We start from the raw sequence: 60,948 nt of genomic DNA, 5'->3' as shown, positions 1-60,948 counted from the left end.
AAGAGATATCTAGTTGCTACAGAGCAAAAGATAAGGATCTATGAACTGAGATCTAGCTCTGATTGTGAAACTGACTCTTTCAAAGGGCTTAAGTTGTTTTTCTATGCTTCATTTTCTGTAGTAGGAAAATGACCCTAGTAATTCTTATCTACTCCTTCACCAGGAATTGTTACATCCTGTAGTCTTCCTACTACTTTTCCTAGCATAACTACTTTTTAATACTAGCATATCTTTTTCTGTTGTTTTAAAATAATTGTTTCTGCTGTATTGGCTGGATATTATAAAAAATGTAACAAAGTCTATGTATAAATTCATAAAATCAATTAACCATAAACATATTTACATGATATAAAAATAACAAATGTTTATATTCTTTTAAAGACACATTTTATGCTACATTTGGAACATGTTTAACATCTTGCAATTTGCTAAATATTCCACAATTTTCCTCATTCATTTGATTTTTGTGAAAAAAAATCAGCCTTCTGAAAGAAGGTGACATAAATTATATGCTACTAAAATATTAATGCCTCTTTTTTGTTCCACATTAATTTACATATTTATTTCTCCACTTATAAAAATGTTGTTTCTCTCTAGGAAGTTGGTGACAATATCAATATATAGAAGACTATTTAGAACTCAACAAAATGAGTGGCTAGCACTGGCTACCCATTAGGAAACTTTAAAAAAAATACTGCCCCCCAGCCTGACCTCAAACCATTTAAGTCGGCATCTCTAGGGTGGAGCTTAGGCATCTGTATTTTTAAGAACTTCCCAGATATTCTATAAAATACCTAAATAGCTCTCTTCAAAACTGTCAAGGTCATTATAAAAAGAAAATCTAAAAAGCTGTCACAGACCAGAGGAGGCAAAGGAGACATGATGACTAAATGTTATATGGTATCCTAAGTAGTACGCTGGAAAAGAAAAATGCTATTAGGGGAAAACTACTGAAATCCAAATAAATTGGGAAGTTTAGTTAATAGTAATGTACCAATGTTGGTTCCTTAGTTGTAATACGTGTACCATGGTAATGTAAGATATCAATAATAGGAGAAACTGGGTGAGGAGTCTAGGGGAACACTCTATATTATCTTTGTAACTTTTCTGTAAATCTAAAACTATTCTAAAACAAAAAGTTTATTTAAACCATCTGCCTAATGTGGAGGCAGGGTTGAGAATCAATTACACAGGAATCTGCTTATACTATAAATGAAAGGACCCTATAAAATATTGAGCCCAATTGTCAACTGTCAGCACATGCTTTCTTACCCTGACCTCCCTCCCTCCCCCAGAAACCATGGGCTGCTCTGTTAATATCTTTAGAGAAATTATATTTGTAGAGGCAGTTCCAGGGAAACACAAATGGACTAATTGCAATAAACTGTAACAATCATAATCCTGATAATTATTCAATGCCAAGATAAAATTAGAGAAAGACTGCTTAGTAAAGAAGAAAAAGATCAATCTCTTAGTTTAGAAGCCTATTTCATTTTAATATCTATAAAAATACAAATATGTAGATTAACTATAAGGTCTGCATTTTGGTGCCTCCAGTGGTTTGAGAAAATTGCTAGAGTGACTTACCTTGGCTATGACCTTGTTTCTTTATCTATAGAGATAAAGGAGACTTAGATGTCATCAGAAAGTTCTGTAGTATTGAGTTAATTTTTCCTTTCCTACCCTTCCCACTCTGGTAGGATGGAAGCAAGGAAAAAATATCCCTTGTCACACTTCTCTTTTCATAACCATTGCCATTAAAGATATTTGTCATCTGTGTGAATCTCTAGAGGAAAAGTCAGAAAGGTACCTGAAGAAATCACTCTGCACAAGTCAACACTTAACAAACCGTACGTGTCTGGTGACGGTGTTTTGCAAAGCTCCTTTTTAATTTTCTTTGCATACATTATCTAGTTTGGTAAAAATGTCACTAATTTATAATCCAGAATCCCTATAATCTTCGAATTAACAAAAGTATTAATAGCATGTAGTCAACCAGATTACAGTCCCAGCTCCCTAACTCCACGCGATTTAAGGAAAATAATTTCTCTTCTGTCAGCCTATTTCAGTTTCCCATCTGTGCAGTGAGTGAATTGGACTAAGCAAGCCCCTTGCAATTTCGACACTTGAGATTTGGTGAGAAGGACTTCCAGAAATAGACTGTAGAGTTTTAGGCCCCTCTGGGTCCTGATGGGCGGGATGGTATTGTAGAAGCTTTACACCCGTTTGTTGTTTCTAGAATCCGCAGGTGACTGAGAGGAGTAAAAATGAGCTAACAGAAATGAGAGACTGGACAGAGAGAGGTTCAACTCCCGGGACTTTTCCGTATTGGCGGGGCAAGCAGAGCGTTCGGTCGCTAGGCAACTGCGCCTCCTGGGTTGGAGGACCCCAAGCAGAGGTGTCTAACTCACTACCTCTTTTGGTTAGCCAGGGTGCCTTCTCAAAATTAATGAAATCTGTAGCGTTTGGAAGTACGGATATTTTTTGCAGCCAAGCTTTGGCAAACTCTATAGCTGAATTTTGCTCAGGGTGTTTTTTTTCTTTTCTCTGTTCTCAGGCGCGAGGCGGGCACCTTTCTGGCAAGGCCTCAGCCGCGGCGCGTTGCCGGGCAGAGCCGGACGCTGCCTGCTTCCCTCTCCCCACCCACCGCCCTCCCTCCGCTGGGCCCTGGTCCTTCGCTGGCCCTGCTGGCCGCCATGGGCTCAGAGATGGAGCCGCTGCTCCTGGCCTGGAGCTATTTTAGGCGCAGGAAGTTCCAGCTCTGCGCCGATCTGTGCACGCAGATGCTGGAGAAGTCCCCTTATGACCAGGTACAGGCCAGCCCCCGTCAGCCTGTGGATCCCGGCGCTGAGGCTGAGGGCTCTGGGGAATCCCGCGACCCCCGGGTGGGGAGTCCGGGGAGGAAGGCCCAGGCGAGGCTGCCCGCGCACCTCTGGAGCCGTGGCTGGCGGGTCCCTGCCCGCCGCATCCCCGGGGACCACGAGTTCTGTGCCACGACCAGCCCTTCTACAAACTTCAGCTTCCCTTTTTCTTTGAGTGTCCCAGAATTAGAGCCCTGAATTTTACTTTGAGGAGGAACTTTGGTAATTCATCTATACTTGCATACGGATGGGCTCTGTGCTCTCTGCGTGTGCACATTTTCTAAAAGAATTATGTAGAAACAAACCTGTGACTCTCCACCCCCTGTTAACATAGCTGCCTTTTTAGTTATTTATTTGTTTTTGAGTCAAACGTGCGATCCTCCTGCCTCATCTTTAGACAGCTGTCCGGGAGTGAAGGAGCTTCTGATTAAGAGGCCATGAGTTTTACACAAATTGGAGACATGAGAATCTAGGAACAAAATATACATTTATTTAAAGAAATTAACTGGGCAAGGAAAGCGATAATTGTAGGAGGAGGAGTGAGAAAGAAAGTTTCCTTGAAAGAAGGAATGATGGCATTTTATTAAAAAGAGAGCTTAAGCTACAGTAATATTGTGTATAGCAAGTGAAAAAGGTAATATACTATGTGTGTGAGAGGCACAACTCTGGTGGGCAGGTGTCACCTGGATGAGGCAAAAAAGGAGAAAATGGGAGAATAAAGGTAGAGCTGTGGCATTTTGTCACCGCTTCTAGTAAATGCAGAATGTAACTATACAGTTTGAGTTCTCCAGCCTTTCCTTTAATGGTGTGGCCTTGGAGATGTTAGAAAAAAAATGGGAAATTGAAGGGAGTTACAAAAGCAGAGGCCTGCATGTGGACACTGTCACTGCCATAGCTCCCAGCAGACGGATGGGTGATAACCTGTTGAGGTGAACGTTTTGTTCTTTAGATAGTACATCTCCCTGGGAACAACTCATGTTAGTGGTAATGTTAAGCTAGGTTCTGTTCGTGTTCGTTCACATTAGTTAGTAGAACTGCGTTTCTGAAGACAAGCATTTCCCGAAGTGTTTATTGGTATTGTAATCCCATAGATGCTACTCAAGAAAAAAAAAAAGGATTCTACAATTAAATATATTTGAGAATTGGGCAAAATATTGCTCTGGGCACAATGGTTTGCGGGAACTTACGTGCTGTTTCCATTTTTCCATTGAGTTAGGGTAGTTTCCATTCTGTGTTCCATAGAACCCTAATCCCAAGAGCTGCTCAGTAAAAGGAATTTTCCTCATTAAATGCATTTGGGAAATATATATTCCTTCTTAGAGATTCAGAATTCCTATTAAAGGCTCTGAGTAGTTCTGAAAAAAGCTAAATTTGCCTAATTTTGATTAATGCAAGTAATCAAATAATTCTGAAACTTCTTTGACCACTGATTCTTTTTTTTTTTTTTTTGCCCCAGAGCAAGAGTCAAGTATCTTCATTGTTATCCTTGGGAGATGTTGTCACATTGGGAAATACTGTTATTGGCAAAGCAGCAGTGTTTTTATTAATGGTTAAGATCCTATAATCTTGAGTCCAAAGTGTCATTCAGTATTGCACCTATCAATTGAGATTTAGTTTGTGCTAGGCTCTGTGACCAGGACTTTATATGTGTTCATTTCAATGACTTCTTGATTGTTTACTAAAGATTGAATATGCCTTATTCCAAATGCTTGGGACCAGAAGTGTTTCAGACTTTGGATTTTGGGGGATTTTGGAATATTTACAATATACTCATAAAGTGAGCACCCTGAATCCAAAAATCTGAAATCCAAAATGAGCATTTTCTTTGAGTGTCATGTCAGGGTTTGGAAAAGTTTGAATTTTGGATCATTTTGGATTTCAGATGTTTGGATTATGGTTGTTTAATTCTGTAAATACTATATATTTCTAATGATTAGAATAACAATGTATGTAACAAAAATGATGGCTAACATTTATCGAGTAGTTAGAATGGTGAGGAACACAGGGCAGGCTCTACAAGCATGAAGGATATTAAACTTTGGATGTGTTAAGAATATAGAAAAAAGGATAGCTGGTTAATTTATTATAGTTTCCCTTTTTTGATAAAATATAGTAAGAATAATCAATTCACAGACATGCATTGTCTTTTTCAAAATATTCTTTAAATTATGACTGAAATAGTGGTTAAAAGTAATGATATAAAAGGAGGAAATACAAAACAGTCCTCCATACAACCGTATGACCTAGAGGGAATGCTGGCTTCTACAGCTCATGTTGATCATCCTGATTAGTTGCTTAATCTGATTACTGTTCTTTGTGTTCCATATGTCAGATTCATGGCTTTAAAACCAGTCCTGATTTTTTTTGCCTCCATTATAATTAAACAGTTCATAAAACATGGAGGTTTTTCAGGCAATGGAAGTTTTAAAAGATAATGTGCTTTCATTGATGGGGTAGGTTTCTGATAGGTTTTTAGATTATTAAAATCAGTGATTCTGACGGTGGGACTGTTAGCTATATATCAGAATGGGAGAAATCTTTTTCTAATTCACATTCTCCTTCCCTGCCCCCAGTTGCTGCTTATAATGAAAGATGTTACTGAGAGGAGGGGGTTATTATTGTAAATGATTTGAAGGTGATAAAGTGTCTGAACACCATTGACTTAAATGAAAGATGTGGAACCAGGGCTCCCCAGTGGGTTATGTTAGTAGTTGGTTGAGACATGATCTGGTGATCCAAGCCAAAAAGCATATTTTTTGCATGATTATCTAATTTATTTCCTCTCTGGGGCCATGGAGACTTAGCCAGACTTAATCCTTTGTTTCTATACTCTGGGGCAGTTCACTTTATAAATTTGTATTCCTGCTAAACTATTCAGATTACATTCCCATTTGGCTGCTTGGTCACTAAATCTCCCTAACCTTCTGAAACCCATCCATTTCTTTGTTCTCTTACAATTTTTTCCCTTCCTTTTATTACTAATTTCTGAGTAACAACTCAGCAATTTAAAAGTAAAGCTGGGCAGACTCATTAGCCAGTGTAAATACTGGCGGCAATTAGGAAGTTGCATTCAGAATTATCTGGAGATTTAATTCCCTAAAGTAATATCAACAACCTAAGAGAAAGCTGTGCTCTAGGGAGGAAGGGAGGAAGCAAACTGATGTGACTTGAAGTTGATGGTAATGAGTATTTGCTGGTTTTAGGCAGTGCCATTCTACTTTCTATGGCCTCTTATTTACTTTGAAGGGGATTCAGAGGGAAGTTTTAATTGGATCTGTCACAAGTGGGAGTCAGTTCTGAGTTCTGAAAAGGGGAGTCTTAGATGGTTTGGTGCTTATCTGTTAGCCTTATATTTGAATAAGCATGATAGTATATGTGAAAGAACTCTGAAAATTATGAAGTATTCTTAAAAATGCAAGGTTTTATTATTAGTCCTTAAAGGTAAACTGTGAAATAAGTAATATTGCTCCAATTTGAGAAGGTAATGAATGTTGTATGACTTGTTCAAGGTCACTAAACTAAGTGGCTCCCTGAGGAACCCAGGTCTTCTGACTCTAGGGGGAGGCCTGGTGCTTTTTACTAAACTGTGTTGATACCTGTAGAAATAGTTTGCTAGACCAAGTGAACCTGACTTGTGGTTCCCTATATGGGTGGATTAATTTAAATAACAAAACTATAACCCAAAGATGAAGGCCTCAGTGATTTTTTTAAAAAGTTTTGCCCTGTCTCCAAATTAAAACATCCTGACTCTATTCCTTCATAGTCCTGCTCTTGATAGATCTCCAGAGAACTGTGCCTGTCCTTGGTCTCCCTACATCCTACAGTGGTCAGCAAAGTGGATGCTCTTTATGCAGAGTTTCTAGGTTCAAATACTGCCTCTACACCTTGACCCTAGAGTTTTGTTTCATCTGTAAATGGATATGATAATATACCTATACCTCAAAGGGTTGTTGTAAGGGTTTTCATTATTACGTGGTAAGTGACAAAAAAATGTTAGCTGCTACTGTCTCTATATAGCTAGAGATATTTGCATGTAGGATTCTGTCATTTATATTCTTCTTAAAGGATTGTTGGTAATCTGGAAAGCATTTGTTAGGAAAATATCCAGTGAAATGGATGGTGAAAGGATGTTGAATATAGTTCGTAAATGATTGGCACTTGATAATTTCCAGAATAATTTCCCTTTTCTCTGTCTCCCTTCTTATCCCCCATGTCTTCTGTTTTTTCTTCCTTCCACCTTAGTTGTCTATAATTTGTCCATAATAGGAGTATAGCGTTTGACACATTGTACTGTAATATATTTAACTAGCTGCCTTCCTGCATAGAATGTTTTCAGCACCTAGCTGGGTGCCAGGAGAATGTTCCGGAATTCATGTGTTCTCTACCTGGTACCCCCTTTGGCCTGGTCTCCATTTTCCATCCACATAATCCCTTGCCTGTCTCTACACCTCCTCACTCTCTAGGCCTCTCCATTTCTTCTCTGACCTCCATAGTCACATGATGACATCACATCATTTCCCTACATGCCATGTTTCTTCACCTGCACAGTCAGTCATAAATGTATTTCTGAAGGGCAGTAGCACAAGACAAAGATCACAAAGATCATCAGTGAACAGAATCCTCTGAGGCTGAACTAGTGGTTTCAGTTTGGGCCACAGGAGGAATCTACCTGCCCCTGGCAGAATAACAAGCCTCCAGCTTTAACTTAGTATCAGTAGCTTCTATCTCCTTTAGGTGTTTTCCTTTCCAGGCATTGTCTGTAATCACCTCTGGCAAACACCCCCTACCCCATGTGATTTCTCTATTGGCCTTATGTTGTATCTCTCCTAAACTTTACCCTTCAGTTCTGCCTTATTATTTCCAACTCATTTTTTTGAGATATTGGCATGAAAGAGCACCTGCTTCTCTCAACCATTTGTGTGACTTTGAACAAATTACTTAACATCTCTGAATTTTTTCCTTAACTGTAAGATGGACAGTAATCCCTGCCTGCTTCCCTCAGATGGTTGTTATGAGGCTCAAATGAGATAGTGGGCCATACGGATATGTATACAAATAAATAGAAGAAAGAACAGAAAAGGTTCCTACTTTCATCTGCCATCTGATTCCTGTATCAGTGTATTTCCTTATGTATGGACTGTGTTTAGGAAACCTGTGCTTTTTCCAGATCCTTCTCATGCACACTGGAATTGAAAAACTCCACTTTCTATGTGTTCTCTAGTTGCTCTTTTGTGTTCGGTTCAGTTGATTGTCAAATCTTCTCTAAATCCCATCTTCTGGGGCCTTCATTTTCTATCCTAGCTTACCCTTTTCCTTTCATGTTTCTACCATGTGTCATGATAAATAAATTGCCTATCCTTGCATGGTGACCACAGGGTTTGCACATTACTTGCACTGATAATATATTCTTTAAAAAATATATGGGGTATTCTTTTTGGATTTAGAGCCATAGAAAGCAAGGATCTTTTTCTTTTTCTTTTTTTTCTCATTTTTCTGTTTCTTAGTAGTTTCCCCAATAAAACATACTACAGATTAAGTTCTCAACAGATGCTGCTGACTAGACAGACCATGTAAGTGTAGATGTTTTATAAATAAAATTGGTTTAACTCTGATTTTTTTTTACTGATGGGTTTCTATTTAATTTGTACAGAAAAAAACCTCAGATGCTGAGCTTAGCATCTGGCACCAGTGTATATTATGTAGTTTATTTATAAAAATCTCTTAGAGGACATTACAGTCAGAATTAATTTGTTATTGTCAGCCTTAAATCCCATTATATTTATGTATAATAAAAGAGTTTATATTATTTGGATTTTCCTTTTCCCTAAGTGAGCAAAGTCTGAGTGTTTTAACCACCATGAACTTATTCTTGACTATGAGGAAATACTTCTTTGGTATAGTTATAAAATTATTCTTAATTTCTGAGATAGTGTCTTCATTATACAAGTAGGTAAGATATTTTTCTTTGTGTTCTAAATGAAGTTAGAATAATTAGAATTTTCTGACCATAGAAAATTTAGCACTCTTCAGTGTATATTACAGAACTCTTAAAAGCACTTGTAGAGGAAGACTAAAGTTAATATTTGGATTTTTATTGAATGAGTTAGAGTTTACCTACAAATATTTGGTTAGTCATTAAGACTTTTTATTTTAGAACTGTATTTCTTCAAAAAGATGTTTACTACCTTCTTAATGCTTTCCAGGAACCAGATTCTGAATTGCCAGTGTCTCAGGTAAAGAAAGATTTAGCTATAACCTGTAGTTTATAGAATAATTGCTATTGCTTAGCTGTTGCTATAGATTAGAAAATTTGCTGCATATCTATTTTTAGTGTTATAAAATTAGCCATATCTACCTGATATTCTGTACCTTCTATGTAAATAAACTTATATTTCCAATACTTTTGGGTATATGGATAGCCTTGTAGAACTAATGCACTGTATTCATTAAGACTTCAAGCTTAAATAGAAATGACCAAGATCGGCCAGAAGGGTGAGAAAAATAAAGAAAGAGGCAAGGGGAACCCTGGGCTTAGAAAGGGAGCTGGTTGGCCGGGGGCAGTGGCTCACGCCTGTAATCCTACACTCTGGGACACCGAGGCGGGCGGATTGCTCAAGGTCAGGAGTTTGAAACCAGCCTGAGCAAGAGCGAGACCCAGTCTCTACTATAAATAGAAAGAAATTAATTGGCCAACTAATATATATATAGAAAAAATTAGCTGGGCACAGTGGCGCATGCCTGTAGTCCCAGCTACTCAGGAGGCTGAGGCAGTAGGATCACTTGAGCCCAGGAGTTTGAGGTTGCTGTGAGCCAGGCTGACACCACGGCACTCACTCTAGCCTGGGCAACAAAGCGAGACTCTGTCTCAAAAAAAAGAAATAAATAAAAATAAATAAAAAAAGAAAGAAAGGGGCCGGGCGCTGTGGCTCACGCCTGTAATCCTAGCTCTTGGGAGGCCGAGGCGGGCGGATTGCTCAAGGTCAGGAGTTCAAAACCAGCCTGAGCAAGAGCGAGACCCCGTCTCTACTATAAATAGAAAGAAATTAATTGGCCAACTGATATATATATAAAAAATTAGCCGGGCATGGTGGCGCATGCCTGTAGTCCCAGCTACCCGGGAGGCTGAGGCAGAAGGATCGCTCGAGCCCAGGAGTTTGAGGTTGCTGTGAGCTAGGCTGACGCCACGGCACTCACTCTAGCCTGGGCAACAAAGCGAGACTCTGTCTCAAAAAAAAAAAAAAAAAAAGGAAGAAAGGGAGCTGGTTTGTGATGGAGTGAGGATAAAAAAAAAGGCAAGGGAGCCAAGGAGTCAGCAGAGCTACAAGTGTCTGAAAAGGCCGTGGTGGATAGGATAGTATGTCTTTGTAAAGAGTGATCTAACTCTGCTTGGAAAGCTTGGTTTTAACTGACCTGGCAGCTCTCAGAGGGAAGAGCCTGCTGCAGTGAGTCACGAAGGAGGGAAGGGTCACTGGCCAGAACACCACATCTACCAAATCAACTTGGTTAAGGATGGGAGGCAGCCAGAGAGACCTGCTAACTGGCAAAGACACCAGGGAATGAATCTGGAGGAAGCCCTGGCAGACAGGAGGTCTGGTGAGTGGGGTACCTGGCCAGTGAAGCTTTTAGCCAAGGAGCGTTTTCAGTGAGTCTGGGAATAAGGAAAAAGGATATAGCGAGCTATACCCCAGAGAGCTTAAAAGTTGCCAGGTGTTTGCTTTGCCAAGTAAGATGGAATGTTAACACTGCTTTTTAGGTAAATAAGCTATTTGAACCTCATATGGGGTTCATATGAATAATTGTCAAACCTTTTAGAATAGAAAGCAGTTGACAAAGTACTCTTGTAGAAGCCTATATAGCATTAAGCACAGTAAATAGTCTAAAATGTGGCACTCTGTTCTCTAAAAGGATGACATTTGTCTTTTGAATGTTCATAATCTTGATTTACATGATAGATGGGGAAACTATTTTTTGCATAATATGTGTACAAGCCATTCAAAAAGGATCAGGATCCAGGATGGGGTGGTGGCTGACACCTGTAATGCTAACACTTTGGGAAGCTAAAGCTGGAGGATTACTTGAGCCTGGGAGTTTGAGAGCAGCCTGGGCAACAGTGAGACCCCGTCTTTAGAAAAAATATTTTAAAAATCAGCCAGGTGTGGTGGCGTGCATCTGTAGTCCCATTTACTCAGGAGGCTGAGGCATGAGGATTAAGTGAACAGGAGTTTGAGGCTGTAATGAGCTATGATCATGCCACTGCATTCCTGCCTGGACAACAGAGTGAGACCCTGTCTCAAAAAACCAAAAAGGTTCTAAATTATAAATAATAGAATGTGGTTTTTGTTTTCAGGAAATTTGGGAGATTTTAATTAAAATTAAATCAAAACATCAATAATTTGCATTGTAGGAATTATTCTTTTTGTGTGTGTGTGTTGTTTTTTTTTTTGAGACATGGTCTCTGTCACCCAGTCTAGAATGCTAGAATGCAGTGGTGTCATCGTAGCTCACTGCAACCTCAAACTCTTGGGCTGCAGCTATCCTCCTGCAAAGCCTCCCAAATAGCTGGGACTACAGGTGTGAGCCACCACATGTGGCTAATTTTTTTTTTTTTGTTATTTGTAGAGATGGGGTCTCTGTCTTGCTTAGGCTGGTCTCGAAATCCTGGCCTCAACCAATGCTCCCTCCTTGGCCTCTCAAAGTGGTTGAATTACAGGCATTAATTACCCACTACACCTGGCGATAGGAAAGGTTTTTAAAACTGCTGTGAATGGCATTTAAAAAGTTTCAAACTAGCACAGAGGCTTCATGAAGAACCTATATTTAGTATTACTTTTCTGTTCTATACTGTAGACTTAATTATCTACTGGATAGTGATCTAAAATGGAACAAGGCTGACTAGATTCTTTTGATCTCACTATTCACCTCACTATTCATATGTTTTGGGTTTCTTCTCTTTGCACATTTTCACAACTGCAAAAGGAATGAGGCTTTGTAATAATAATTCAGTATTTTGTGCCTAAGTTTTTGTGTTCATAGAGTAGCAGAGTATCAAGTGTTACTGATTCTTATGATGTCTAAATCAGGTCAGACAGACTGTTTCTTTGGTAGCCTTATTCTAATAATAACCTAGGAAAATTGTTTCTTACATGCCTTAAATTACTGATCTCACATTCTGTTTTAAGAGGACCCAGGTACTTTAAACATGTTTTGCTCAGTCAGCAGAGTTTTTACCTCTTCATGTGTTTATTTTCATAAGTAAAATTGGATTAACATCACAGAGGGTAGAACAAGTCAGTATCTTTCCAATGTTAGCTGGCAGGTATTTGCCTCAAGAGTAATGTCTGGGGGATTGGCATGCTTGGCATGCTTGTAGCTCTGTCTTGGGTGGGGACAAAGGCAATATATGCAAGCTAAATATTTGTACCCCCATAATAGTCTGAAAAAAAATTTAAAAAAAGAGTAATGTCCTATAGACTCAGTATGTGAAAGAGATGGGATTATGTTTCATAGATATAAAGGGAAATAGCTAGTGTGATTGTTCATTTAGATTGGGGGCATCTGTATTTTTTCCTTAAAAAAATTCCTAAGCATCTATTCTTATTTTTATTTCTATTACAATACTTCCAATACATAGATGTTCCAATAAATTTGCATAAACTATTATTTTAAACTGTATGATTCTGCCATTTATTAGTAAATGAAACATTTCTGATAAAACAAATTTATACTTTATTCAGATTCAGAGGAAGTTTGGGATTACTGTGTATGCTTTGCTATGCATTTTATTTTAATCACTGATTAATTTTAAACTTTTTGGGGGTTTATTTTTTTAAAACAGGCAGAGGATTTTAGGGCTGAAAAACATACTTGGCTTGCTTCCAAAATAAAAAAAAATTATTATTTTTTTAAAGCCAAAGCCCCATCTGCTGTTTTCATTAAAATCTCAAGAATTGTTCACATTGCCAGGAGCAGTTCTTTGAAAACAGTCTGATGTTTAATCAAGCAGTGATATGTGGTTTTCAAGGTCATTTTTTGTTAGGACAGAAGAGTCAGAAAGATTAATTTTCTCAAATACTTATAAAATTTAAAATTGAATAATAGTTTAAATAAATTTTATTATAGATCCATAAGTATAAAAAATTCACAATATTCATTGAAACAAATATAAATCTCTTTTTGAAAAAGTAGATTTTTTTTTTTTTTTTTTGAGACGGAATCTCACTTTGTTGCCCAGGCTAGAGTGAGTGCGGTGGTGTCAGCCTAGCTCACAGCAACCTCAGACTCCTGGGCTCAAGCAATCCTCCTGCCTCAGTCTCTCAAGTGGCTGGGCCTACAGGCATGTGCCACCATGCTCGACTAATTTTTTTTATATATATATTAGTTGGCCAATTAATTTCTTTCTATTTATAGTAGAGATAGGGTCTTGCTCTTGCTCAGGCTGGTTTTGAACTCCTGACCTCGAGCAATCCGCTGCCTCGGCCTCCCAGAGTGCTGGGATTACAGGTGTGAGCCACCGGGCCTGGCTGAAAAAGTAGACTCTTATTGAATAAAATGTTAAAAAGATGTTGCTATTTAACTTTTGAAGTATTTATTCATTTGGCAGGGAAGAATAGTGGTTTTTCTTTTCTATGTTTTGCTTAGCTTAGTATAAAAAATTTGTACCTCTTTAACATTGAAGAGGTTCGTAGGGGGATGGATGTCAAGAAGCATGATGGATTGAACTATGAAACAGTATGAACTTGAAAACAGTTAAAAATAAAATATGTGCATGCATAATTAATAACCAACTATATAAATGATAATTTATAAAATTATAAAAATTTGACTTTTAAAAAGTTGATTTATCTAGGACTCCAAATCATAGTTATTAAACTCTGTTAGCTCCTCATTCACGATCTATCATCTGGCCCCTACCTTTTTTTCCAGCTTCTTCTCTGACTGTTCCCTCTGACTGAAGAACCTTGTTCTTCAACCATTCTCAACTGTTGTGGAGTTTCCAAACTTGCCATAAGCCCTCTAGCTAGCCTGCCTTTCCTCTGCTGTCTGCTTTGCCTGGCCGCATTCTTCTCTTCTACCCTTCCTTCCACCCCCAGGCAGCTGGGCACCTTCTTCTGTCCTCGTGTAGCACACTTCTTTTTATTTTTTGTTATTACATTTTCCCCATTACATGGAAATTCTTCCAAGCTAGAAGTAGGACTGTGATTTACTCATCTTTGTATTCGTAGGATGTGGAATGCATGTAGGTTTTCCCTAACAATATGGGAATGAACCCGTGGAGCCCACCTCCTGCTTTCCTGTTTCAATAGAAAGTGCTGCAGTCCTTCCTGTCCATCAGAGAGTGCTGAGCTAAGAATGCCCTTTTGAAAAATTAGAGCTGTCAGATACTTGTAAGGCATTTTGAACTGTAGAGATTTAAAATAAATCGGGATTCCTTATTTCCATCTTTGAAGTTAAATTAGACCATTTAACTTCAAGCCAGTGAGGCCTTCCCTGACCTCTTGGAATGGCTATATACATTTTATAAATGAAAACATCAGATTGTTTCTCTACTTTGGTGATTCTCACAGTTAGATGCAGTTCCCATTGGAATTGACTTTTTTTTTTTTAATAAGTAAATTAGTTCTTTGAGTCCATATTCTACTCATTCAGTTGTGTTAAATTTACATATGACACTGGAAACATTTTATTAGTAGTTACCTAATAAGAATCCAGTAAACCTTAACCAGAAAAGTCAAGCCCAAAGCCAGTCACCTAACCAAATATAATTTCACTTTAGGAATCTAAATATATTGTGGAGGGAGCCTTCTTTATTCCCATTAAAATGAAAGCATGATGTTTTTAAAAAAATTTCCATCCATGCATTCTAATTACTGTAGCCCACAAAAGGATCTCTAGTTTTCATTTTATATAGAACCTATTTTCTCCACCACACTCTTGCCCCCTACCATGCACCAATTTGCCTTGTCATTTAATCCAGTCAGTGATACATACAGGAAAATAAGGATCCATGTTTTTATATTCTTATATTTCCTGCTCAGAACCTAGCTCTGTGCTATATAATTAAAGGGTGCTTAATGAATATAGATTGACTGGATCAAAGGTATCTTAGGTTCTTTACTTGAGGACTTTCCAGATTCCTGTAGCTCTCATCAGTTCCTCTCCCAGTCTCCTGACCTTCATTCCGCCTGCTTCACGCCAGATCCTACTAGCCTGAGCCCCAACCTCTCTCCACATTTCCCTTGCTGTTGCTTCCTCTAGGCCTGCCGTCTCCAACCCTGGGGCCACAGACCAGTAACTGTGTGTGGCCTGTTAGAAACTGGGCTCCACAGCAGGAGGTGAGCAGGTGGTAGTGGGTAAGCCAGCAAAGCTTCAGTTGTATTTACAATTGCTCCCCATGTTTGCATCAACGCATAGGCTCTACTTCCTGTCAGATCAGTGGTGGCATTAGATTCTCATAAGAGCATGAGAACCCTACTGTAAACTGTGCATGGAGGGATCTAGGTTGTGTGTTCCTTATGAGAATCTAATACCTGATGATCTGAGGGGGAGCTGAGATGGTGATGCTAGCACTGGGGAGTAGTTGCAAATACAGATCATCATTAGCAGAGAGGTTTGACTGCACAACAAATGTAATGTACTTGAATCATCCCAAACCATCTTGGAAATACTGTCTTCCATGAAACCAATCCCTGGTGCCAAAAAGGTTGGGGTCTGCTGCTCTAGGCCCTAGAGTTAGCTCTATGCTGCTGCTTCAAGAGTTGCCTTCTTCCAAAATCCTCCATAGGACATGGAGCTTTATTATTCTCTGCTTTTGTTCTGTAGTTAAGTAGAAAGGTAAACATTTCTGATAAAGCAGTTTCATAATGTTTAACAAGAAATTGAATTGTGCACACCTTTACACTGAATTTTTCAAGCTAAGGCAAATTCTTTAATTGCCTTTTCCTTTTTTCCCCCTCATAATCTATTAGGATTTCTTCTGACTAGATCATAAAACAATCAGTGTTGTTTAGTTATTTGTAAATCAAGAGAAATTGATCTTGATTCAATTCAACCAACATTTCTTGAATACCTATTTTGTACAGAAACCATGAGTATAGTATCATGGATAATTCAAGAGTGAACAAGGTATGAAAGTTTGCATTATGGGGAAGGGAGGGCTAATATATGTCCAAGTAATTGTAATGTTTGTCAAATATGGTAAGCATATAATAATAGAGGTATAAAGAGAATACTCCGTGACAAAGACAAGAGGGTAGTAGGTATAGAATTGGAGTATCAAGAAGGCTTTGTGAAGGAATTGGCCCTGAAGGAGGTGGGCAGAAAGAGCACTGTGGTTGTAACTTTATTCATTTATTTTCAAATTATTATTCTAGTAAAATTCTCTCTAAAGATCTTCTAAAAAGGAATGTTAGAAGACTGTCAGATAATTGGCATACTTCTATTTATTAGTTAATCAATATATTAAGTTGTTTCTTGATGAATAGATGACCTTATCTTCTTGTATATTAGTTTTTGACATGGCCCTTTAAATTAGAATAATCCATTAAGTGGTAAACATGTTTAATAAAAAATGAAATAACAATAAAGGATAGCTGTCTTCTATAAGCTATGCAACATTTCTCATGCTATTTTAATGTATGTTCTATTTATCCATGGTTTTTAGGCAGTTTGGATTTTAAAAGCACGAGCACTAACTGAAATGGTATATGTAGATGAAATTGATATGGATCAGGAAGGAATTGCAGAAATGACTCTGGATGAAAATGCTATTGCTCAAGTTCCACGTGAGTATTGGTTTTTCAGATAAGTTAATGAAATGCCATTAGGAGGAGGAATACTATATATATAAGAGGAATATGTATCTAGGTATATAAATATATTTCTGTACTTTATAGACACATATATAAAACATTACATATGGGAAACAGGTGTATACATGGGGAAAAAAAAACACTACCTCAAATAAATGGTTTCTATTTTGCCTTATAGTACAAAAGTTTTTTTCCCCAAAACTCAGTTATATTATCTTAAACCTAAGGTATGAGATTGATATATAATAATTTTTCAATGAAAGCTATATTATGCGTTGTGAAAATAATTTATAAAAATGCATTCTGTTTGAACTACTTGTTTGCTGTATCGGAAGATTGTTTATCTGGGAAGCATCCAAGCAACAGAAGTGTTCTAAAAGGCTTTATAAAAAAATAATCATTTAAAAACATCACTCAATTATTGTAATCAAACATGATTTGCTTTAAGAGCCATCATGTGAGGTGATGAGGTGATATCCTGGGCTGTGACTGTCAATTGGGATTGTCAAAGAGGCCCAGTCCCCAGCTTGCAGATGTGGTGGTACAAATGGTATTGGATAATAATCATGACATATGGTGGTTTTAGTAATTTATTAGTTGTTATAGTTCTCAGTCATTTGTATGTTTTGGAAGATAATAGCTGTTTTAAAACTTCAAATGGAAATTGAGAAAAAATATGTGTTTTATATTAAATGTCTTTCTTCTTCATTAGTTTGTTCTTTTAGAGTTAAAATATTTAAATTCTAGATACTGCATACATGATCTTTTATTGGGAGAAGTTTGTGTGAAAAATAAAGCAGAATAGAACCATTATTGTGAACTTTGGAGCCTATTAGTCTTGAGTTTGAATCCCAGCTTTACTAATAGGTTGACATGTTTACTTAGTTCTGGAAACCTTTGTTAAATGGATTACTGCCACCTTCCTTACAGACTTACTTTAAAGATTAAATGTGATAACATAAGTAACATGATAGGTATTCATTAAATATTAGTCTCAAACACATTTCCCCAAAATACATTTCCTGTTATTGTCTTTTTCACCGTTGGGACCAACACAATTCTGAAAACTGTATTAGCTGACAGTTTTTACAGATTAATGAATAATATATAAATTAAATTTGCCATCTTATCTCCTAGGCCCTGGAACATCTCTGAAACTCCCTGGAGTTAATCAGACAGGAGGGCCTAGTCAAGCTGTCAGGTATGTACTTCTATTTCATATCCCCTGCCGCTAAGTATTGACCAGACTGTATGAGTCTTTCCTTAATTGATCTTTTTTGTATTATAACAATTTATAATCTTCACAGGCCAATCACTCAAGCTGGCAGACCCATTACAGGTTTCCTTAGGCCCGGTACACAGAGTGGAAGGCCAGGCACTATGGAACAGGCCATCAGAACACCCAGAACTGCCTACACAGCTCGTCCTATTACCTCATCTGGAAGATATGTCAGGCTGGGAACGGTAAGTTCTGTCCACTTTCCTATAGCCTTATATCACCAAAGTAACTTTGGGTTATGTTATATCAGTTTCCACTATTATTATAGTGGAGAATTATATGGGAGATTTTTAAAGGCAATTCTTTTTATTTATGTTGCCTTTATAATTTTTATGTACATTAAACTTTATGTTTCAACAGAAAGTTTCAGATTTCTTGTTCTATTATGTTTCCCCCCATAGGCTTCCATGCTTACAAGTCCTGATGGACCATTTATAAATTTATCTAGACTGAATTTAACAAAGTATTCCCAGAAACCTAAATTGGCAAAGGTATGCACTTAAAATAATTTTAAGTTTTAAAGTAATGTTAGAAGTATTATGATAATGACATTTTAGGAAATGGATAAAAATATATGAAAGAAAGGCCATGTCTTGATTGAAATGGAAATGTTTACTCAAATATGTAATATGTACTTTAATTTTACATATCTTAGTTTTTTAGTTTGTTGAATTAAGGAAAATCAGAAATAAAGTATATAAACTATTATTTTAGTTTATATTAAAGAGTTTATATTAAGATAAAGAGCAATAATTTGTAACAAAGAAAGCAGGTAATGCAGCATCATGTTTGTAGAATGAAGCTTAAGAGGTCATCTGTATGTGTGTATATTTCTTTTTTCTTTTTCAGTTTGGACTAATCTCAGAAAAATAATTTTCTATTCTTGTAGGAGTTGAGGACTATCAAAAAGATGATATGAAATATGTACTCCTAATTAGTAATTAATCAGACATCTCAATAAGAATTACTCAAGCCAGATAGTGGCAAGCCAGCTATATTATTAACTATAACTACTCAGAGATTAAACGTTCCTTTAAATTAAAGAGAAAATGAGAGGCAGAGGGAGAAAGAAGGAGAGGGAGAAGGGAGAAGGAGAGAGAAAGAGACAAAGGAAGATGTCCATGAGCTTTCCAGTATAAAAAACTCATGGATGAGCTGGGAATAATTCAGAGACAGGAACACTTATCTTCTGGACACTGTTAATATTATAGTTTAAGCCTAGTCCAGGTTTGTAGCTGAAATCTCTGTGAACTCTGTGCATGAGTGCTGAGCTCATTCCTAATCTCAGTTCTGATGGTGTTTAACATATGTATTTGCTAAATAGCAAACACTCTAGGAAAAATAAAAATGGACATTAGCTCTACAGACTTCAAGTTTATTTTATTTTATTTTATTTTATTTTATTTTATTTTATTTTATTTTATTTTATTTTATTTTATTTTATTTTATTTTATTTTATTTTATTTTGAGACAGCGTCTCACTTTGTTGCCCAGGCTAGAATGAGTACCGTGGTATCAGCTTAGCTCACAGCAACCTCAAACTCCTGGGCTCAAGCAATCCTTCTGCCTCAGCCTCCCGAGTAGCTGGGACTACAGGCATGCGCCACCATGCTCGGCTAATTTTTTCTATATATATTAGTTGGCCAATTAATTTCTTTCTATTTTATAGTAGAGACGGGGTCTCGCTCTTGCTCAGGCTGGTTTTGAACTCCTGACCTCGAGCAATCCTCCTGCCTGGGCCTCCCAGAGTGCTAGGATTACAGGCGTGAGCCACTGCGCCCAGCCCCAGACTTCAAGTTTAAATCCTAAAAAGAAATGCCATTTGGTAGACCTTTTAAAAAAATTCTTGTTTGATAACAATCCAGTTAGCTTCATTTAGCAGAATTGTAAAGCTTTACTCATTTTCCTTTCTTTTATGAGAGTGGATTATTAAAAGCAACTCATATGGAATATCTGGTTCCCTACCTTTTTAGGCCATTTACTTGAAGTCACTGGCTGGCTAGTTGGTACCATTGCTATTTTTTAACCAGGGAGTACAGTCAATGAAGGCATTTTTCTCAATTAAATTAAGATGCATCCAGGACAGACCTGATCTGTTGCTAGATTTAGCCTGAACTAGATTTTGTGCTTTTTTAATGGGTCGTTGAAATAACGCCAGCTTTTTCTATCTCTGGCCCCCAACTTGCCTTGACTCATCAGGGCTTATTTTTAATATTGGTATATTGCTTGGGGTGTCTATGCCTGGTGATTCTCTTAACATTCTTTTCATGGTAGTGGTAGCACTTTATAAGAGACAAATGGAGGGATAGTTAGAGGGTTTTTTTGTTTTTTAAATAAAGGCCTTGTCCTAATTTCTTTCTTGCTTTTTTTTTTTTTTCCTTTTATCGGTTGCTTCCTGGTCTTCTCTGTTAATAACCTTGATATCTTCCAGGGGCACTAGCCTCTTTGCAAGTATAAAATAATGGTATTATGGAAAAAGGTAGTACCACCAAGAGCTAATCTAGTAAGTGCTTATTTATTCAGATGAGTTGGGTGACATATTAAAAATATTGGTTCTCAGCCCTGGCTGTACATTAGAGTCATCTAGGGGCTTTGAAAAATATACGTCAGGGCTTTACCATCCTTTCACCTCAGAGATTTTGATTTAATTGGTCTGGTCTGGGGCCCTACATGATTCCAAGGTGTAGTTAGGCTAAGTAGCACCCTGTTAAAGAAACTTGAATATTCTAAGTCATAGAATTACTATAAATGCCATATAAAGAAAATAGCTATAAAAATTAAGCAAAAAAACACCTTTATATTCTACTTTGTTTCAGAACAAACTTTCAGATTTTCCATGTCTAAATTTTCATTAATATCATAATCACCATATAAGATATTTAGAGTATAAAAAATTGGCCAAATCTGTTTCATGACAATCCTAAAGTTAGTCTTTAACAAATAAATAAATTTTTCATTGGTTTCATTCCAGTAATATAGTACGTGTTATGTGAAAAAAGTTCAGTTCTTTAAACTATCCAGTATGTGTTCTGTAAAAATCAGAATCAGTCGTAAATAGCAATATTTAAAAGTGAGTAAAAATTAGTGATTGTAACAAGGGATGGATAGACCCTTATAAATCCCAGGCATTTTTGAGTATTTTGTTTTTATGGTTCAATTCAGCTTTTACTTTTGATATAACAATAGAGTACTTTTGTTAAAATAAAATCTAAAAAAAAAAATCTAATGGATTTTTGGCATTTTTTTTCTTCACAGGCTTTGTTTGAGTATATCTTTCATCACGAAAATGATGTTAAGACTGTAAGTTTAGAATTCATGCTATTTCCTTTTATATTAATAGTAACCTTTCTGACTTTGGGAGTTTAGATTCTGAAATGTTCTATTTCTTACCTTACAAACAAATAAAATTATTAAAGATCAGAGAATTACTAATACTTTAAAATCTACTCCAGGTTTCAGTAAGATAGTTTGTATATATATAGAAGTGATAAGAACTATGTCTGGTTCATCGAGTATGTATATTTCCATTAAAAGGCAAGAAATAGATAATTGAGAATGCTAAATAATATACTTGTATTAAAGTTTAGTTTTTATACTAGTCGTTAGCACTGTTGATCTATTTTTTCTTTAGTCCATATAGTGTACTATGTATTTACTAATATAGGTATGTGGGTTTTTTTCAGTGTGCCTCTCTCCCCTACCTTTAACATTTTATGTTCAAAGATTTCAAACATACAAAAGTAGAGTGAATAGTATAATGAGCTCATATCACCCATCATCCAGATTCAACAATAGTCAGTCATCTTGGTAGCCTCAACATAGAATTTTGAGATTATATGTATATGAATTCTCAAATTTGTTTTGATTTTTACAGGCTTATATACAAATGAGCAGTAACTTTACACTTTTGTCAAATCAAATGTAGTTAATTCTGTAGTGCCTGATAGTATTTTTCCTCATTTCCTTATTGGTTTAGGAAAAAAGCTTTATATCCATATATTTATTCAGAAAAATAAAAATGTTTTCCTCAATCGTGTTTTCTATATGTCAGCCACTCTGCTATTGTAACTAGGAAAATTAATAAAAAATATGATAATTTTTCCTGCCTTGGCAAGCTGAGGAAATAAAATTGACATAAATGAAACAATTAAAGAAATATTTGCCAAACTGAAGTTATTACCAAGTAGCAAAGAGAAAAATTCAAATATCTGGGATGTTATGGAAAGGAGGAAAAAGAAATATAAAAAAGGGCAAAAACATAAGCAAGAGATAGATTGAGAAATAAATAGTCCTTATCCTCAAAAATGGGAGCACCAAAGAGACATTTTACAAAAAGAAGTGACAGAACTTGATGATAGATTTGAACTTGGGAACAAAAGAGAGACACAAGTCAAATCTGCCTTCTAAGGATGCTATGAGAAGAATGATGGTTTTATGAACAGAAATAGGATAATTAGGGAAGGAAGTTAGTTTGTAAATAAGCTGAATAATTCACTTGAAGGCATTTTTTTTTTTTTTTTTTTTTTGAGACAGAGTCTTGCTTTGTTGCCCAGGCTAGAGTGAGTGCCGTGGCGTCAGCCTAGCTCACAGCAACCTCACACTCCTGGGCTCAAGCGATCCTTCTGTCTCAGCCTCCCGAGTAGCTGGGACTACAGGCATGAGCCACCACACCCGGCTAATTTTTTCTATATATGTTAGTTGGCCAATTAGTTTCTTTCTATTTATAGTAGAGACGGGGTCTCGCTCTTGCTCAGGCTGGTTTCGAACTCCCGACCTCGAGCAATCCGCCCGCCTCGGCCTCCCAGAGAGCTAGGATTACAGGCGTGAGCCACCGCGCCCGGCCTCACTTGAAGGCATTTTGAGTTTGAAATTATAATACAAAAGGCTAAGTGGAAATGCCATTGCATGTATTGTGAGATAGGGCATTAAAATGTATGTGAGACCCTGGGCCAGATATACAGCATATGGAAGTTATCTGTGATGGAGAGTTTATAGATGTGGTCATCTACGGAAAAGGGGAAACTAAGGTTGGGGCAATTAAGAAACTATGCACATTTCTGTAAATAAAAGTCAGCCACTTTTACTTAATATAAAGCTGGTCTGAGGCTTTCTGTGTGATGATACATAAAATCATATAGTCATATTGTCATTAAAAAGCATTCAAATACTATTCCATTTCAAAAATAAGTACATCTCTAATTAGTTGAGTATCAGAAAGCTATACTCTTATTTTTTAAAGATGAATTCATTTATTAAAGAGGCGTCTACCCTTTCATCCAATATTTTTTTGAGCCAATACAGTGTTCCAGGCACTGTTCTAGTCCTGAGATCACAGAGTGAAGCAGGCAGACAAACATTTCTCTTCTTTCAGAGATTTTTGTATTGTGATTGAGCAAGGAATAGAAACAATAAACAAATTTAAAAATGTATAAAGTATCATTAGATAGTAAGTAGTATAACCACAGATAAGGAAATAATTGAATAATTGAATATTATATATCTAATATTCAAAATAGGAGGATGCTATTTTAGATGGAGTGAGGGGTGGTCAGTGAAGGGAAGGGCATGGAAGGGAAGGGAAGTGAAGGGGATGTTTTCCACTCTGAAAAGAAAACATTTAATTAGAGTCCTGAATGAAGGTGGATAGGAGCCATGTAGATATGTGTAGGAAGACCATTTCAAAGTCTCTGAGCAGAAGCGTACTTGGGTTGTTTAAGGAACAGCAAGAAGGCTAGTGTGTCTGGAATGAGGCCTGTGAAAGGGAAGAGTTGTAGGTGATGAGTTCAGAAACTAGACAGATCATATGCCATTTTGTAGATCATAGTGATGATGTCTTTATTAATAGATATCGTTCTACATCTTGAGATTTACACAGTGTTGTTGAGGAATAAAAATCACATTGAAAAAATCATAGGATTTATTCTCTACACTACTGATCTTACAAAGATTCTAAGGAATAGTAGACTTTAACATTTATATTAATATATGATGTGAGCATAATGGAATGCTTTCACATTTCTTCATATATATTAATTTTTTTAAATTTTGATTTTAAGCAGATAGAATGGTGACTTTTCTTTTTTTTTTTTTTTTTTTTTTTTTAGACAGAGTTTCACTTTGTTGCCCAGGCTAGAGTGAGTGCCGTGACGTCAGCCTAGCTCACAGCAACCTCAAACTCCTGGGCTCAAGTGATCCTCCTGCCTCAGCCTCCCGAGTAGCTAGGACTACAGGCATGCGCCACCATGCCCAGCTAATTTTTTCTGTATATATTAGTTGGCCAGTTAATTTCTTTCTATTTATAGTAGAGATGGAGTCTCGCTCCTGCTCAGGCTGATTTTGGACTCCTGACCTTGAGCAATCCTCCCACCTTGGCCTCCCAGAGTGCTAGGATTACAGGCGTGAGCCACTGCGCCTGGCCAGAATGGTGACTCTTAAACTTTTTTTTTTTTTACGTAGCATCTTATTGTGTTGCCCTGGGTATGTGTAGTGGCGTCATCATAGCTCACTACAACCTCAAACTCCTGGGCTTGAGCAATCCTCCTGCCTCAGCCTCTCGAGTAGCTGGGACTACAGGCACACACCACCATGCCTGGCTAATTTTTCTATTTTTGGTAGAGATGGGGCTTCTCTTGCTTAGGCTGGTCTCGAACTCCTGACTTCAAGCTATCCTCCTGCTTCAGCCTCCCAGAGTGCTAGGATTACAGGCATAAACCACCACACCTGATCTAAACTTTTTATTTAAGCAGCAAAACCTTTTTCTTCAAATGACATCTTCTTATCCAGACTCTGATATACAAAACAGACAAAAGTGGAGCTACTTAAATTACAGCAGGGCAGGCAAACTTAGAACATACCCATCAAGGTCCTCCTTGCTCCTCCTACTGCCTGAGCTTCTACACCTCAAATTTAGGGCTGGGTAGTTCCTAAATTGAGCTCTGTTTCTGAATTACCTGGGGACTTTTTAAAATGTGGGATTTCTGGGTCTATGCTGAGCTTCTGAATCAGAATCCCCCAGGGTGACTCTGGTGACTGTTGTTAATAAATGCTTCACAAGCAATGTTAATTTTTAGGCATGATTGGAAACTACTGCTGTCTAATATGGTAGTTTAAAAGCCAATGGTTAATAGAATGCTGTAATGCTAGGTCTTCTAATGTAGGGAAATAGAACTGAGGAACATTAGCAGGACTTGAAGGCCAGAGCTCCCAATAGAAAACTAATATAAACAAGAGGAGGTATATTTCCTGGCTCAATGAACAAAATCAGCAAATAAAGAGAAAAGAGACAACAAACATGGTTTATATATATCTCAGTAACAAGGAAGTGATATTAAATACTATTAAGAACTGGATTCTCCATTTATAAATGTTATATTTTTATTAGGAACAGTGAATCTCTTAATACCCTGGAAACAAGCAATATTGAATGGAAATTTTGACTTTTTGAAATAGATTTTTATAATTAATTAATTGACACTGTTGAGAAAACATATTTATTCAATTTGTTTCTGTAATTTCACTTCTCATGAAATTTCAGGGAAAAGTTAAGTACTATATTTGCAATGGTGTTCATTATAGCATTAGATATGGCAGCAAAAATATTGGGAAAACAATCCAAATGTTCAATGATACAGGACGAGTTTGGTAAATTATAATAAATTGCTTGATGGAATTTTATGCAGCTATTGAAAATCATGATTATAAAAACTAGGGAGAAACATGAAGAATATTTATTTTATAATGTTAAGCCAAAAAGTATACCATTTAGTGTGTTAAACAGAATTATAACTCTAAAAAAATTTGTAAGAGATACTAGAAAATATTACTTAAAAATGAAAATAGTAGGATTTCAAGGTTAAGATGTATTCATTCCATAAATATTTGTTGAATGCCTTCATTGTGCCAGCAACTTGGACTACAACAGTAAATAAAATAGCTATGCCTGATGGTACTAATAAAGATTAAGTCTATTTTTACCTTTATTTTCAAATTTTTCAATAATGTTATAGCAACTTTACATTTATAAAGTTAAGTATAAATTAGAGACAATAATAATTTAAAATGCTATGATTTTACTCTGCTTGTTATTTTCATCTGCTTACTTATTTTCAATATACATACATTTTTGGTAGAACACAAAATGAAGCAATTTGTTTTGTTTTTATGGAGTGAACAGCACAGATTGTTGGTTCCTCTGTTTCTCATATTACTAATTCATTTATTAATTTATTAATTGATTGGTTTATTTTTTAAACAATAATGATTGAGTCATATGTGTTGGAGCTATGATGGGTGCTAGGAGTACTGAGTAGGACAGATGCACTCTGTTTTCTTACTCTGTTATGGGATTGCCATGTTATAGTGCTGTTGTGGATCAGATTGTTCCATTAAAATGCCATTTTTGCTTCTACCACATATGTTATTTTCTGAATGGAAAAAGGATTTAGATAGCAAGCACAAGGCATGCATTTTCATACCTTATGTATTCTGCTTTTAACATGCTTAAGAAATCAGAGGTGCTTTTATATTAAATACCTTGGGTGGCTTCCAAATTTCTTTTTAAATAAAGTGGGTCACACAGATACAGACAGTATTATAAACAAGTATAAAGAATACTGTGAAGTGGTATTTAAATGTTGAGATAGAGCAAAATTGATCTTCCATGGAAAACTGTATTTCTGTGTTTAAGCTTTTAACACTTTTCCCATTTCTAGGGGGGCAGTATTGACAACACTAGAGTGGCATGTGGGTTGGTGATTCTATATTTATCTACAGACAAATACGGAAAGAGAATACTGTAGATAACTATAGAGAATACTATGAAGTGGTATTTAAATGTTAGCAAAAAGTAAAGTTGAGCTACAGAAAACTGTATTTACTACTGTTTCCTACTCCTTCCTTTTTGGACAATATTGGCAGTATTGACAAAGCTGAATGGCATGTAGGTTGGTGATTCTGGAATCTTTATTTCTACATATTCTTTAATTTCATTGTCCTGAAGTTGTCACAACTATAACAGTAGTGAAGGGATGACTGTTTTTTTAAAACTTAGATTTGCCAAGGTTCCTTCTGTTTGGACTTTTATAAACTTATGGCTTTGTAAAATGATATTCTTGGCCTTCATTAAAATCTAGATATTGGTTTTATTAAATTATTCAAAGATCCTTAAATTGAAGTGTATAGTCATTTATTTTAAAAAATTGGGAAAGACTTTAAAAGAAATATGGTTCTGTCACCACTTTAAAATTTTAATATGTTACTAGCTTTTGATTATGAGTCTTATTACTATGATAGTTTTGTTCAGTTCTTAAGGAATTTTTTAACAGAGGTCAGAGACAAAGAATATAATTCATTCAATCAACAAATAATTATTCAGTGCCTCTTAATGGGCATAGCAACATTTCAGAACAGCAGAAGAAATGTAAAAGAAGGGTATCTGTGCTCAGGGAGCTTAGGGGCCATTTGAAATGGTCACAGATGTTTTTCTCCAGTGCAGCCCGAGTCTTCATATGAAGATGATCATTAAACTGTAATTTTTTAAACCATGTTATTCTGTGTTAATTTATATTAATATCCTTGATTGGATTAGCACAAACATATGCATCCTCCATAGGAAGACTTGTTTTAGGACCATATCTTGAAAGGAACAACAATAGCCATAATGTGCACTAAATCTAATACCCTTGGTCAATTAAAATATGAAAAAATTTTGAATGACCTTTTTTCCAAAAAAATTGAAGATCTGTTTATATTAAATATGATCTATTTGCTGGAATAGGTATTTATAAAAATTAAGTTAAAATTAATATGTTCAGATATTTACATGCATGCCTGAATTGGATGATTGAAAGTATATTTTCGTAGTATTTGCAGAGATAATGCTAATTTAAGTTATACTTTTCTCTTCACTTTTTTTTTTGCTTTTTAAAATTTCTGGCTGCCCCTACCTCCCGAAAAATAAGCATATGAAAGTACTGCGTGTGGCTTGTTTTTAATTTCCGTAGCTTTCAAGTAGAGATGTTGATTTTTCAAGTCCATTAGAGGCTCAGCATGGTGTCACCATTTCTTTATAAGTAGTTTGCATATTTAGAGGTCTCCCCTAGAGCAAGAGAAGATGGAGGACACAGGGAAAAGTAATTAATTTTGCAGCAGGAGATTCAAGGAACTCTTCTTCTGGTATTCATTTCAGAAAAGAGTTAATATTAAGAAGTGGACAATAATCTCGGATGCATTTTGAGATAACAGAACTGAAAATCTCAGAGTGACTTTAAGCTGTTGGATATCACGCTGGATATTAACACTGGCTAAAGAATAGAAAATTTTCAACCTTGAGAGAAAGATAATAAGTATTCTAAAAGATCAAAATTCTCTTTTAACTAATAACCCCAGCTTCTATTCATCAGATTTTTATTTGAGCTTCAAATTTGTATAAAGACTAGTTTGCTTTCCCTTTTTTAAAAAATGGTTTCTACTTTGTATAAAATCCTAATTCCTATTTAGTTATCTCTTGTCTGGTCTTGAATAAACACTAGAAGGAACAAGCTAGAGGATATTAAAGATACAGGGTAAACAAATGTAAAATACAACAACAATTGAAGAGAAGATCTTTTCAGTCTGCAGCATAGGGAAGTTTGACCCTTAGAATTACTGAAATTTATGGTGATATCAGAAAAATGGAATCATGGTTGTTGAAGATTGTAGTTACCCAAATACCACAAGTCCTTTCACTCTTCTTCGTGATCCCATTTTCTAATCATGTTCTCTATCTGCTTACTTGATCTTTCTCTATTTTTCTACATCTGTCTTTAAAGTGGGGGTTGCAGTCGTATCTGGCTCACACACCAAAGGTTTGACTGCCACTGAGTTTGGAGGCATTTTGAATCATCAGCCAGTAGATAAGTGCTGGTGAGGGCAAAATTTATGCATTTTTAATATCAATTTTGTGTTGTATGTGTTAAAATTATATTCAGATATATTGTACATCTGCTTCTCTTTGATCAGTGTTTCTAGCTCATCTGCTGTTGGCCCTCTGGTCTGGAACTGATTAGGGCAAATTAGTGGGGCCATCTGGAAACATGAGCAACTTGAGTTTCAGTCTGATTTCTAATACACGTTTTGATTGATGCTAATTATATGGTTTATTTCATTAATTATTTTTCTGACTATTTATTGTTAGAAAAGAAAATACTAATCTAAAGTGAATTGTTTTCAAAGGCTTTGGATCTGGCTGCCCTTTCCACAGAGCATTCTCAGTACAAGGACTGGTGGTGGAAAGTGCAGATTGGAAAATGTTACTACAGGTAAAATTTTTATTATTTGTGAAGGGCTTAGAAGCGACAGTGTTTTTTAGAGTCTCAAATCAGTATATATGTTTGTGTGAATATATTATATATATGTATATTTTTTTTGATAGATTTCCTCATGGACAAGTGAGAACTGTGTCTTTGGCTTACTTGAGAAAGCATTTACTTAACAATCACATGGTAGCAATAAGAGCCTGTAGAAAAATAAAAGTTTAGAGCTGGGATGGGGAAGCTTTGAGACCATCAGGCCCAACTCCCATTTCCAGATCAGGAAGCTGAGGCCAGAGAGTGGCTGTGATTTGTATTAGGAGCTACTTAGTAACAGACCTGGGACTAGAACCGAGTCTGCTAATTTCTAGTCCTGTCCTCTTGGTGATCAAGTTTTTTTATTTACACTGATGTCTCACATCTGTAAAGCACTTTACAGTTAAGAGATAGTTCATATGTTACATCATCTCTCTTAAATCTCATATCACCTTGAAGGTATTACTAGTTACTACTATTTTTAATCCTTTTCCCCAATGAGAAAAATTGAACCTCACAAAGATAAAGTGACTTGTCCAAATTCATATAGCTATTAAGTGGCAGAGCAAGAATTTGAACTCAGCTTTCTGATGCTAGTTCTCCTACAATTTCTACAATTCCATATTTTTTCTCTAGGACCTAAATATTCCTACATTCACTTAATTAAGTACATTTTAAAACAAGTTAACTGAGAGATCAGAAAAACTGTAATGAATTTTATGGATATTTATATAGCAACTATTAATATTAAGTAAGATCTAAACCTTGTTGCTGATATTGAAATTCATTTAGAGCATTTAGAAAAATAGTGACAAATGAACAATTATATTTTATAAAGGTAAATTATTACTCAAAATAAGGTAAACTTTGGTTACTACAAGCACTCTTCAATATTTATGAACTTTGTCATTCAAACACTGTGAGGAAAAGGAAGAATGTAAATGGAATAAAAAGGATGTTTATTGTTCTGCTTTTGAAATTAAGACAACTTTCCATTTACATATTTCACATAGAACTCTAAAGTATTTTTTCCTGCTGCTAGATGGAGGAAGTGTTTTCTGCTAAAAGGTAATTTTAGGCCATTATAACATTAAATTCTTATGAGTATAATTGCTAGAGATAAATTTTGAAATCTTGAGCTTCCAAGCAAAACCTTCAGAGATCTTTAATAATTAAAGGAATGCACAACTCTCATTCCTTTTGCCATCCATTTATGATGGCATTTAAAAGCATATACCTTGTCATATTATCATTCTTCTCTGTTATTGAATACCTGCTCATCATTATTATATACTCTGTATTCATCCATTCACACATTCATTCATTCACTCAGTAAAATATTTAATGACCAGCTATAGGTACTAGGGTTACAAAGATTTATTAGATCATCTCTTATTTGAAATAATTTACAATAGCATGGGGGAGAGATGACCTAAATAGTCCTACATTCACTTAATTAAGTACATTTTAAAACAAGTTAACTGAGAGATCAGAAAAGCTGTAATGAATTTTATGGATATTTATATAGCAACTATTAATATTAAGTAAGATCTAAACCTTGTTGCTGATATTGAAATTCATTTAGAGCATTTAGAAAAATAGTGACAAATGAACAATTATATTTTATAAAGGTAAATTATTACTCAAAATAATTTACCTTTATAAAATAATTACCTTTAGAAAATAATTATAGGTTGAGTATCCCTTATCTAAAATGCTTGGGACCAGAAGTGTTTTGGATTTTGTATTTTTCAGATTTTGGAATATTTTCATATATCTAGTGAGATCTCTTGGGGATGAGACCCAAGTCTAAATACTTTCTTTGAACATGGCTTACTCCATTTTCTTTGCACAAGAAACCATGTGGTAAATCTCTTTTTGATAGTACTAGAAGAAGTTATTTCTTGAGGATGCAGTAATAAAAAGCATATGGTTCACATTTTCTTCCTTTCTTTGGCTTCCTTATAGCTCAGTATTTCTGGTTGCATTTTCATTTGTTTTTTAATTTGTTTTTCCTTCCATCCTAATTTTTTTAAATTCTGTTTTCATATTCTTGCTCTCTATATATCTTTTTATTATAATTTCTTTTCAATCATTTTTGGAGAAAGGCAAGTTGTTAGATAAAAATATGCAGACTCATGTAATTTGCATTCACAGAATTCAGTGACTTTGAGTCATAGGTTTAGGACTTGCATGTTCAGTTGATGTTATGTACAGAGATATGTTGTTTTAAGAATTTTAGAGATCTTTGATGACATTTTACAAATATTTTTTGTGAAGTCTGTGGGACCTTTGAAGAGGTAGGGGCTTCTGCCATATCACTTATCTTCTAACTTTAGGCTAGTCTTTTGGGATCACTTTTAATCCCTGTAATACCAAGGCCTATTTGGCCCTTCGCAAACAGCTATTTGGGCATCATATCAGCCACACCAATGCTTGAGTTTTGGGTTATGAAAAACAATGAAAACTATATTTTGAGCCTTTAAATGAAAGTAACACAATGGAACACATTGTACATCATTCTGATTTTATTTCACAAAATAAATTGTTAGCATATCTAAGTAGCTCTTAGATGGCTAGAAATGAGTAGTTATGAGAAAGCCTGACAGGTCTATTAAGGACAGGCTGAATGAAAGCTGTGTGTACTTTACTGCCTGATTTAGTGGGAACAAAATGTTTCATGGGTAGAAGAGTCAGGGACTGACATCAGGACAGTCATATTTAGGCAAGGAGCAAATCTCAGATCCATAGACTAGCACAATCAGTATCAGATACCTAATAAAGGACAAGAAAAAAAGATTTCTTAGAATAATAAAAATGGTATAGTTGTATTACTCAAGTGGTAATTATTACTTATATCAAAATAAGGATAGCTTTTAAAATGGGCTTTTGTCTCAGAGCAGATGTTTTCAAGGAATTGTCATCCTTCAGTGCTTCCAGTAAAATGGAGACTCTAAGCATTTATTCAGGTCACTTGCCATATGTCCCCCTGATCATAAGCTCTTTGGGTGGTGAACTGATGTGACCTGGCTTACTGGCAGCTATTAGTCTTAGTCCTGCTGTGACTAGGCTTCAGACAGACTCTTTATGCACCATTTGGAGGTTAGAAGCTAGTGCATTTGGGAGCTAGGCAACTTATTGCTAAACAATATAAACATATATGTTAATACATGGGTATGTGTGCAACATTGCCTGCTTTGGTACATTCTTTCTCTTATAGATGTAATTTGTCTCTATTGATATCTTCAGAGTATAATGTAGTATTTATTTTTAATATCTAATTTTTAAAATTGCTGTTCATAGGTTAGGAATGTATCGTGAAGCAGAAAAACAGTTTAAGTCAGCCCTGAAGCAGCAGGAAATGGTAGATACATTTCTGTACTTGGCAAAAGTAAGTAAATCTTTTAAATTTGAGTGAAATCTGTCTTCTCAGAATAAATGTTTAAATTCTGGCCATCGCATGGGGAGAGTTAACAGTTTCTTCAGGAATATTTGACAAGTTACTATGTTGAGATTTAATTTCTTTTTCTTTATAGCAAGGGAAAAAGTGAGAACATATGCAGGGTCTCAGAATAATTGATTACCATGAAATATAAGAAAATCTTTTTGAAAGATTGCTCATTAGGACAGAAGAAAATACCATAGGCTCACTACCCCATAGGAAACAGGCCCCAGAGAGGCCTTCTTTTCTGCAGCACAACCTACTACCTGAGCAGGTTGTAGAGAACAGGGACCATGTTTATGTAGGTCCTTGATTTCCCAGCTCTGCCATAATAATAAAAATAATACTTCCTTTTTATTGAGCACCTGCTCAGTGTAAAGCATTTTATCATGTATCTTCTATATGCAGTTTAATTTGACCCTTGCAATAAACCTGCAAGGTGGGTTTTGTCATTTGACTTAGAGTAGGTTTTTAGGTGCATTTAGTTGTTAAAAACCAGCTTTCAAACCCAGATCTTTCTAACTCCAGAGCCTATTCGCAGCCACATAGTGCCACCCATAGCCACAGCCGAAGTGACAGGCCACCTAGAATTTTGAATATTGGAGTAAAGTCACTCCACACCAAGGCTACTTTGAAAGAAAAACATACGATGAAGTGGTGGTTATGACATCATTTTGCTGTATCTTTTAGAGTTTTTTAAATTAGAAAATGTGTTAAAGGATATTCAAAAGAAGATGAGCTATAAAAGGAAGGGCTACTCATTCCTATATATGGCAATAAAAATTAACATACTAAAAAGAAACAAAATGAAAGTTATACTATATAAATTTACTATGCTGGTCTTAGTATGTTTATAGCAGTTTTCAAAAATGTTTGAATCTGTCTAGTATCTAAGTTTATCTTCTATATAATATAAAGCTTAAATTCTTGAAGTTTCTAAGCACAGTAAACTTTTTAGAGACAGCTTCAAATTAAGCCTCAGGTCACACTATTTGACTATCATCTTCTTAATTATCATTTTCCATGTGGTTGGAAAAAATGTGCTTGGCATTTTAAATATTGCTAAATATATACGGTTTCATCATTTTTTAAATCCATTGTTGCCTATATGACTATATAGAGGTGAAATTTACATGTTTCCTTCATTGTATGAATGGATGGTTGCTATGTAATAGAAATCAAGCAGATTTTAGAGCAACATTGTTTCTTAAAATTTTTAATCATTAATTTTAAAATTATTAAATATTTTATTACTTAGCATTTCAGTTATACTATTTATTATATTTTAAAAAGCAGTTCAGAAGTGTATAAGGGAAAAATTGAAAAGTTTTTATCCATACCTCTCCCTCTAATCTCAAACTTTAGCGGTAAATACTATAAACAGTTTTCTCTCATATCTATTTGGGCCTTCTCAAAGCACAACCTGACTGTTTAGAAAGTGCATCCAAAATCCTGAAGGAAAGTGTCATAATCTTATATTTCCACACGTAAAATCATAATTCTCTGTTTTAGAAATTCCTGTCAAGCATATGGGTTATCCATGCTAATGTTCTAATTGCTGACGAAGTGGAAGCCATCAAGCGCTAACTTTCGCCATATCTTACAAACCTGTATGCCCTCGATTTTGGAGGGGCCTTCGCCAAAGCCACCCTCTCCACTGCTGCACTCTCTCAGACCTTGTTCCATGGGTCATCCCCTCTTTCTCCAGCATCCTCAATGTCAGTCTCCTAATTGGTTCCTTAATGCCAGCCTGTAGACATACTCATCATGTCAATTCTTTTCTAAAAAGAACTTCGCTTGATCCTTGTCTAATTACTGCTGAACAATAATCTAATCTCTGTGACAATAGTAAGCCCACAATAAGCTTCATACTCAACAAGGGGAGACAAAACTATAGCATCATTATTAGAAATTATTCCTGAACATTTGTTACGAATCAATAAACTTGTCATAACAAATACTATTATTTTAAGAACTGATACTTTTATTGAAATGTGTCGTGCTTTTAGGTTTACATCACCTTGGATCAGCCTATGACTGCTTTAAATCTTTTCAAACATGGTTTAGATAAGTTTCCAGGCGAAGTAACCCTGCTCTGTGGAATTGCCAGGATCTATGAGGTAAGGTTCATATTATTGTTATTATTTTTTATTGATATATAGTGGTTGTACATATTTTTTGGGTACATGTAATATTTTATATTATAGAGTGTATAGTAATATACAGTGTATAATGATCAAATCAGGTGGTATCCATCACCTCAAACATTTACCTTTTCTTCGTGTTGGGAACATTGCAATTCTTCTCTTCTAGCTGTTTTAAAATATATAATAAATTATTAACTATAATTTCTCTACTATACCTTCAAGTGCTAGAACTTAATCCTTCTATCTAACTGTATTTTTATACCCCTTAACTAACTTCTCTTCTTCCTCCCACCCTGTTTCCTTAGCCTGGTAACCACCATTCCACTCCCTACTTCCATGAGATCCACTTTTTTAGTTCCCACATAGAAGTGAGAACATGTGATATTTGCCTTTATGTGCCTGATCTATTTCACTTAACAGAATAACCTCTAGTTCTACCCAAGTTGCTGCAATTACAGGATTATATTATTTTTCATGGCTGAATAATATTTCATTGTGTATGTATACTACATTTTCTTTATCCATTCATCTGTCAGTGGACTTTTAGGTTGATTCTGTATCTTGGCTATTGTGAATAGTGCTGCAATAAACACGGGAGTGCAAATGTCTCTTGATATACTGATTTCCTTTTATTTTTCCTTTTTTTTTTTTTGAGACAGAGTCTTACTGTGTTGCCCAGGCTAGAGAGTGCCATGGTGTCATCCTAGCTCACAGCAACCTCAAATTCCCGGGCTCAAGCAATCCTTCTGCCTCAGCCTCCTGAGTAGCTGGGACTACAGGCATGCACCACCATGCCTGGCTAATTTTTTCTATATATTTTTAGTTGGCCAATTAATTTCTTTCTATTTTTAGTAGAGACAGGGTTTTGCTCTTGCTCAGGCTGGTTTCAAACTCCTGACCTTGAGCGATCCGCCCGCCTGGGCCTCCCAAACTGCTAGGATTACAGGCGTGAGCCACCGCACCTGGCCTTGATTTTCATTCTTTTGTGTATATACCCAGCAGTGGTATTGCTAGATCATATAGTAGTTCTATTGTTAGCTTTTTGAGGAGCCTCCATACTGTTTTCTGTAATGGCTGTATGACTTCACATTCCCAACAACAGTGTGTGAGCATTTTCCTTTCTCCACATTCTCATCAACATTTGTTATTTTTTGTCTTTTTGATAATAGTGAATCTAACTGGGGTGAGATGATACCTTCTTATAGTTTTGATTTGCATTTTCCTGATGATTAGTGATGTTGATTGAGCATTTTTTCATATACCTGTTGGCCATTTGTATGTCTTCTTTTTTTTTTTTTTTCCACCCAAGCCTACAAGTAAATGTATGTCTTCTTTTGAGAAATATTTGTTCAAATCTTTTGCCCATCTTTAAAGTGGATTATTTGTTTTTTGCTATTTTATTTGTGCTTCTTATATATTCTGGTTATTAATCCCCTGTCAGATGAATTTATAAATATTTTCTCTCATTCTGTAGGTTGCGTCTTCACTTTGTTGATTGCACCCTCTGCTGTGCAGAGGCTTTTTAGCTTGATGTAATCCCAAATGTTTGTTTTTGCTTTGGTTGCCTATGCTTTTGAAAATCTCTGCCCAGACCAATGTCATGGAGTGTTTCCTCAATGTTTTCTTCTAGTAGTTTCATAGTTTCAGGTCTTATATTTAAATCTTTAATCCATTTTTATTTTATTTTCTTTTTGTGTATGGTGGGTCTAGATCAGGCATCCTCAAACTATGGCCCAGGGGCCACATGCGGATGTTTTTGCCCATTTGTTTTTTTACTTAAAAATAAGATATGTGCAGTGTGCATAGGAATTTGTTCCTAGTTTTTTTAAAGCTATAGTCTGGCCCTCCAATGGTCTGAGGGACAGTGAACTGGCCCCCTGTTTAAAAAGTTTGAGGACTACTGGTCTAGATAGAGGTCTAGTTTTATTTTTCATCATATAGTTATCCAGTTTTCCCAGCACCATTTATTGAAAAGACTTTCCTTTCCCCATTGTATGTTCTTGGTGCCTTTGTCAAAGATGTGTTGATTGTAAATGTGTGAATTTATATCTGGGTCCTCATGCTGATTTGATTACTATAGCTTAGTAGTATATTTTGAAGTCAGATAGTATGATGCCTCTAGCTTTGTTCTTTTTGCTCAGGATTCCTTTAGCTATTCTGGGTCTTTTGTGGTTCCATGTGAATTTTAGGATTGTTTTTTCTATTTCTGTGAAGAATGTCATTGGTATTAATATTTTGATAGGGATTGCCATATTGCTTTAAAAGTTGTAACATTGTGGTTATGTGCCTCTTAAGTAAGCTCATAGTCCTTTGGGGTCCTAGTAAGGAGAACAATTTATAAAATTATAATTGTTGCCTGTGGTTTACCAGTAAAATAACAGATTTTAATGTTCGCACTTAGTCAAACTAAGTTTTTATTACAACGTATTTCAGACACACAGGAGAGCATAGAGAATGGCATAAGATAGGGATTTAAAGTATTTTCCCTATATGGATAGCCTGTTGTCCCAGCACATTTATTGATTCTTTCCCAAGGTTTATAGTGTCAAATACCAATTTTTTTCATATATGGTGGATATGTTTTGGGACTTTCTATTCTATTCCATTGGACTGTTTGTCTGTCCTTGTACCAATATTATACCACCTTAATTACTATAGCTTTATAATACTATCTGGTAGAGTTCATCTTTACCAGGAATGTCTTGACTATTTTTGACATTTGCTTTTTCTTATAAATTTTAGAGTCATGTTGTCAAATTCCATGAAAAGTCCCACTGGTATATCTTTCCTGCTGCCTAATTACTATAGCTGTACAATAATTCCTGATATCAGATCAGGTAAATTCTACCACCTTGTTCTTCCTAGTTGGTATTCTTGGCTCTTTGCTCTTCCATACTGATTTTAGGATTGAGCTGTCAAGAACCATTAAAAAACTCTGCAGGCATATTGATTAGAATTATATTGAGTATATCAGTGATGGAAGGTGGGTGGGTGGGCTGCCTTTCTTCCTATTCTCAGTCATGATATAACTCTCCCATTTACTTAGATCTTTTTTTTTTGTCCCTCGATGAATATTTTATAATTGTCTCCAGAAAGATGATGATGTGTGTGGGGAGGAGGTCCCTCAAACTAACCTGAGATTCAGTGATTTACTAGGACTCCCAGTATTCAGCATGCAGTTGTACTTACAGTTAAGATTTATTAGAGCAAAAATATAAAAAGCAAAATCAGTAAAGGGAAAAGGCTCACAGGGAAAAGATCAGAAGCAATCAGGTGCAAGCTTTCAAAAGTCCTCTCCCAGTGGAGTCACACAGGACACAATTCTTACAGCAACAAGTTGTGACAACTTGTGAGAAGTGATGTCTACAAGGAATGCTTGTTAGAGACTCGGTATCCAAGGTTACTACTGGAGCTGGTCGTATCATGTACCAAAGTTCCAGAATCCCAGAAGTAAGCTGGTATTCAGCACAAACGACACTGTCTGTAAAACAGTTTAGCTGTAGCAAGCCACTGTTATAATTTGAAAAAGTTTTATATCAATTTAAGGAACTACCCAAGTTTTCAAATGCAGGCCTTTCTAAGAATGGTGGTCTCAGGCTGCTTTATTTACATATTTTTTGCACAGATGTATTCCTAGGTATAACTATGAATGGAATCCTTATTTTTTTCCTCTTGTATTTTCTATTTGATTATTTCTGGTGATATACTTTGGATATTTGTTCTGTCCAAATCTCATGTTGAAATTTGATCTCCAGTGTTGGAGGTGGGACTGAGTGGGAAGTGTTTGGGTTATGGGGGCAGAGCCTTCATGAATGGCTTGGTGCCTTCCCCTTGTTAATGTATGAATTCTTGCTCTATTAGTTCACACGAGAGCTGGTTGTTTAAAAGAACATGGGCACCCCCCTTCTCTCTCTTGCTTGCTCTCTCACTATATGACATGCCTGCTCCCCCTAAGCCTTTTGCCTTGATTAGAAGCTTCCTGAAGCACTCACCAGAAGCAGATGCTGGCGCCATGCGCTTCTTGTACAGCCTGCAGAACTGTGAGCCAAATACACCTCTTTTCTTCATAAATTACCCAGTGTCAGGTATTCCTTTATAGCAAAGCAAAACTAAGACATGATGAACAGGAATGCATTACTTTTTTAAAGTTGATTTGATACTAGCAACTCTTTAAATTTTAAGACCTTGTCCATAGGTCTCTTTGATATTCTAAGTAAATAAAATAATTATCCTCAGCAAATATAGATAGTTTTCATCTTTTCATTTCAATTATTTTAACTGCTTTTTAAAAATATATCTTATTGCTTAGGACTTCTAGTATAATATGGAACAGAAGCATCTCTGTTCTCTTCAAATTCTTTGAAAATGCTAGGTATGATATTTTGAAATAATTTTGTTAAAAAAGAATGGAAGATATTAATATTTGTTACATCTAGGTGACAGTATATGAATGATTTTTATTTTCTTCTTTATGCTTTCTGTATTTCCTAGATTTTACATAATGAACATAGATTACTTCTTAAATGAAAAAATACTGTTTTTAAATTGTCTAGAAAAATGTTTCCCTTTTGAAATATAATTTTGATAAATGTATACATGGAAGCCTTTGGTCAGTCAATAAAAATACTTTATCATCATATCTGTCTTTACTTGTGACCATAAATTGAATATGAACAAAACTTTGACCAAGAAACTTAGAAAGGAAATAAAATAGAATTGATTTTGAAACCAGTAGAATTTATGCTAGTTCCAGTGGTGACTATCCTGATGTAATCCAACCTCTTTGACTTTTCGGATCTGGCTTCTGCACGTTCAGTCCTTTTGCCCTTCTCTTCTCAGGCAGGAAGTGCTAGCAGAAAGAGCAAAAGAACTATTTTATCTTTAATGGTGTGGTTGCTGGTGGGCAGAATTCCTTCCAAGCCTCTGTTATAGTTACTGTTGCTATGGCATTGATAGGAAAGTGGCTCTGAGGGGATTCTTTAGTCAGCTACCTTCTTCCTTTCCCAGGTCTGAGTTGAGTTTGCACTTGAAGGGAAGAAAGGAGTAGAAAGGAAAGCATCCTCATTGTAGGGACAATATTTCATGCACAAATAAGGTAACCAAGGATTAAGCACAGACTTGCAATAGATGGCTGGAGTATTTCCCCTTGGATTTACATAGTTAATTTCCTTTATGCCAGAGTTTACCACACCAAAGTCAGAGTTCTAGTGTATTCTTTTTCTCTTTATGTAACAAAGGATTTAGAGTTAATTAGTAAAGTTGGTTTCTTAGCATTGTAGCCTATGCCATGTATGTCTTTAGGGATTTTTTAATGTACATCATGCTTGTCTCTGGAGGGTTTCTCTTCCTTTATGTTCTATTCTTTTTATTTATCACTTTCATTTTTTGTATTGTACCTTTCCAACATTTCCCATTTAAAAATGAACTTGTTGTACTGCGTAGTGTTCATTGCTTGTTTTGTGTAGACACTTGTTAAAAATGATTTATCGGCCGGGCGCTGTGGCTCACGCCTGTAATCCTAGCTCTTGGGAGGCCGAGGCGGGCGGATTGCTCAAGGTCAGGAGTTCAAAACCAGCCTGAGCAAGAGCGAGACCCCGTCTCTACTATAAATAGAAAGAAATTAATTGGCCAACTGATATATATATATAAAAAATTAGCCGGGCATGGTGGCGCATGCCTGTAGTCCCAGCTACTCGGGAGGCTGAGGCAGAAGGATCACTCGAGCCCAGGAGATTGAGGTTGCTGTGAGCTAGGCTGACGCCACGGCACTCACTCTAGCCTGGACAACAAAGCGAGACTCTGTCTCAAAAAAAAAAAAAAAAAAAAAAAAAAATGATTTATCCATGCTAAATTTGTTTGGTAGTGGTTTTAATTCTTCTTGAGGTATTTTTTTAATCCATTTGAAAGACGGGCCTTTATTTTAGCTGTTCTTTGTTGAAAGGTGTTTGAAATTAGAAACCTTACCTTGGAAATGTTATTCCAGTGGTCCTCAAACTTTACTGTGTATGAAAATTATCATGAAAGTATATAAAAACTTCTTCCTACAGAATCAGAAGTCCTAAAAGGTGGGACTCAGGCATTTGTATTTTTAACAAGCTTACCAGGGGATTCTGATGCATAACAGAGTTTGAGAATTACTGCAACAAACACTTCTTAAATTATTTGTAATTTTATTTTAAATAATTTAAAATCTAATTATAGATTTTATCTATATTTTGTGAGTTGATTAAAAAATAACCACTGAAAAAATCACTTAAATGATAACAAGTTTATTACATGCTTGAAGTGATATTTATATACTTGAAAATGTTATTTTAAATCTACATTAATAAAATCTATTCTATAGCTCATATAATTTAAACAGTTCTAATGTAGGAATAAATTAAAGGATGAAAACAGAGTTCACATATGTACATATATACAAAAATTCAGCATGTGATGAAAATTACCTATTAACCCAATTATGTTATTGGATTATTTAATAAATAGTTTAAAAATAGAGCTGGATGTGAATAATGATTCTTATACTAAAAGAATCTGGCAGGGCACAGTTGGCTCTTGCCTGTTATCCTACCACTCTGAGAGGCTGATGTGGGAGGATTGCTTGAGGCTAGGAGTTCAAGACCAGCCTGAGAAAAAGTGAGAGAGCCCATCTCTACAAAAAATAGAAAAAAATTAGCCAGGTGTGGTGTCCCACACCTATAGTCTCAGCTACTTGGGAGGCTGAGGCAGGAGGATCGGTTGAGCCCAGGAGTTTGAGGTTACAGTGAACTATGATGACACCACTGCACTCTAGCCTGGGTAACAGAGTGAGACTCTGTCTCAAAAAAAAAAAGAAAAAAAGAATTCATTATTGTCAGATTTAAAACTTCAGACAATGAAGTCATGAACATCCTAGAAGAAAACCCAGATTAGTTATTTGTATAAACCAGAATGGGGAAGATTTTTCTAAGCATGACATAAAATCAGAAAGCCTTATTTAAAAAGTTTGATAAACTTGAGAATATAAAAGTTAAATTTCTTATGTAGCAAAAACAAAAATGCAAACCAAAACAAAAGATATAACCAAAACAAATATCAAACAGGGAAAATGCTTGCTATACCTGAGACAGACAAAAGACTGCTTTTAATTTCTTCAATTTACACATTGCTTAAAAATTGCTAAAAATGGGAGATATACACACACATGCACACACACACTTATAAATTCTCATTTATTTAGTTAAGAATATAAACACAGGCTGGGCGCTGTGGCTCACGCCTGTAATCCTAGCTCTTGGGAGGCCGAGGCGGGTGGATTGCTCAAGGCCAGGAGTTCAAAACCAGCCTGAGCAAGAGCGAGACCCCGTCTCTACTATAAATAGAAAGAAATTAATTGGCCAACTGATATATATATAAAAAATTAGCCGGGCATGGTGGCGCATGCCTGTAGTCCCAGCTACCCGGGAGGCTGAGGCAGAAGGATTGCCTGAGCCCAGGAGTTTGAGGTTGCTGTGAGCTAGGCTGACGCCACGGCACTCACTCTAGCCTGGGCAACAAAGTGAGACTCTGTCTCAAAAAAAAAAAAAAAAAAAAAAAGAATATAAACACAGAAATTAGTTATTTCCTCTGAGCAGTTGTGGTTCAAAATATCATGGTTTGGCTTTCCCGTAGGCTCTTACTTTCCTATCAGTCTACACAGTGGCCATAAACCCTCTCCATGCATGTAAAACCACCCCAGGTGAGATGGTTCCAGCTGCATTTTGACTATACCACCACTATACCATGCATGTATTGATGGAACACCATGCAGAAGTAAAACAAAAAATGAAGTCAACCTTTTAGTTTTGATATGGAAAGACAACTAACACACTGAATGTGAGAAAAATAAACGGTATGTTAGAATGTATAGAATGATTCTGTTTATGGTTAAAGCGTGTATACCCAAATGTATGCTTATATGTGAACAAAATTTCTTGAAGAATACTCAGGAAACTATTAACAGAGCCTCTGCCCACTGGGATTTGGAGAGGGGTTTTTACTTTTAATTTGGTACCCTTTTGTAATGTTTAAGTTTATTTAGCATAAGCACATATTTTGTTATAAAACTTAATTGAAAAACTATATAAAAAGTTATCTACAAAATAAATTTTTCAGTGTAAAATACCTTAAGATTGCATAAATTAATTTCTGTGCTCATCATCAGTCAAGTATATAAATGTTCTAAGGTCATTTTATAAAAGCCTTGAACCAATTGGCTCCTGAGGCTGGAGTCTTCTTTGCCTTGGGCATTGCTACCCTTGTAGTCTATAACATGGAAGCCTTGCACTATGGGATGCATTTGTCTTTAAACAAGAATTTCAAATATAAAGCACATGAAAAATTATATAAAGCATGGGTTTGGATTACCTGGTGAATGTTTTATTAGGGTTTATGGGACTGATAATTGCCTGTGTAGACTGAGAACCAACTGAGAGAGAGATATAAGATGTAGACAAATGAAGGCCAAACCATTAATCTTATTACTGGTAGAAGCAGAATTAGAGCATGTGGCTATAGATCTAGGGCCAAAAGTACTTAACAGCCTTTGATGTCTAAGTTAGATGGACTAATCCACCCTGTTACAGACATGGCTAGGGAGAACCTGTTATTTTTCATAAAAATATGTTATTTATGTTAACATGTTATAGGTATATTACATGTTATTTAGAATGAGTTCATTGAGAAATGTTATTAATTAATCTGAGTAAATTAATAAATGTTTCAAAATATCTGTTTCAATTTCTAATATCAATCTATTATATATAACCTATATAAACAAAACTTCTTTGGAATTCTCAGTTTTTAAAAGTTTTGAGGGATCTTGAGACCAAAAAGTTTGAGAATTTCTGTTCTACTACAAACATGAGAAGTTAAGAAAAATTTTAAAAGTTGTCTAATTCTTCTTTATTAATTTTTTAGTATCCAAATGTACTAAATTTGGTGCTAAGAAAAGGTACACCACATAATCTTGCTTTAAAGGAAATTACCGTATTTCATGGATTCTATAAACATTTTTTCCACATTTTAATGCCTCTGAAATCGTGATGCATTTTAAAATGGATAGCATCTTTTGATCTTTGTGACCAAGTGTCATCTGTCATATAGTTGTCAGAGTCTGCATATATGGAAACTTGATCATTATTCTGGGCAGCATAGTGAACTTGATAGTTATTCCTTAATGTTGCGTGAGAGCTTTTGTTGACACCTGCTGGTAAGGTCAAGAAAGCTCAGGTATCAACATAGCGGAATGACTGTCAGTAGCTTGGAGGAAAGTCCTGGAGACAATAGTGGAGCACACTTTTAAGAAATGATGAGAATGGATTTTAAATGTTCTCATTACAAAGAAATGGTAAGTATGTGAAGTGATGGATATATTAATCTGATTTGTTCATTCCACAATGCATACAAATATTGAGGCATCACATTGTACCCCCTAACTATATACAATTATTATTTGTCAATTAAAAAAATGCTATAGCACCAATGCATGGAGACACCTAGACATTGATGACTAAGTCAAAAAGGGATTCAGAAGAATTTTATTGCATGCGAAAGAATACTGTATTCAATTTATTTTGGTTATGTGTATATACTTTATATAAAGTATACAAAAAAGTGATCTGTATCTGAGTACATCTAAATAAGTCTATCAGTAAGTATCAAAAATTCTGTGTTTAAATTGTGATTGCAACTGTGATTGCAATTGTCTATTGCAATCAATGGAATCTCTTATATTTGATAAAATATGATGAACATCTAACAAAAAATATGAGTCCTGATATGGTAAGAACAAGTGAGTGGTTCAAATAATAAATGCCGTGTAAGTTGAGAGGCAGAAGAGAGCTATGTGAAGTGAGGGCACTAAGGGAATCTTCATGAAGGATGTGGAGCCTGAACTGGGCCTTGAAGGTAGACTTGAGAAATGTAACATTCATTAATAGTATTAGATGCCTTGATTTATGATTATCAGTATTTTAGAAAAAGTATATAATAACTTTAGAGGGTTTCTTTAGTTTTTAATTTTGTATGTATTTCTGAACATAGTCTGGGTTGCTGTCATTTATCTCCTGGACTCTTGATCTTGCTGCTACCATTCTTCCCTATTTTGGTATGTCCTGCATGTAGCAGCCAACTTATTCTTTAAAAATGCAAATATGATTATGTTCTTCCTCTGCTCTTAATCCTCTAATGAGGTTCTCTCAACTTAGAAAAAAAAAATCCAACAAAGTGGCATGACTGCCACTCTGATCTCCTTTTGTGTCACTCTCCTTCTTTCCCGCCTCACTTGTCTTGGTGTGCTTCTTCATATGTGATGCATGCCTGCCCATCTCAGGCTCATACCTTTGCTGTTCCCTCTGCTCAGAGTGTGCCTCCCCTGGATATGCTCAGGTCTTGGTCCCTTACTTTACTCAGGTCTCTCTTCAAATAGCACCTCCTCTGAAGTGACCCCTTCACATCCCTTCTGAAGCAGCACCCACTCCCTTTACCCTGCTCCGTTTATCTTCACATCACTTGTTCTTGCCTGACATTATATTACATATTTGCTCCTTTGTTTGTCTTGCCCACCAGATATAACCTCCATGAGGCAGGTAACCTTATCTTTTTGTGCATATTGCGTTCCCAGAACAGAGTCTGGCACGTTGAGTTGGGCTCTCACTAAATGTGTGTGAATGAATGGATTCAGATCAGTCAGAAAAAAAAAAAACACTTTCTTGTCCAATATTAATGAAGTATTGCTCTTCTGTCTTGATGGACAATAGGAAATGAACAATAGTTCATCAGCAGCGGAATACTACAAAGAAGTTTTGAAACAAGACAGTACTCATGTGGAAGCCATTGCATGCATTGGAAGCAACCACTTCTATTCTGACCAGCCAGAAGTAGCTCTCCGGTTTTATAGGTGTGCTTTACGTTCAAGTTGTAGAATTACTTTCCTGTGAAACAATAACAAAGATTGAATGAAAATGTAGAGAAATAATATTCATGTAGGCCATGTCTGTATGAAACTAATGATAATATAGGCCATGTCTATATAAAACTAGAAATTCCAACACCCAGAGATTTTAGGAGCATTACAGTGAGATCCAATAAGTTGGAAACATGCAGATGTGTGGCATCTTGCAGAAACACACCTGGATAATTGACTTTCTAACCCCATGTCATTGTATGAGTTAGCCATTTCTTCATGAATCAATAATAGTTACTTAAAACACTTCTCATTGTCGTTGCCTCCCTTAATACCACTAAATACACAAACACTGAAACCGAACTAGTGAAGAGATTTGCAAAGAACATTTGACCTTGTGTTCTGAACCTTGATGAGGACCTGAAACAGGATTCCCTGTTTTGTGAAGTATTGTCAACTCTTATTCAAATATTTTTTTGAAGTGTACATAAATTATTTTCACTGGTTCTCTTTTAAGTATGAACTTATTTTATCCTATATATGGCTTCTGAAGTTAATTTTTAAATTATGACTTCTTCTGTAGCCCCTTGAGTAATACATAAGGAGATGACTGGCAGCTGACAAGAGTTCTTTCCAAATATATGTTGGAGGCATAAAATACAATAATGCAGTTGCACGTGCAACTGACTCTATTCCCCCACCCCAAAGTGGGTCATGGGTTTCTCAGGGCAGCTGGGCTGGATTTTCATTTGCTTATTTGAACTCCGTTGCCCTTTGTCCCTTGGGATTAATGATCCATAGAAGCAAGTGGGGCTCTTGAGCTGCAGCGTGAGAGCTAAGTAGATAATGTAGGGATCCCCTGATGGCCTTGTCTTTCTCGGTAGGAGCTCATCGAAGGTCAGTAGACACAGCTTAATCACAAATTACAGATAGCCAAAAACAGGATCCAACTCTGCTGAAAACTTAGAAGGAAATGCTAAACACAGCCCTCAAATTAGATTAGGGGGTCTTAGGAATTTACCCGATGGCCACCAAAGCTTCATTAAGCTAAACTGTGTAGGTTTTACTTTATGTGACTATTCATTTCTTATTTTTTGCTTCTCTAACAAAGTGTTAGTGTTTTTTTGGGGAAAAAACTGAGATAAGTTGTTTCTGATCTTGCCTCTGGACACATTCCCCATGTAGTACCATTATGAAGGAGATGCTTTTGCATTTGCTGTAAATGTTTTCGTTTACTATAACACTTTGTTTTTATATTCTTTGGGAGTGTTAAAAATTATAAGATGAATTCATTTCTAACTTTCTAAAATATGTATATATGTCTTAACATTTGTAAAGTTGGTCCGACACCAAAATTTGTGTGTTGTTTTTTTGAAAAGGCGACTCCTGCAGATGGGCGTTTATAACTGCCAGCTTTTTAACAATCTGGGGCTGTGTTGCTTCTATGCCCAGCAGTATGATATGACTCTGACCTCATTTGAACGTGCCCTTTCCCTGGCAGAAAATGAAGAAGAGACAGCTGATGTCTGGTACAACTTAGGACATATAGCTGTGGTATGTTGTCTTTCTGATATATTTCTGTTACGGAAAGTTACTTTGAAGAAATTTTCAGGTATTGTAAATCCAGGTTTGTTTATAGTCCTACATGGCAATTTAGAGGTTCCTAGGCGTTACCATAGCTCACTTTATGTTCCCAAGTTAAATCCACTTACATAGAATTCACACTTGACTCCTATGACTGTGTGGTACTTGTTGCTTTATCCTGTGGTAGCAGCAAAGATTTATATGAGGAAAGAAGGGAGGAGATGTCAGGAGGAAGCGTATGGGTCCATGGGTACAAATAAATTCTTTTCTTTTGTAGGGAATAGGAGATATGAGTTTGGCCCATCAGTGCTTCAGGCTGGCTCTGGTCAACAACAACCACCATGCCGAGGCCTACAACAACCTGGCCGTGCTGGAGATGCGGAAGGGCCATGTTGAACAGGTCAGTGAACCAGCAGTGGTGCAGTGGGCAGTCTGCCTTCTGCAAGGAAAAGCCACCATGTGTGGCTGGCGTTACAGTATATGTTATACGTTTAAAATTATAGCTCTAGAGTCCAGCAGGCCTGGATTTGGATCCCAGCTCTGGCACATATTAGCTATGTGACCTTGGATAAGGTGCTCAACCATTTTAAAACCAAAATATTCATAGAACATTTGATTTTACAAATCTGTGCCTTCCTGGTCTTCCTTATCTTAATAAATTGTCCTAGTGGTTGCCATTCCCCATCCACCATCTAGCTGTTCAAGCCCAAATCCTGGGAGCTACCCTTTGCAGCCTCTTTTCTTACCTGTTTCTCCTGCCATCTCTGCAGCTGCATCATATGCAGCAACCCTTGGCGTTCTGACCTCAAAGTCCCCTCTCACCCTGAACTTGCCCACTTTTCTTTGTTCCCACCATCCTTCTCCAGACTGCTCTCACCTCTTGCCTGGACTACTATGAGATCCCCCTAGCCGGTCTTTTTGTTTCCACTTACACCAGCAAGGTAGTGCACTCTACAATACATACACCCTCCTCAGAGCAGCCTAAGGAATTTTTTTTAAAAAAGAGGATTATTTTATTACTACTTTGCTTAAAACCCTTTAGTGCCTTCTCCTTGTACTTGGAATAAAATCTGGACTTCAAACAGTACCCTGTGAGGCCCCACACGATCTGGCCTCCGGCTTCCTTTCATATGGCATTTTTTGCCACTCCTCCTTTCCCACTGACTTACAGACACATCACGCCTCACTGCTCTGAAAAGTGCTCAGTCTTCCTTTAGGGCCTCTGGAATGTTCTTCCTTCAGACCTGGCAATGACAGGTTTCTTTTTGTCATTCAGGTCTTAGCTTAAATGCCACCTCCTTAGAAAGGCCGTCTCCAACATCAGTCCAAAGGAGCCCTCGGGTGCTATCACATCTACTTTTTTCTTCACAGTACTTATCACTTTATCAGTATTTTCACATTTATGTGTAGAAGGTAGAAAGTCAGCTGCATGAAAGCAGGGACCTTATCTGTCACTTAACTGTTATATTTTTTCAGCATTAGAAATAGTACCTAGCACATGGTAGATGCTCAGTCAATACTTGTGGAATGAAGGGATGATATAGAAAATAAAGTAATAATAATAATGCTGACCTGAAGGTGTTTATGTGAGGATTAGATCATGCTTGTAAAGAAAGCACTTGGCATAACAGAAGCACAGTACTGAGCACATAGTAGATGCCTAATAAATTCTATTATTATAATGTACATAAAACAGTTTAAAATGCTAAATATATTATTAACACAATACTAATGGAAATCAAGGGTAAATATTATTGCAGTCCCCACTTTGGAGATGAAGAAATGGAAACTTGAGAAGGGTGAGTAACTTTATGCAAGCTCACAGACATGGCGAGCAGCGTGCTGGAACATTATAACCCCTGACCTGGTCTCCTAGGCACAATGATACACTTTTAACAAAAACAAGAAAATAAACGTCATTGGATATTACCTTTATTTCATAAATTCTCCCAAAGTAAATAAGATGGATTTATAATTTATAGACATTAACTACTATAAAGTAGACACTTGTTTTGTCATGGAACTTTGCCTATGTCCATATGAATCCAGTGATTTTTGTGATTTTCTCTGTTCCCATATTGGTGATTTCTTTTTCCTCTTACTTACTGTGGTTTCTCTAGTATGCAATTGACTTGAAATGTTTTGGTGAAAGATTTCATGATATGAACCCCATTTTATTTTTTAAAAATCTGCCATTCTATATAAACTGATGTCATTTTATTTTCCATAAAAAAAGATACATGAATTTGTCCTCAGAATCATGGATAGAGGTTTTAAGTTTAGCTATAAGCTGGAGGGTTGTTCAGCAGGTTGTGATGCTGAATTTGTGGTCTGCACAGTAAATGTATGAGCATCTCATGCCTTTCAGTGGTCTCTGCTACATATAATCCTTTGAGCCTATAGGGAACAAAAGATAATGTGAAAGTTTGTGTTTTGTGCATCTTAGAGAACAGAAAGTGTATCGTATTCAGCTACTGTTTCACTAACAAAACTGGCCAGCAGTATAATAAATGCTTGCTCTCTGTCATCCAGCATAGAACTTTGGATTTTGAAATTTACTGTAGTTTTTGTTGTTGTTGTTATGACATTAGAGAATAAGTAATTAGAGCCTGTTAAATCAATCAATAGCAACATAAACTAGATTAAGAACTTTTTTTGGTGCTAAGAAGATAATATTTCATATTGTATATCATATTGATATATAAACTTTATGAGAACAGTGGTTCTCAACTAACTTTAAATCCACTCTAAATTTTTAATTCTTGTTTTTTCTGTCTTTTGAATCATTTATCATTAATGTAATTTTGCTGAGATATCAAGAGTTAGTTGTATTTTAGGAAGTCATTGTATTTCATGAGGAATGTCATCTATATTTATCACAGGATCATGTTTATTAAGGTTCTATTGTAGGTAAAGAATTCTTTTACAAAAAAAATCACAAATGTAGTACTGATATATGCTCATATGCCTTCGGGTTTTCTTTTCTTTTCTTTTTTACGCAGGCAAGGGCACTATTGCAGACTGCATCAAATTTAGCACCGCATATGTATGAACCACATTTTAATTTTGCAACAGTCTCTGATAAGGTATTCTCTTTCTTTATTAATTTATCATCTGATCTGTTCTTTTTATTTCTTGCTTTAAGAAAAGTAAAAACAAATAAGGAAATTCTAACCTTACCTTCTTGAAATAAATGGTTTTTTAAAAATCTTAATTATTGTATTCATATATATCTTCACTTCAAGAGACAGTTTAATAAACTTTAATTTATCACTGAATATTGACTAAACTTAAACTATTACAGATTGCAGAAGAATTATTTTATATTTTAAAATATGACATTTGGTCATTGAAGTTAATTGGCTTTTACAGCGAGGTAATGCTATATATTATTTGTAGATCATATTGCCACCAAGACTTGTGTGATTGCTGTAAAATTAGGGATATTAGTGAAAGCTGTTTTAGCTATGAGCAATAAGGGGGAAAGCAACTGTTAATACTGTGTTGCAAGTCAGTTATTAGTAATATCCAAAAGCTAAAAGGAACTGTGTACCATTTCTAATAAGAAGAAAACAAACAAATGACATCTAATAACTAACTTTTACTTGGAAATCGTTCTTTAACATGGAAGGTTCTGTGTGTTTTGAGAACAAAGAAATGGCTAAAAATGTTTGTGATGGAAATAAGGGTCTTTATAGACCATAAGACATTGTAAAGATACTTATTTTTCATAGCATGAATGTGAAGCCATCTACATTGTCATTTCTGTTCAGAAAATAGAATAAGCTGTTATTCATAAGTTGTAATTTTTGAGCACTTGTTATATACCAGCCACTGTTCTAGGTGCTTTAATACCCACTCTATTCTCCCAACAACCCTGCAATGTAGATATCCCTTACCCTCCTTGCTCATTTTTTCATACAACTGATATTTTATTTATTGAGCCTCTGCTACATACCATGCCCTGCTGTTGGCACAGAAGATGTAGCAATACATAAAACAGACAAAAAGCTACCTCATGCAGCTTACATTCTAGGGGAACCTCAGGCTCATAGAGGATAAAAGACTTCCCTGGAGAAACGTGGCAGTGGCACATTCCAAATTCACGCTCAGTTCCTGAGAATACCGGTGTATTTTTTACTGTACGGTGCTGCTACTTAGTCAAACCACAAAGAAAGCTTAATTAGTTTCTTTCAGGAATATCATCATATTTTAATAATATATAATTCAAGTGAGATACCACTTTAAGCAAAAGGCTATATTTCCATAAGAAAAAAATAGTAGGTTAAGAAGAAATTGTATGATTTAAGAAAGGAAATAATTTAACATATCTATATGTTACCAAAAATTTACCAGAGTTGAATTATCTAGATTTTTTCTATGTACACACTAAAAAGCTTTCTTTTTTTAGAGGTATATACATGAATCAAGGTACATTCAGACTGTCATTAACAGTGATTTATTATATATTTCAAAATAGCTAGAAGAGAAGATTTGTAATGTTCCTAACACAAAGAAATGAAAAATGTTTGAGGTTATGGATGTCCCAATTACCCTGATTTGATCATTACACATTGTAGGCATATATCAAAATATATGTACCCCATAAATGTGTACAGTTCTTACATATCAATAAAAAAGATATATTTAGACAGATTTGGATAGTATGTGTGGGGTTTTTTTGAGACTGGACTTTAATGTATACTTCATTGAAAATCAGAGACACCCTTTTAAACTTTTAAAACCACATATCTTCCCAACATTATTGTACTAGCATCATTGTACTAGCAAATACAATAGTTTTGTGCTTGAATTTTCTGTCTAAAAGATAATGTCATAATCAAAGTATGTCTATATTTGTGGTACATTACAAATAGTTTCCCTAAGGTTTTCCTAAGCTATCTAGAGCTGGCTGTTTTAGCATATAAATATCATTTTATGTTTATAATACTATCAGTAATAGGACAAGAAAACAGGTTTTTAAGTTCTTTGCTGGAGAGCTGTAATGAGCATACTTTAGTTACATAATTGGTTATTTTATTTTTCTCACATATTTTTCAAGATTGAATTAAAATCTAGGTGAGAGAATTCTAAATTCAAAGTAGCATAATCAAGCAATTTACCTGTAAGAACCCTTGGAGTTTCTGCAACATACGGATAGTATGTCTTTTTTTCACTTCTTAGTCACTTTTTCTAATCTCATTCTGTGGCCTTATTCTTGTATATCTTACAGATTGGTGATCTGCAGAGAAGCTATGTTGCTGCACAGAAGTCTGAAGCAGCATTTCCAGATCATGTGGATACTCAACATTTAATTAAACAACTAAAGCAGCATTTTGCTGTGCTCTGATTGTTCCTTAGACCAAATATGTTCTTATGAAGAGGTATTGTGTACAAGGGGAAAAAAGTAGTGTATATATGTATGTATATAGTGTAACATGTATATTTTCCAAACCTGTGCTTGATATTAGTGAGGTGACATATAAAGGAGTTTAATCCAGAATGATTAATGAAAATTTTATAATAACAGTAACTTTGTAAAATAATCTTATAAAATACAGAGTTTAAACATTTCTAAGTAGATCATGAAACTTTCTCCCACATTATATGGTATATGTTTGTTTATAATGTTTACAAAGCATTTTAATGAATTTCCTTAAATTGTTGTAAATGTATCTATTTAAAGTCCTTCAGCTGACAATTAGCCATCACATGGCTTAAGAGGTCTGAAATCTGCCTTTAAAACTGCACTTTTACTCCTGGCACACTGGCAGCGACTGTAGTCTCAGCTACTTGGGAGGCTGAGGTACAAAGATCATTTAAGCCCAGGATTCTAGCCTGGGGAACCTAGCAAGACCACATCTCTAAAAAAAAAAAAAAAAAGAAGAAATAAATAAAAAGAAAAAAAATTAAAACCCCAAAAAACTACACTTTTATGTCTAAAACTATGTGTATTTATGCTAAGTAGAGACTTTATTTAGGGCTTTAAAAATGTATTTAAAACTATTTTTTATTAAATACCTTGTGATTATCTATTAAGCTTTAAAATAAATCAGTATGTAAAACACCATCATTCTGTTACTTTTCCTGAGTTTTTATTTCTATCATCTCAGGTGCTCCAACAGGCTTTTTAGAAGTACAATGGTGACCTTAGAAATCAAGTCATTATTTTAATTTATTTCAAATAAAATAAAACGCCAATTTTGTTTTTTCCTGAAAAGCTATTTATGGGAGAGCACATTATTAATATAAGAATATCCACATTAGAAATAGAGTCACAGGTCAGTGGTCACCACCTGCGGTCAGCCCCAAGACAGTTAGTCAGGCTATATCCCAATACCATGGTGTTGTAAAGTCCTGGAACGTCTCTCAAACTTTCCTCTGGCTTATTTAGTGGGACTGTCATTAAAGTGTTCACATAAGGAAACGTGAAAGGAACAGGGCCACTGAAACTTATACTTCAGACTTTGGGATTCATTTTTTTTAACTTCATGAACACGATTTGATAGATACTTATATTTTGTTCAGATATGCATTAACAGTAGTACTCAGCTGACAGAACAAAAAAAAATTGAATTCAAGGAATGATAGATTGTTAGAGGCTAGAATTCACTTCAGAGAATATGTAGACAACCCTTTTGTGGTACAGGTGAGGAAAAACAAGGTGGTGGTCTGGTCACAGTTGGACCCCATGCTTGCTTGATCCTCTATGATATTAGTGCTTATTTAGTTCTTGATAATTTCCTCAGGCACCATCAGATTTCCTAATACTATATTCAATATTTAGATTCAAATTGTATAATGTGCATCATTGTCTTAGTTAAGTTAAAACAAGAGCTAATAATAATGGCTGACATTTACTGAGGAAGTTGAATATGTCCAGCACGATTCTAAGCACTTTTTGTGAATTAGTTATGAATAATTTCATTCCCACTGCAGTCCTATGCAGTGCTGTTCCCGTTTTACTTAGGAGAAAACTGAGGCACAGAGAAAAGGGTTACAAAACTAGTGTCAGACTCTACAAAAAAGACACCTGCACTCGAATGTTTATAGCAGCACAATTCATAATTGCAAGGCTGTGGAAACAGCCCAAGTGCCCATCAATCCAAGAATGGATTAATAAAATGTGGTATATGTATACCATGGAGTACTATTCAGCTCTAAGAAACAACAGTGATATATAGCACATCTTATATTTTCCTGGTTAGAGCTGGAACCCTTACTACTAAGTGAAGTATCCCAAGAATGGAAAAACAAGCACCACATATACTCACTAGCAAGCTGGTATTAACTGAGCAGCACCTAAGTGGACACATAGGTATTACAGTAATAGGGTATTGGGCAGGTGGGAGGGGGGAGGGGGTGGGTATATACATACATAATGAGTGAGATGTGCACTATCTGGGGGATGGTCATGCTGGACACTCAGACTTGTGGGGGGGGGGAAAGGGCATTTATTGAAACCTTAAAATTTGTACCCCCATAATATGCCGAAAAAAAAACAAAAACTACTGTCAGAGATTCAAGTTTAAGTAGTGTGGCCCCTTAAGTGTGTGCCCTTAATCACCATGTTAAATTGCCTTTCAGTGTTTTTTCTCCTATAAAGCTATTGCTGTTTAAAGTGAATATTTTATCCATTAGTAAAACTGAATAATAAGGGAATATTAATAGAGCAAAAAATAAATGATTTAATATTCCTAAGGTGATAAGAGAGATTTTTGTCTTGAATTTATGTTAATTCAGCATAAGAACCAATGGAGGATGAATCAGGATGATTCAGGGTAGAAAAATGACGTAACACTGCATCAGGAGCTAGGTACAGGATGTCTTTGTAACAGTTACTTCTGGACTGCATAATTTCTGGCTTCTGTGCCAACATTTCTATAGAAGGAACATTTACAATTGTCTTCCACCATGGCTAAAGAGGTGTTCAGTCCACAGAAATTGTTCAACCAAAATTCATATCATTGAGCTTACTTCTAACTGATACAAATCAGATCTGGCAAGAAGACTACCTGTACTGAAAAATTACTGAGGTTAGAAGTTCTTACTTCACAAAAGTGTCACTTCTGAGTCAGTGCCCTATGGTAGTAACTCTTCTCTGTTACATTTCTGAGTGGTATTTCCCAGGATCAGAGAATCCATCAGGATATAATTTATGGCCCACAGATAGGAAAATCAATAAAGATAAAACATCACTATGCTTTTAAAGTAGTTTCTACCACCAACTCCTTACTATGATGAAGGATTTTTATCAAGAGCTTTCAACTGGGATTGAGTTGAAGCATTCAGAAAACAATGATTTTATAAAGACTGTGGTAGGACTGAACCTTAGAAAATAAGGAACCCAGAAATGGAGTTTAGGAAAAAAACCATTACCAAATAGTTTTAAATTCTAGGAAGCAGGTAAATTGGAATCTTTCATGGTTATGTTCCAGAGTTCTAAAATGGTCATCTAGGCTCATATTTGAGGGGAAAAAATTATTTAGCAATTTGAAAATAATTGTAGTTTTACAATCCTTCCAAATAGATAGCATTAGTTCTATTTTTGGCTGAATAAAAACTTAACATTTTTGAGAGGTACTGTGATTTCATTTCTCAAAGCCAATTCTTGAGATTAAAGAATAGGTATATTGTTATAATCCTTGGGGACTATGATATTTCTTGCAATCTGATCCTTTTCTTTACCTGAATCTGATTCTGACTAATAAAGAAAAATTGATTATTAGAATGAAAATGATGGGAACTCTTGGAGAAAGCAACCATGTTATCATAGAAAAGATGCTAGACCTAGACCGATTTTAGAAAGTTAGTTTTTTGTTTTGTTTTTTTATTGGAGAAAAGAGAGAGCCTCTTCTAGTGTTTGAAACTCAAGCTTCTATGGGCTCAAGCACCCCACAACTGTCACTGTCCCCTGCCCCACACCTCTTCTGATCTAATACTTCATTTTTTTTCTAGTGGATTATCTCTTTAAAAAAATCAGTCTCTTTAAACCTGCCCCCTTTCTAGACCACCCTATCTCCTTCATACTACATCTTGGAAAGCTAGGTGACATTTGTTACCTACTTCCTCACCGCTCATTCATTCCTCAGCCCTCTTTAATCTGGCATCTCATCCCACTGCTCTACTGAAACAGCTCTCACTGAGGTCACCCTTTTTTGCTTTAAATGTAGTTTTTTTACAATATTATTCATATACATTACAATTCCTCTTAAATTTTTAACTGTACCATTCAAAGGTTTTTAATATAGTCATAGTTGGGCAACCACCACTACAATTAATTTTAAAATAATTTCATCATCCCCCAAAGAAAGTTCATACTCATTAGCAGTCACTTTTCAGCCTCACAACACCATCTCTACCCCCAACTCTAGCCCCAGGCCACCAGAAATCTACTTTCTTTCTCAGTAAATATGCCTATTCTGGATATTTCATAGAAGTGGAATGAAATATTATGAGGTCTTTTGTGATTGGCTTTTTTCACTTAGCATAATGTTTTCAAGGGTCATCCATGTTGTAGTATGTATCAGTATTTACTTTCTTTTTATTGCCCAATAATATTACATCATATGGATATACCACATTTTATCTATCCACTCATCAGCTGATGGATATTTGGGTCGTTTCTACTTTATGGCTATTATGAATATTGCTGCTGTGGACATTTAGGTACAAATTTTTCTGTGGATGTGTTTTTCTTTTGGCCATATACCTAAGAGTGGAATTACTGAGTCATATGGTACCTATATGTTTAACCTTTTGAAGAACTGCCAATTTTACATTCCTAGCATCAGTGGATGAGGGTTCCAATTTCTCCACATTCTCACCAACAGTTGTTATTATCTGTCACTTTGATTATAGTAATCCTATCAGGTGTGAAGTGGTATCTCACTGTGGCCTTTGATTTTCATTTCCCTCATGGTTAATGATATTGAGCATCTTTCAAGTGCTTATTGATCATTTGCATATCTTCTCAGGAGAAATATCTATGTGGGTTTTTTGCCTGTTTTTAAATTGGGGTATGTGTCTTTTTGTTATAAATTGTAAGAGTTCTATGTATATTACAAATATGAGTCCCTTGTCAGATAGATGATTTGTAAAAATTTTCTTTCATTCTATGGGTTGTGTTTTCACTTTCTTGATGGCATCCTTTTTAAAACACAACAATTTTTAATTTTGACAAAATCTGATTTATTTATTTTTTGTGTGTCACTTGTGTGTTTGGTGTCATACCCAAAAAGGTTTTTACCTACTCCAAGGTCACAAATATTTGCTACCACATTTTCTTCTATGAGCTTTGTAGTTTTTGCTTTACATTTAAGTCTTTGATCCATTTTGAGTTAATTTTTGTGTATGGTGCGAGGAAGGCATTCAACTTCATTCCTTTGCATGAGGATATCTAATTGTCTCAGCATCATTTATTGAAAAGCCTAATCTTTCCCTATTGAGTTTTCTTAGCGCACTCTTTGAAAGCAATTGATTGTAAATGTGAGGGATTATTTATGGACTCTCTATTTTATTCCATTGAATGTCTGCCTTTATGCCAGTACTATATGAGTTTTATAGTAAATTCTGAAATCAGGAAGTGTGAGTCCTTTCAAGATTGTTTTGACTACCCTGAATCAAATTTTAGGATCAACTTGTCAATTTCTGCAAAAAAGGCAGCTGAAATTTTGACAAGGATTGAGTTGAATCTGTAGGTCAATTTGGGAAATACTGTCATCTTACCAATATTAAGGTTGATCCATGAACATAGGGCATCTCAGTGTTTAAGATAAAGAGTTCAGTATTTGTCTCACTTCACCTTTCTCAGCATTTGCAATGACCACTCTCTTGAAACATTCCTCTCTTTTGTTTCTTTAGTGTAATCACTTTTTCTGGGTTCCCTTCATACTTTTTAGAGCACTGTCTCATGAAAGACTCCAAATTGCCCAATAGTTTGGTTCATATCTTACACTATATGCAAAAGTTAACTCAAAATGGATGATAGACTTGAATGTATAATCTTTAAGTATAAAAATTCTAGGAAAAAAATAACAAAATCTTCATGAATTTGGATTATATGTCAATTGTACTTCAGATAACACTGGAACAAAACCCCTTATAGAACTCTACAGTCTTAGTAAAAGTCAATTTTACTGTATGTAGATTATAGCTCAATAGATGTAATTTTTTAAAAAGTTAAAGAGCCATGCTATTTTTACAGACACTGTAAGTGCAATAAAAGTTTAGGAGCTCTATAATTATTTTTAAAAATTTTAAATTTTTAATTCTTATTGATACATGTTGTCGGACATATTTATGGTACACATGGCACCATTTATGATACATGTGGCATTTTGATACAAGTATGTAATATGTAATGATTAAATCTCGATAGTTGGGATATTTATCACCTCAAACATTTATCATTTCTTTGCATTGATAAATACAAACCTTCTAAACCTTCTCTTCTAGCTATTTATAAATATACAATAAATTATTGTTAATTATTTTAAATGTTTTTTTAAATGAATAAGCATTAAGAACATATGGATGAATCACTGAACAAAATGTCTTGCCTTGAAGAATCAGCAAGATCTCGAGAGCCACAGAGGAGAGAGAAGCTAGGGGGAGGCATTTGAGGCAAGGCTGATGGGTGAACATATTTGTGAACCACGAGAATATGAATTTGGCTGGATGGGAATTGGGCAATAACAGTGAGAGTAACCTGGTCATGAGAGCTAAATTCGTTGGGATTAGAATGTAGAAGATTTTGAATCCCATGCTAAGGAGTTTAAGTTTTACCTGAAGGTTGAAGAGGAAGCAAGTATTTTGTAAAAATTGATCTAGAGATAATACTTAGGCTCAGTTGGAAAATACAAAATTGGATATATATTTTAAATCAAGTTTTGTAGGATGAATGTGAACATGAATATATTTATACTAGATAATAAATACAATTTTGTAAACTGCATAGCATGTGCAACTGATAGGCTAATTTATGTCACACTTCTGCTTGGTTACACCCTTTTCTCTTTCCCATCTGTGCGAAAAAGCATAAAAATTTGCCTAGATAGTCACAGTTCACAGAAAGAGCACTGATACTCACAGATGGTGCTTCATTAATTACAGTCTGCAACAAATAGTCTTCTTAACAAGATGGCTGTCGTTTTACAAATGCAGGACTACTGTTTTTATATTTCATCAAGCAAGAAATCTGGGGAAAGAAAAACATTGTACTTACACCAGACTACAGTTTTCTCCATTGTAATAATTGTTACAATATTTGGATTAGTGTCTAGGGCAATTCTGATATCCCCTAACGTTTGACAATAACTTTGCTAGATGGTTTCTGAGAGCACTCTCATCTTTAAAATACTCAGAAGACACAAACTATTAAAGCTTCTCAAGAAGAAACAGATAACCTAGATAGTCCTATATCTATTAAAGTCTACTATTAACACAACTCCAGCGGGAGGTGTCCTGAGCAGTTCCTAAGAAAGGGGGTTTAAACCGAAGGATCCAAGGCACCTTTTGGGGCCCCCATAAAATACTTGTGGACAGAGAGAAAACATCATGATAGTACATTTAATTATTATGTATTAAGTGCTTGCTGGGTGTCATCTTCACAAGTCTACAAGTTATCATTATGACTCCCATTTCCCTGCTGCTAACCCCACAAAGGTTACATACGGAACAGGTCCAAGGTTGCACAGATAGTAAAGGTATAGCTGGGAATCTCAGCATCTTGGTGTGTTATCTTCTTCCGGCCTGCTGAGAACGGACCCGCAGTGGATCAAAGTAGAAGGCAAGGTGGCAGCTCCCCACATGTCTGATACACATCGAGATGTGACAGGGAACAGTGGTTTGCAAATGATGACATGTCTCCCATCAGAACGGGTCCTGAGAGTTCCATGAGTTCTAGCAGTTGCCACGTGCTTTCACGATCTTCTCTGCTCCTGCCGGCAACCTGTGGGGGCTGGCAGCCCAGCGATTCCTAGCCCCATGTTACAGAATGACCCACCCACAGTGACACAGTTGCACAACTGGCAAGAGACAGATGGGGACTTAAATACAGGTCTTCTGTTCCCACTACACCAGTACATTTCCACTTTCTCAACCACACAGCCTGTTAACAATAGAGAGACTAACTGAAAGGCAAAGCTGAATTTATTAAACTTGCCAGGAAAGGGAGACCTGTGACTGGAAGCACAGCCACCTGCAATGGTACCGACTGAGCACATCTTAGACACTTTACACTGAGTGAGCATCAAGCCATCCATCCCTTCTCAAGGGAGCAGGAGAAGATCATGAATGGCTCTGATAGAAATAGACTGCATTAATATACTCTGCATTCTGACCCATACAAGCTTACAGTGGGCTTGCTTGGGTTTTATAGTCCCTGATAGTGTTTCAACCAGAAAAAAAATTTCTCAAGAACTTTGATTGAAAAGAGCACATGTTCTTGGTACTGTACTATGTTTTCGACACTGATTCCCCAGGACAAGGCTTCTTAGTTTTATATCCTTGAAGCTCATAGAGCAAGCAGCTCTTCCAGGTATATAGGGACATTCACAGGTGAGGAAAGTGAACT

The 60,948-nt window shown here is 35.7% G+C and overlaps 1 protein-coding gene across 2 annotated transcripts; it reads left to right on the top strand.

Annotated features, from left to right (window-relative positions):
- The first annotated feature begins 2,614 nt into the window (after nt 1-2,614).
- TTC8 (tetratricopeptide repeat domain 8) lies at nt 2,615-53,430 on the top strand. Of its 2 annotated transcripts, XM_012773988.3 has the most exons (15): nt 2,615-2,810; nt 9,065-9,094; nt 16,522-16,642; nt 17,807-17,870; nt 17,977-18,133; nt 18,350-18,439; nt 21,204-21,248; nt 29,160-29,245; nt 32,576-32,663; nt 34,724-34,834; nt 45,643-45,782; nt 47,168-47,342; nt 47,650-47,772; nt 50,375-50,458; nt 52,606-53,430. In XM_012773988.3, the coding sequence occupies exons 1-15, from the start codon at nt 2,697-2,699 to the stop codon at nt 52,720-52,722; spliced, it is 1,545 nt and encodes a 514-aa protein (XP_012629442.2). In that variant the 5' UTR covers nt 2,615-2,696; the 3' UTR covers nt 52,723-53,430. The 2 variants fall into 2 exon arrangements, with proteins under 2 accessions (XP_012629442.2, XP_012629443.2); XM_012773989.3 differs by lacking the exon at nt 9,065-9,094 and having other exon boundaries at nt 2,622-2,810; nt 52,606-53,429.
- The last annotated feature ends 7,518 nt before the right edge of the window (nt 53,431-60,948 follow it).

This window comes from Microcebus murinus, chromosome 6 (genome assembly GCF_040939455.1).
Source record: "Microcebus murinus isolate Inina chromosome 6, M.murinus_Inina_mat1.0, whole genome shotgun sequence".
Taxonomy (NCBI): Eukaryota; Metazoa; Chordata; class Mammalia; order Primates; family Cheirogaleidae; genus Microcebus; species Microcebus murinus.
The sequence above is the reverse complement of the archived record's forward strand: the minus strand, read 5'-3'. Positions and strand labels throughout refer to the sequence as shown.

Coding starts and splice junctions, on each gene's coding strand:
- TTC8 (XM_012773988.3), top strand. CDS start 2,697: ATGGGCTCAGAGATGGAGCCGCTGCTCCTGGCCTGGAGCTATTTTAGG. Junction 2,811..9,064: donor AGAAGTCCCCTTATGACCAG/GTACAGGCCAGC, acceptor AATGCTTTCCAG/GAACCAGATTCTGAATTGCC. Junction 34,835..45,642: donor GAATTGCCAGGATCTATGAG/GTAAGGTTCATA, acceptor GATGGACAATAG/GAAATGAACAATAGTTCATC.